Source organism: Oryctolagus cuniculus, chromosome 6 (genome assembly GCF_051225735.1).
Source record: "Oryctolagus cuniculus isolate XC-2025 breed Fujian yellow rabbit chromosome 6, ASM5122573v1, whole genome shotgun sequence".
Classification (NCBI taxonomy): Eukaryota; Metazoa; Chordata; class Mammalia; order Lagomorpha; family Leporidae; genus Oryctolagus; species Oryctolagus cuniculus.
Window position 1 is genome coordinate 99407223 of NC_142872.1, and position 70591 is coordinate 99477813.

At 46.2% G+C, this 70591-nt stretch overlaps 2 protein-coding genes and 1 long non-coding RNA gene across 6 annotated transcripts; 1 reads left to right on the forward strand and 2 right to left on the reverse strand.

Moving 5' to 3' along the window:
• Nucleotides 1-2314: 2314 nt before the first annotated feature.
• On the reverse strand, nucleotides 2315-6459 carry RPL7 (ribosomal protein L7). 3 transcript variants are annotated; one of them, XM_051843838.3, is made up of 7 exons: nucleotides 6427-6459; nucleotides 5528-5633; nucleotides 5074-5240; nucleotides 4462-4599; nucleotides 4243-4352; nucleotides 3721-3930; nucleotides 2315-2936 (listed from the first exon to the last, which is right to left on the reverse strand). In XM_051843838.3, the coding sequence occupies exons 1-6, from the start codon at nucleotides 6438-6440 to the stop codon at nucleotides 3722-3724; spliced, it is 744 nt and encodes a 247-aa protein (XP_051699798.2). In that variant the 5' UTR covers nucleotides 6441-6459; the 3' UTR covers nucleotides 2315-2936; nucleotide 3721. The 3 variants fall into 3 exon arrangements, with proteins under 3 accessions (XP_051699798.2, XP_069931275.1, XP_089191527.1); XM_070075174.2 differs by lacking the exon at nucleotides 2315-2936 and adding an exon at nucleotides 3307-3389; XM_089335401.1 differs by lacking the exon at nucleotides 2315-2936 and adding an exon at nucleotides 3307-3389 and having other exon boundaries at nucleotides 5528-5726.
• A 139-nt stretch (nucleotides 6460-6598) lies between these two features.
• Nucleotides 6599-36096, forward strand: RDH10 (retinol dehydrogenase 10). Of its 2 annotated transcripts, none has more exons than XM_089335397.1 (6): nucleotides 6599-7213; nucleotides 9977-10212; nucleotides 31527-31625; nucleotides 32808-32953; nucleotides 34500-34631; nucleotides 34739-36096. In XM_089335397.1, exons 2-6 carry the CDS (start codon nucleotides 10183-10185, stop codon nucleotides 34860-34862), a joined length of 531 nt encoding a protein of 176 aa, XP_089191523.1. In that variant the 5' UTR covers nucleotides 6599-7213; nucleotides 9977-10182; the 3' UTR covers nucleotides 34863-36096. The 2 variants fall into 2 exon arrangements, with proteins under 2 accessions (XP_089191523.1, XP_002710682.1); XM_002710636.6 differs by lacking the exon at nucleotides 6599-7213 and adding an exon at nucleotides 8083-8373.
• Nucleotides 35920-42905, reverse strand: LOC149126241 (uncharacterized). The gene is made up of 2 exons (XR_016235739.1): nucleotides 42656-42905; nucleotides 35920-42261 (listed from the first exon to the last, which is right to left on the reverse strand). It is a non-coding gene; the product is annotated as an uncharacterized LOC149126241 (long non-coding RNA).
• Nucleotides 42906-70591: the final 27686 nt, after the last annotated feature.

Sequence of the window (70591 nt, forward strand, 5' to 3'; positions counted from 1 at the left end):
AGGTGAGTTTAAATAATTTTAGAGGGAATACCCAGGTGGCCCAATATAATCTCAAGGATCCATGTTTAAAAGGCAGGAAGATTAGAGTTCACGATGGAAGCAGAGACTGAGTTTGAAATGAAGTCTGGATTGGTGAAGCTGACTGGGTTTCTGACCTCCAGAATTGTTAAGACAATACACTTGGCCTTGCTTGTGGTTCTCCCATTACTGCAGCAGTAGGAAGCACACACTTGTATAACAGATACTGAGTAATCCCTATATGCCAGGTCCTCAGGGGTGGTTAGTAGGCTTCACCTTAAAAAGTTTATCCAACAGGAAGAACATGTTTTACTGTTTTGACACAAAATCTGTCACAGAACACTGGGAACAAAAAGCAGCCAATCCTGTGGAAGTAGGTCCCCAAAGACACCCCAAGATTTTCACATTCTATCTCTACAGCGCTCACTTGTTTTTGTGTTGTCTTGCCTAAGACTGACACAAAAACAGGACATTTTATTGTTTGCTACTATATGCTCACAGTTTAAATCACATTTGAGCCAGGCACTGCTCTAAGCCTTTCATATGACTTTAAACACTTAATCTACATAAGAAGCTGATATTAGATGTAATGACTTCCTCCATTTTGCTGACAAGGAAATGAAGATTAACTTATTGGCTCAAACTATTAAGTGCATCCTGGACAAGAAACAAAACAGGTGCTGACACTGTGGAACAGATCAATAACCCACTACCTGCAATGCACGCACCCCATACAGCAGCACTGGCTTAGGCCCTGGCCAGCCTCTCCACTTCCAATCCCAGCTCCCTACTAATGCTGCCTGGAAAAGCAATGGAATATAGCTTGGACCCCTGCCACGATGTGGGAGACCTAGATGGAATTCTAGGGTCCTGGCTTCAAAACCAGAACTCTTACCTGAGGCCAACTACAACTTAAAATTTCAAGATAGACAACACTGAAATAGGGCTATTAAACGTTGCAATTTTCAAGGAGTACACATGAAGTAATTATGAGCTAATTATTTTGTAGAAAGAGAGCCTTGTAAGCACCCAAACTCAAAGGCTGGCTTGGGCCTTCCAGTGGTCCCATGCAAGCAATGGGACCTGTGCTGTGGTGTAACAGGTAAAGCCGCTGCCTGCAGTGCCAGCATCCCAGACACCAGTTAAGAGTCCCAGCAGCTCCTCTTCGGATCCCACTCTGTGTTATGGCCTGGGAAAGCACAAGATGGCCCAAATCCTTGGGCTCTTCTACCCATGTGGGGACCCCGGAAGAGGCTCCTGAGCGTAGCTCTGGCATTTGTACCCATTTGGAGAGTCAATCAGCAGATGGAAGACCTCTAACTCCGCCTTTCAAATAAGATAAATCAATCTTCAAAAAAAGTGGTTTTCTCTGTAAAACGTTAACTTGCTTTACATTCCTACAGCTATTTCTAATCTGCTGACTCCTGCTCCAACTTCTCCCTAAGAAAAGAGACACTGTGCCGTTTTCCCCATGGATCACCTCTTCCTCAAAGTGCCTAGGTATTCTAGTTCTCCAGTCCAATCCTGGATCCGTGCACTCTCCCACATTTACTCACCCTTAAGCCCTACTTGGAAGGATTTGCAGTCAATACGCTTTGTCCATTTCTTCATCCTAGACAGCCTACAGAAGCTTTGCTACTTCTGGGTTTCAGCACAGGCTCACCAACTTAACAAATGTACCACAGCAGCGCTGCTGGGAAAGCCAGGCGTCAGCAGCAGAAGGTTGCTTGCACAGAGTATGTGCAAGTACTCACAGAGTACTCACTACTCTAGTTTGCTGCGAACCTAGAACTGCCTAAAGAAATTATTTTGCTAAATACCACTGCCTGGGTACACAGGGCCACTTCTATATTGTTTCTATCCCAGTGATATCTTTTAACATTTTATTCATCCAGCCCAACCACAGCTACAGTTAGCATTATGCCAACTGTGTAACTATTCCATACTAGCTGTTTTTAATTCTGATCTCCCAAAGGCCACTGAAGGCACTCATCATTCCTCTGAAACATGGAAGCCAAACAGATTAATACCTTATGAGCTATAAATACCTTTCAGTACACTAAATGTGTAATGACTACTTTCTTTAAAATCTGCAAAGTAAAAAAATGGGAAATTTCAAACCTTGAGCTCTTTGGCTCCACTTAAAGAGATCCATGTACTATGTATTTACTGACCCAACAGCGCAGCCAATAAATTCCTGACAAAACACAGCACACTTACACAGGCATTTAACACGACTTTACAGAATTCACTGATGAAACACACTAACCCAGAAAACAGCTTCAAAGACCAGGAATAAAGAATGTAAAGAAATTCCTAAATGTATTTAGCAATTTCCACTCTTCACAATTCATTTGAGCCACAGCATAACCAACGAAGGATCACAAGAATTATTCCATTGTATGAACTACCCGTTACACTCAGCACTTCAAAATTTTCAGTTCACCAGTATAGGTGAAATACATAAATAACATGCATGATTGTTACTTATAAAATATCAGCTTCCTAGTTCAAGTCTGTGCTCGGTAATCCCAGCATGAATGTTTAAGATGTTCCAAATCATTGACTTCTGTGAATCTAAACGTTTCTTCCCTCATAACATTTACAATATGTAACGGAATTCCTAACAGCTCACCTAAACATGGACAAAAGATGCAAAACAAGAAAAAAATAGAGGGGGCTGGTGCCGTGGCGCAGTAGGTTAATCCTGCAGCGCTGGCATCCCATATGGGCACCAGGTACTAGTCCCGGTTGTTGTTCTTCCAGTCCAGCTCTCTGCTGTGGCCTGGGGAAGCAGAGGAGGATGGCCCCACATGGGAGACCACGAAGCACCTGGCTCCTGGCTTCAGTTCGGCGCAGCTCCATCCATCACAGCCATTTGGGGAGTGAACCAATGGAAGACCTTTCTATCTATAATTCTGTCAAATAAATTCAAAAGCAAAAAAAAAAAAAAAAAACAAATAAACAAACAAACAAAAAAAAACAGAACAGGAACGGAAAATAACACATTCATGCAGGCGTTTACGAAGCTATTGTTTCTGTAAATGTTGACTTTTATTGCCTTACCTACAAATTATGTACAAATGCCTCTAAGACAAGTTTCCCTTCTGACTTACAGCCTAATTCAAAGGTGAAAAATTAAACTTTTTTAATAGACAAAAAACTCAAGGTTTTTGACACAATACAAAGTGTACCCTGGTTTTGCAAGTGAGGGACTGCTAGTTTAATTCTACCACACACCACGATTTGCCACAATAGTTAAGGGAAGACAAAGGCAGGCTGACAAAGTCACCAATACAACAGTTTATTTCAATTTGACTGTAGTTGCCGTTTATTATCTGACCAGATTACAAAAATACCATAGGAGACACCTGAAAGAAGGGGAAAAAAAAACATCTATTAACACCCTAGCATCTAAGAATTAGTAGTTAGGAAGGAACAAACTAGCTTACGTTTTTAAATTTACCCACTTTGTTTTAAAAAGGGCTTCCCTCCCCCTGCAGAAATGTCCTCAAGGAGAAAAAAGAACTAAACGACCTGTAATCAAAAGAGCTGATTTCCTCTCCCTCCATCCCCAGAAACTACTGATCAGCTCCACATACTCCACACAATATACATATATACACACATATATAAAATCAAATCAAGACTCCCACTTTTCCCTATTATGAAGGTCATTTCTCTCTGGGTGCAGTATCTCACCTTAGTTCATCCTTCTAATAAGTCTGTTGATTTGGTCTTCCCTGTTGCCAGCATCCCCACCCTCTACAAAATGGGTGGTCTTTTTCTTCATCCCACCTCGGGGAGAAGATAACTTGAAGGGCCACAGGAAGTTATTTGCTTCCTTGAAGTGTTTCCCCACAGTATAGATCTCATGAATCAGATCCTCCATGCAGATGATATTGTATTTACCTGAAATTTCCAAGGTACTCAAGGTTATTCAAGCTTGAAAAGATCTTAAGGCATCCAAAAAAAACCACACATCTTTAGGCTGTGAGATAAAAGCTAATCAATAATATTAAACTATACAAAAGACAGTAAATAGAGAAATACATGGCTTTACTCACAAGTCAACAAAATCCTAAGTAAAATTTTCTTAGACTTAACTAAGGATTGTAGAGACAATATTTAGATTCCTAATGCTGAGAAATGTAGTTCCACAAGAAAACAGAAAATAATCACCTTTCTTAATACCAAACTTCCCCCCAAACACAGAACACCTACCAAGAGAGCGGGCAATCAGAGTGTTATCTGTCAAAGCAATTCGCTTCTTATTGATTTTGCCATAGCCACGTTTGTAAATTAGTTCATTTACTGACTTCAAATTTGGGTACCTGAAGCAGGAAAAGCAGACATAAATGACCCAACAGTAAGATCACTGTTAAATCACCTAAACTCCATCTTTCTAAACAACCAATGAAACAAAGGAAAAGGCAGACCTACCCCCATGCAATATATGGCTCCACAATCCTCAGCATGTTAATGGAGGCCTTGTTGAGCTTAACAAAGGTGCCATTGAAGATCTGGCGAAGGCGAAGAAGCTGCAGCACTTTTCGGACTTTGGGGCTCACACCATTGATACTGCAGTGAAAAGCACCAACAGATTCATTTGGCTTTTACCAGAAATTTTTATCAGCAGAGAACCAGAAACTAACCATTATGACTTTAGACAAGTCCCACCCAGACACTGGCACTTTCATTTATTCTATAAACTACTCTCCAGCCTCCCACAAGCGCAGTGTCTGGACACATGCCTTCACCCCTTAGAACTGCCCCTCCCCCTGACATTTTCTGCCACCTCTTTTCTGTATGCTCATTAGAATATTTGCATCATTACACTTCTGAAACGCCAAGACACTGAAGCCCTCCTGTGCTCAATCAGGGCACAGGACCAGCACCAAACAACTTAAGTAGCACCACTCCCCTCTTGTTCTAGCCACCCCAACACTTGTGAGTCCAGTGTTTCAGAATCAGCACTCCCAAAAGTAATCTAAGTTATGCTGGAACGGCAAAGCCTTTCTTTTAAAACCAGAATTCAGTAAAAACCAAACTTACCCTCTGATCCTGATGACAAATGCCAACTTGGGTTCTGCAGGTACGTAGAAGTTTCCAGCTTTTCTTGCCATCCTCGCCATCCGAATTTCAGTTCTGTACATCTGCCTGTATTCCTTGTGATAGTGCTTCGCTTTCTCATAGATAAGCTTCCTCCTTGCTTTTCGAAGCTGAAAAATCAGACACGTATGACTTTTGGCTCCTAAACACAATCAGCTCCACCAGTTTCTGGTGGGGAGGGGGGAGAGTTCTTGCTTTTAAATTTTATTTCTTGCTCACCAAGCAATGACATCCCAAAAAGACAGATACTACCTCCTTTTGGGAGTACCATTCATATTAGGAAGCTAAGCAACTTCTTGATACAGCCGTTAAGGAATCAAGTCTCATTAAGAAGTGGCCAACTCATTCTCAAGTTCAAACACTCGGCTTCTTGGATGTTGAGTGTTTTTTTACTTACCATCTTTTGGGCAAACTTCTTCCTCAGGCGCTTGATCTTCAGCTCTGCGAAATTCCTCCGCTTTTTCTTCAGGGTTTCTGGCACAGCAGGAACCTTCTTCTTCTCTCTGATGTTATTAGCAAACAGAGACCATCATCAATAGCTTAAACCCTTCCGGCTCTCCGGTTACCCCGGGACCCCCATCGTACCAAGCACTCTGCTGTGTGACAGAACAATTGTCGTTGGTCACTGCGACTGTGTGAGGACAGGTTCAGAGTTTGTACTGTCTGTCTGCACGCCAGTAACTTTCACTTTTAACACAGCCCACTTCGAGGGCAATTACAAACGTGGCAATGCCTCAAACCCAATTCCAGGCATCTGTCCGTGCCTTCGGAGGGTAGTTTAAAAAAAAAAATTAAAAGTCCAGACAAGTAAGTAGGCGCAGTGTATTGGAAAACTGCTTAAAAGACAATGACCACGAGACCCTCAGAAGAGGGCCCAGGATTCCCCAGGAATCGCTGAACCACACTTTGGCTCAAGTCTCGATCTCGAGCCCCAGACGCCGAAAGACACGCCAGACGGTAAGACCGCCCGGGCCGAGCGCCAGCCAAGAACAAATTCAAAATCCGGAGGTTCTGCACACTCTTCCAAAGCGCTTCCACAGAGGGCTGGCCCTCCACTGCCAGTTCCCCCACACATTCTGCCTTTACACCTCCTTCCCGGCACCTCCGAAACCTCCGCGCAAGGGCCGCTCGCATCCCACCCCTAGCCTGGGGTCCCCTCTGGTGTCACAGAGCGTCACAAACGGAGAGATAAATGGGCAATGGCAAGAGCTACAGTCACACAGGGAAAAAGCGAGACACAACGCTTCTGGCTTCGGGGATGGAAAAGGATCCTGCAGAACAGAGAGACGGACTTACTCGGCACCCTCCATGGTTCCAGCCGGAAAAGAGGAAGTTAGCGCATGCGCACTGCCCACTTAAAGTCTGCGGGAGTGAAGCCCCAGAATTCATAGCTGTCCTAGTATAAGCCAGAAAAGAACCCAGAACTGAGAACCCACTTTGCAGACGCTAAATTTAGAACTGCCTGAGGCAGCCTCTTTCAGTCAACTTTCGGGTAAATTTTCTATGGCAAAAATATGTGCATTGATTAGACTTTTTAATCCATCCGAGAGCAAACAGTGCTGACACCTTGACTACCGGGGTCCTCATCCCTAGCCTGCGTTGACAGCCTTAGGCTCGTGTTCCCATAATGTACTCAAATCACACGCTTCCGGGCTGCGAACTACAAACCCCAGCATGCATCACTTCATCTTCCACAGGGCGGGGGGGGGCGCCTGCCGGGGACTGTAGGCAGCCGCCGCTCTGGTGAGTCCAGCCAGGACAAGAGCCTTTGGGGACACGTCCCAAACGGCCAGCTGCGACTCGGAATCCCGTTTGGCCGCCGCCCTGCTCCTGGCAGCCGCAACCTCCGACAACCGCACCCCCAGCCGCGCCGCGAGGTCCTTCTCGTCGTTCCGCCAGCCTGCGGGGCTGTCTTCCGCAGCGCCTGATTGCAGGCGGCGACGTCCGGAGTTCCCCCTGGTTGACGAGACTGGGCAAAGCGAAAACTGGACGGCTGGAGGATGGCCGGCACTCTGCCGACCGCTGGGCCGTGGAGGCGGAGGCCAGGGCAACCCACGGCAGGGGGCGTGAGCCGCGAAGGGAGGTGAGACTGGAGTTGGCGGCTGCGGCCACGGCCATGTGAGAGGGGCTGCCCCGCGCCACTCCGCGGACGGCGGGCGGGCGGGCGGGGGGCTGGGCCGGGGGCGGGGTGCGCCCGGGGGCGGGGAGGGCCGAGCGGAGGGAGGGCCGATGCCGATGCCGCCGCCGGCTCTTCCCGGTCGCGGGTTATATAGCGCGGAGAGTGGATCCCGCTCACAGGCGGCCGGGAGCGTTCCGACTTGCGAGCTGCGCTGCGGAGCTCGGTGCCCGAGTGACAGCCGCGGGGAGTGGAGGGCTGGGGCACACGAGACCGCGGGGGCAGCTGCAAGCCGTTGGGCAGCGCTCGCCTACGCTGAGCGAGTCGCCCCTTCCCGGCTCTCCGCCGCCCCGCACCCCACTCTCCCACCCTCTCGCAACTTGCGTCAAGTTGACAACTCCTGCCGCGGCCGGCCGGCCCGTGCGATCTCCGCCGCGTACCCCTCGCCCGGGCTGAGAGGGGTTCCCTCCGGCGGCGGCGGTGGCGGCTTGGCCATGAGGGCAGCGCGCGTCGCCTAACTCGGCGGCTGTCACCGCCGCTGCAGCGGGACCGGCCGGCCGGGCGCTCCAGGACGGACGGGCGGGCGGCCGCCAGCAGGAGGCGCCGAGCCGGGCGGCTGCGGCGGCGGGCACATCCCGGGGCCACCGCGCCGATCCCGGGCGGGAGTGGCCCCGCGCAAGCAGGGAGCGGCGCCGCCGCGCGCACTCCGGCCGGGCGGGCACCTCGGGGGTGGGCGCGGGGCGCTCTGACAAGCGCCCCGGGGCGGTGAGCCGGGCTGCCCGGCGCGGGGTGGGTGCGGACGCGGGCGCTGGACTGGCGCGGGGACCTGGGCGTCGCGATGAACATCGTGGTGGAGTTCTTCGTGGTCACTTTTAAAGTGCTGTGGGCATTCGTGCTGGCCGCGGCGCGCTGGCTGGTGCGGCCCAAGGAGAAGAGCGTGGCCGGCCAGGTGTGCCTCATCACGGGCGCCGGCAGCGGCCTGGGCCGCCTGTTCGCGCTCGAGTTCGCCCGGCGCCGGGCGCTGCTGGTGCTCTGGGACATCAACACGCAGAGCAACGAGGAGACGGCCGGCATGGTGCGCCACATCTACCGCGACCTGGAGGCGGCGGACGCCGCGGCGCTGCAAGGTAACCCGGACCTGCGCCCGGCATTGTTGGGTCGAGCCTCGCCCCGCGCGCGGCGCCCGGATCCGAGGGCCCGGGACCCCGCTGTCACGGTCCGCCCGGCTCTCGAGGAAAGGAACACCCTCCACCGCGCTTGTGGAAGGGAGTGGACTGTGTCCCCTGGGAAAGGAGCACGATCGCCTCCCTGGTAGAGTGCGGGGGGGAGGAAGCGTGCCAAAGCCAGTCCATCAGAGGTCCCGCGTCTTCGGGGTGGAGGACGACCCTGGAGTCTCCCCGCCCGCCGGGGGCCGGGAAGGCAGAGGGAACTGGGGACGGCAGGTTCGCGTCCTGGAGGAATGGCTCGGTGACCTGCATGGACGCGATGGGAAACTCGAGCGGCTTCGGGAAGTTGCTTCCAGGCTCGTCGGACGTGTGCGTGTGCGTGTGCGTGTGTGTCCGAAGCGCGGAGACTCGGACGATGTTGCGGATTTCACCCTAACTTGGGCTGCGGGGGCGGGGAATAATTACATTGTTTCACCAGCAATAAGTGCTTTAGTCTCCTTACCCTGAGCTTGATTGAGAGATGCCCTGCCTCTGAAGAGAAGGTGCTTTTAAGGATTTATAAGCCACATGGTAAATTTTTGCCATGTTTTTTGGTCACCCCAGCCTGCTTTTCTGTATAGTTTATTAACTAGCCTGAATCTGAGACTTAAAAAAAAGATAAAGCGGAGAATAACCCATCATGAATAATGCTTCAGGAAATTTGATAATGGCTCTTGGTTTTTGACAAATTTTCATTTTCAAGGCAAACATTGAACTTTAGGGGAGAAGATTGATTTGAGTAGCACGCCTCCCCTAAATTGATCTTCTGTCACCCCACTTACTGGCACCGGCCTCTTTGGCCTAAGGTTGAAAATGTTAAGATTTTCAATTGGGTGGCAGATACGCTTTTGTGCTCTCTGCCAAAACTGGAAAGATAAGGGTATTCAGTTTCCAGGGAAGAGATTTTGGTTTTTGAAATGTTTGAGTTCTTGTGTGGTAAGATTGCATATTTCCCTGTAAACTTGATTTGTGAGGGTCCTGTTTAGGAGTGCCAGCTTCCCCCTCTAAGGACAAAACAGTGACCTCTACTTTTTTATGAGAGACTTTTTAGTTTCTTGGCTTTGGATGAATTCAGATTCTTATAATTTTGATTCGGTGAGCCTTGAGGTTAGTTTCCATTTGAAGGGTACTCATACTAAAATCAAGAACTATTTCTCAAAAGAGCGAGGGAAAGTGAGAGAGGAAGGAAGACGAGTGTGCAGTGTGTGTGTGTTATTCTCTGGGCTGAGATCAGCTCTTTGCAGGTGTCTTTAGCTCCAGCAGGCTGATCCCATGTGGTCCACTTGTATTGGGCTTGTCACAATTACATGACTTTCCCCGAAGCAGAGCTATCCAGTAAATTGCTGTAATTCCCAGAGACTTTGGAGGGACGAAGGCAGCTGGAAGTTCAGTCATTGGCAAGCGTTACGGTGTTAGAAATTTGAAGCTCACTGTAGTGTTTTTGTTGTGTGTGATCTGTGTCCTGCGGGTTACCATATAACTCACTTTCTGCACCCCCTTTTTCTATTCTTTCTTCTGAGGACAGCTGGGAATGGCGAGGAAGAAATTCTGCCCCACTGTAACTTACAGGTTTTTACCTACACCTGTGACGTGGGGAAGAGGGAGAACGTCTACCTGACGGCCGAAAGGGTCCGCAAGGAGGTTGGCGAGGTCTCAGTGCTGGTCAACAATGCCGGTGTGGTCTCTGGGCATCACCTTCTGGAATGTCCTGATGAGCTCATTGAGAGAACCATGATGGTCAACTGCCACGCACACTTCTGGGTAAATAGAACTGTCCTTTTTATTACTGGGCCCTCCTCGGTGAGAAGGAGTGAGGCTTCAATGCCAGCCTAAGAGCCACCTGCACTGTTTCAACAGTTTCCTTCTAATTAGCTATTCCCCATGGTGAATTACTGTGTACAGCAGTTATTATTAAGTAGTTGTTTTCTACATCCCCCTCCTCAATTCCGTTTTCTTGCGAGGGTTGAAGACTGAACATTTTGAGCTAGTTTGAAAGATTGCCATAAAAATAACAAGAGGGAGTATAAAACCCTGGGTTTGTTTATTTTACTTTCTGTTGAGTTTATAAAACATTTGGTTGTTCTTATGAATTCCTAAAGTCGAGGTTTAGACTTCCAAATTACTGCTCAGCCACATTTTAGAAAGTGCCAGAGATTCTGAGATCAGCATCTGTGGCCCGCTGGGAGTGGTCAGGCCACCCTGGCAGACACTGAGCATCCATTGACCATCTCCAGGGTTCCACGGCATTGTCTGGATCCGAGGTTGTCTCAGGACTGGCTTAGCGTGGAAGATGTCTCTCAAATGAGAACAGCATCTTCCTGACAGGACCATGGGGCCGGCGGCAGGGGGGCGGGTGGATCCCGGGAGTGAGGGATTGAGGCAATGTCAGCTGGTCCTCAGAGCTAACACAGCCTCCAGGGATGGGGGGCAGGGCAGGGCAGAAGTGAACCCAGTTTTGCAGCTGAACTTAACCTTCACTAAGGGTCAGTATGAAAGTCTCCCATCTAACTGTACAGCGTTGTCCACTGTATGCTTTTATTCCTCGTCGTATTTCCCCTTTACTTTTCATGCGCAGGTAGGAGCCAGTCATGAAGGGGTAAGGAGAGAGGGTTCTTTTCCTCCATAGGCAGATTAGCCTTGTAATAGAACACAACAAAGAACTGTTTCTCCTAAATAGGTCACATTAAACCTCATTAATTTTTTAGCAACTGCTTAAAAACTTAATCTGGCTTTAGAAGTACTTATTCCAGTGTTGCTCTTTGACCATCAAACCTTTTCTCTGATCCTGGAAGAAGCTTATTTTAATGTTTTATTTCAAAACATGAGCTTTATGTAATTTCCAAATCTCTAGAAATGAACATATAAATGACTTGAGCTAACTCATATCTGTTTGAAATGAATGAGGGGATGACCACATCCACTTTGAGAGAACATAAATATGTGTATGCACATGCATGTGAGTGCGTGTTGGCTACATGCACTGGGAGGAAGAAACAATTAAAATTTTGGCAGCTGCTGGGTCCACAGGAACGGCAGCAAATAGCACAGAGGTCGGCTAGGTGAGCAGAGGCCAGGCCCACTGAATAAACTTGGCAGTCGATTCATCAGGAGTCTTGTATGTTTGTGGTTCTGAGTAGAACAAACGACTACCGTTTGAAATAAAAGGCAAACTGCAGGGGGAGTACAGAAGACTAGTAAAGATGAAGCTGCCATAGAAACTCCAGGTGATCTCACTTGACTCGTCAGCCTTAACCAGATACACAGCCGTCAGTAGTGCATTGGTTATGCACCATACACCAGGATTTTGTTTTTTTCCAGTAACCTTTGACTGAGATTTTGCAACCTTGCCTAACCATAAACTTTTACCTGTATCAGGTTCTCTGAAGTTTAGTAATCTTGCCTGCTTTCTCCTGTGATTATTTTGCTGAATTAAAAAATCTCAAATGTAACTAGATCTGAAACCCCATACAATCTGTGATTGAATATAACAAGAAAGCAGCCTATCTTCTCTAGCTATTATAAAGTAAATATCTCAGCTTTGAAAGTGCACTCAAATTAATATGCTATACTTCTAACATTAGGCTACTTTCTAAAACAAGGGGGAAATTGAATCAGATCTCTAGGAGAAAAATTGTTCTGCAACTCAATCTGTATACCAAGGAAGAACATACACCTTCCTAGAGCCCTCACTGTGCTTCAAGATGTTGCTTAACACACAATTTAGGGAGTTCTTGGAAGCCTTGACAGTAATGACGTCACTTCATATTAAAATATGGGAGGCTCCTGAATTCTCCAGCTGTTTTTCCCCTAAGCATCTAAACTTAAGAATTTATTTTCAATATTGAGTCAGAAAATTCATTTTGGGGTTGGAATTTCTGACTTTTTGCCGAGACTTACAAATCTTTTGAGAAGTTGAGATCTAGCCACTGAAGCTTAAAAGAAGGCATACCACGTAGTGCTGCTCAGAGACCCCCTGAATTCCATTTCCTTTCCAGTAGCCCTCGAGGTGAAAATGTTGGTGGTAGCTGTGCTGTTTTCCTTCTAGAAAAAAATAGAGTGTGTCTTTGACTATTTCTGGGTAGGGAAGAGAACTTGCCCCATACATTCAAAACAGTAAATCAACTGAGCACAGATTTGTCCAGTTATTTGAACAGATCATCTTAAGCAAAACTGTAAAGTAACAGTTAATGCCTTTTCATAAAATAACAGTATGTTGATCCTGACTCAGAATTAAAGTCATTTACAGTGAAATAGAAAACCATGTAGACTCTCATTGAAAAGCTGTGGGTGTTCCCACTTCCAAACCATTCTTCATGCTACTGCCTGGAACACCCTCTTCCTCCATTCTGTAGATCTATTTATTTATTTGAAAGACAGAGACAGCACTCACATTCACATTGACTCCCCACAAATTCACAATGGCTGTTCAGGGCCTCAATCCAGGTCTTCCGCAGTTGTGGCAGGAACCCAACTACTTGAGTCATCACCTCTGCCTTCAGAGTCCACGTTGTCAGGAAGCTGAAGTCAGGAGCCTGAGCTGGAACTGGAATCAGCAGTCACACCCAGGCATTTGAGTGTGGGATATGAGCATCCCAACAGGTGCTTAACTGTTAGCCTAATAGCCCACCTCTCCATCTGCCTTTAAGGCATAGTTCAAGTTCTCAATTTAACCTTTCCTCCCTACTCCAGCCATCCTGGCATTTTTTGGGTATCAGAATAGAAGGATCCTAGAGACCATCTTGTCCAGCTCCTTGTTTTCCAGCAAATCTGCAGTTAAATGATGTGGTTATGCTTCTCTTTTTCTTTCCATTAATTTCTGGCAACGTTTGATGTCATCCCCATCCTTTGATGCCTAGTGTGTGCTCTTTGGTGTTACTTTGTGTATATTGCATCCTGCATCCCAGAGTAAATAGAAGCAGTCAAGGCAGTCTGTATACTTCTGTTTGTGCCTGGAATAGAACTCTATTCTTAATTCACTCGATAAATTTTTTTTTAAATTGTATTTGAAAGAGAGAACAGGAGAGAAAGAGAGAGAGATATACTATCCACTGGTTCACTCCCCAGTTGGCCCCAATAGCCATGGCTGAGTCAGGCAGGAGCCAAGAGCTTCTTCCAGATCTCCCAGGTGGGTAACAGAGCCCAAGCACTTGGGCCATCTTCCACTGCTCTTCTCAGGCCATTAGCAAGGAGCCAGATCAGAAGTGGAGTAGCCAGCGCATGAACTGGTGCCCATATGGGATGCTGGCATTGCAGGCAGTGACTTTACTTGCTATGTCACCAACGCTGGCATCGCAATAAATATTTGATAATATGTAATAGGCTCCTGCTTAAGTATTTAGGAGATAACCTATTCAGAGACCACTCACATGGCGGGTCCATGTTGCAGCATTTCAAAAGGTAAGCATTATATTGGAATAACTCAAGTTGTGTAAATTTTAAAATGGAGCTGTCTCATATTCATTATTGTTTGTAATCTTTAGTTTCCTATATAACTTTTCCATTCTTTCTGCCCCACCAGTATGCTCATTTTTACTGTAGAGTATTAATTCTGCTCATTGATGACTGCGGCTAGCAACTTTGAGAAGTCTAACATTGATATGCCAGTTTGAATCAAGCTCAAATTGAAAGTGTGGAAACCATTCATATTTCTCAATGCCCAGGCCTCAAAGAGAGGATCCTTACATCAATCCTTTGGTTCACAGTCATGTGCCATTTCTATACACTTTGGAAATGTTTATGACCCCTGGCATTATTCTATTCTACAAGCCTTCCAGTGCACTATGACACTTCACCTCCCGAGTCTCAGCAGCAACCATCCCAGGAACTTTCTTGTGGTTACCAGTCTAAAAGTGATAGACTTGGGGTAGGTTCTAATCAGCGTACTGTGCAATGAAACAGGACAAGACTATGAACCATGGGTGCTGTATCATGTACTTTAGCATCTAGGAAGCATTTGCATAGGCTTTCTTCATATCTTGGTGAGATGTGTTGAAAATTTGAAAATATCTCTCTACTCTACTTTGAAATATGGAAAGTTGGCCTCCATTGAGGAAGTATACTCGTGACTGCCCCCCCCCCCCGAATAAAAGATAAGATTGCTTCAGTTGTTATTTTTTGAGAGGGAGTAGAATCCTAGCTTGCCATTTGGAAAAAAAAAAAAAAAACCCTGAAGTTTATCTGTAGATCCTTTTTGACTAGAGTTGCATGTGGCCTTTATACGTGAGTAGCAAATTGATCCCTGATTAGCCAAAAGGGGGAAGCAAAAGCATTTAACTGCAAGCCTTTTATGTTCTAAAGAAATTTTGTGTGGCAGAGGACTAAATCTGTCAAACAGCTAGTCAGTAATTTACTTCTATTGATATGGTAGTCAGACAAGATAATTGGTAGTTAATTAATAGACCACTTAACTTAAAAGGTTTCACAGTTTTAAAATACTAATTACTGAATTAGGCATTTATCTATATCCAAATGTCTAAAGTCTATTTAGTTAAAATCCATCCAGGAAAAGTAAAAGCCCACCGGCTAGATCTGAGTAATGTAGCACTTAAAGACATTAGTGCTACGGTTGTACCTAATATCTCATGAATGGTCCCTAATCATTAATGTTTAAGATCCTATGTGATTTACTGGTTTTTAATCTCACTTACTGTATTCCTCTGTTCTCTGGTTAGAGAATCTAGTTTTGTTCAAGTCCTCTTAGGTTCACAATTTTTTGAAAATCATTTATAAGCTATTATTCATATAAAACTGTTTGTCTAATACTTGGTCTTCCATGCCATAATATTAAGAATTGTAAGGCTAAATATTTTGTAGTGTAATGCTTCCCCAGCTCACAGAATAGCTATTAAAAACAGAATTTGTGGCCTATTTGCAAGCTTTAAAAATAAAGACTTCTTATGTCTTACAAGGAGTTGTAAGTTGACATGAGGTAAACATACTGTCTATTACTAACTTTCATGGTTATGGTTGAAAACTGGGGGAGAACATCTGTTGATAGCAACTGCTTGGATATTGGGGACTGTGTTCCAATATGCACTAAATAGGGTCACATGTTCTTTGAACTCTGAGTTTCTGTGTTTGATATATCACATGCTGAGCCAAATCTACTGTGACTAGAAATGAAAATGTATAGCATGATAAAATGTCATGTCACATTACAGTTGTTAGCAGAGAACCAGATGCTATAGCATATAAAAAAGATGTTGGGAACATCTTTGCTATATGTCCCAATCTGTGTCAGATTATCTTGCTTGTTCAGAAAATACTGCTAAGTCAATAATGGCATAATTTCTAAACTATATGAGAAAATAGCTGTGTTTCCCTCACTGCCAAATCCAGTTTGCAGCTTGATTTTTCTGCAGAACTTGACCCTCTTGACCCTCTCCTTGAAACTCAAGTGGTGATAAACCACCCTTCTGCTGTTCTTCCTGTGTTCCCAATCCCTGTAGCCTCTCCAACGTTGAAATGTCATAACTCTTTAGTCTTGAGTGCTCATACCTCTTCTCACTGCGTACCTATATCAGGCGGGGTAACCTGTTTCAATGACTTCAACTATGATTTCTAGGACATTCCCAGTTCACACATAGTCTTGACTCCCCACACATTACCCAAAGTCAGCATGTCTCAAGCCTAAACTGACTCCCCTTTTTGCATTCCCTGCGGTAGCCAGTCACCACACTGGGAAATATCAGCCTTATCTTCAATTCTCTATCCTGCACACTTTTGTGGGTCACCAAATCCTAAGCATTATTTTGCCAACATGTACTTTGACCCCTCCTGTCCATTCCCACCTTCTCATGTGCACCTACATCACCTCTTGCCTGGACTCAGAAGAGCTTCTGGGTTTCTTTGTTTCCATCTTTGTTCTCCAGCCCAGAATTATCTAAGCAGACTTGAGTTTGTTGTATGCCTGCTTAAACCCTTGCATGACCATATTGCTCACTGTGTGAAGTCCAGGCTCATTAGCTTGGCATCTTGGGCCATCCACAGCTTATTTCCACCTGCCTTCCCAGCACAGCACTTATGACGTCCCCTGGGTACTTTCAACTCCTGTGTCCTGAGAAAGCCCTGAGTGCCCATGCTTCATACAGGAACCTCTGCTTTTTCTGCCATTCCAGTCTTGTTTTACTGGAGACAACAGAAGTTTAATAGGCAAGAAAATGTGTATCACTACTCCTGAGAAAAGAAAAACACCAATTGAGGATATTTTCCTGTTGACTTAATAGTATCTTTATATATTAAGGTGATAGTCCCTGTGGATTAGTCACCAAATCACTGCTTCAGGGAATGGCCCTTTCTTGTTTCATCATGGACCAAGTTATGCTATTTATCTCAGTTCCTGAAAGCAGAGTTGGTATTTGTTCTTTTCTTCCTCATTATTTCTACATCCAGGGCTTTATCCGTTATCTGCCCAAGTAGAAATTAATCTATAGGACATGTCAGAGTGGAAGCATTCTTTAGCTTGTGCTAATGCTAACACTGATTGAATAGGTTTTTCAGAAAGACTGAATGGAAAGTGCCCTGGCAGAGTCCTTAGCCATTCATTGCAGGATTGGGTCACTGGGCCTTGAGAAGGGATACAAACCCCGTGTTTAAATACATAACTGCTCACATTCTCTTGGTTCCTTCCTTTCCCTTAAGTTTGTTTTTACTCTAATCATTTTTCAGATTTTCTAGATCTTTGGGAAATTCCAGTGAATTGATTTAATGGAAAAATGCCCCTCAAGCAATTTAATAACTTCATTTGAGAGAAAGACTTTAAGTAGGAAACTTTTTTTTTTTAAGTTTTTCTTGAGTTAAGGAATATTAACAGATTAAAACATTTCTGCTTTAATTCTTTAAGGAATGAAGGTCAGGCCTCTTTTAATTATAATAAGTTGCCCTTTTGCCTCTGTCTGAACCATATAGCTGCCTATCCAGACACATGTATGGATGACATCCTTTGTTTATTTGCTTGCTTTTGGTATGCTCAGTAGTAAGTGGGAGGTATGTGACTGTGGGGCGCTTACAACCCTCAAGCCTGTGTAGGTCATGAATATAAATTGAGCACCTCAATCTGAAAATCTGAAACCCTCCTAAGTCTGAAGTTGTTTTTTCTTTTTTTTGAACGCTAACGTGATGCCACAAATGGAAAATTCCTGACTGACTTTATGTGATGGATTACAGTCAAAACATAGCAACATTAAAAATACTGTATAAAATTACCCTCAAGCTATGTTTATAAGGTGTTATGTGTGTGTGTATTAAACAAATAAATTTCATGTTTATACTCGAGTCCTATTCCAAAGATACCAGAATACCTCATCATGTATTTGCAAGTACTCCAAAATCTGAGAAAATCCAAAATCCTAAATACTGTGGTACCAAACATTTCACATAAGGAATACTCTTCCTGTACCCAGGATGTTTTTGGACCCCCAAAGTGTAGTATACTGAAGTTCCACTAGGGGGTGTACTGGCAGGGTGGATTTGTATCCTGTTTCCTAAACACACCACCAGTGTTTTCCTAAGAGAAAGGGCCTTTTGTAACTAATCTTTGGAGTATGACAAAATTTAATAGTCCTTAAGAAATAAGGAATTATTCTCTACTTCAGTTCAATGAGTTAAATCCAATGTTTTGAGCCTGTAATTCCAGGGATCAGATTAAAATGTGTTAATCTCTTTTGGTTTAATTAGTGATTTCTTATCTTAGAGGTTAATATAGTGGTTAGTTATTCCAAGGAACTGTCCCCTTCAAGTTTCTATCAACTAACCTAGAGGCTCCTGCCCGTGTGATCAGAAAGTAAGCCAAAGGACAGAGGCGTTTCATTTTTTTCTTTGAAAATGTTTAACAAGTAGGTGAAACACAGCTGGCCCTTGTGATAGGGAAGCCTTAGAAAACTTCTTGAATTATGATTTAACACTCCCTTGAGGTACTGCTGTTCAGAAATATGGGTTGGCAGAATATGGCCTCAGAATTTAATCAGGTTTACCTTGATTTGCCTGGTCAGCCAGTTGCAGTCACCTGCATCCCTGGTTTCACACAGGCTTCTGCCATCTCGGCACTGCTGCGGAAGCCAGATGCTAACATCTTTTACTTGATGAGCTTACCCAGCATGGCCCATTCTTGAATCCCTTTTTCTTTTTCACTTTGTCATTTCCCTTAAAACTCAAGTTCACACCTGTCAGAGACCATTTTCCCTAAATGCTCTGAAACTAAAATTAAGTGAACCACGGGAAGGGAGAAGAAAAAAATAAAAAAAATAAAAAAAAGAACATCCTCTCATAATGATCATAAAACTTTCAACACGCAGCAAATGCTGCTAGAATATTTAACAAGTAAGGGCAATTATTGCTGAAAAAAACGTTGAGTGCTGTCAAATTAGCCCCTTACAATGACAAGCCACTTACAATGAATTCACATTTGGAAACAAAACATTACTTGGTCTGTGAAGCTTCCAAAGATCACACAAAGATGTGGGAGAGGTGGCAGTGGAATTAACATTGTGTTTTTGGTTTGGGGAAGCCATAAGTGCTTCTCTCTTACTTGCTACTTGTATAAAATGTGAATTTCTTGCCTACGAATAGCTGAATATTGGAATTTTTGAATATTAACATGGTTTAGCTTCTTAGTGTTATTCCCAACAATGAAGCTCAAAATAACACTTCCTCAATCAGGGTACTGGGAAAATATTTGCAGTGTAAGTTATGTAAACACGTGGGTATTTTGAGGACAAGTGGAACTTAAAATTCAAAGCCTGAATTTTCCCACCTACAAATTGTAATTAACATACTGCCCCCTACTGATTTCTCTAGGATTTTTTTTTCTTTTAAACAGGATAGTTCTACAATCTCTTGGGAAAGAGAAACCTGGGGGTATAATAAGTTATTTCAAAATAATTCCATCCTAACTTGTAGTATTTTTACTTTCGCTGAACTCTTCTTAAAGCAGTGTAATTTATATTCATATTTAAAGCTGTCACTTTCTGCCCTTAATAAAACAGGACTGAAGAAGAGGGTTAGAAGAGAAGTGTTATAGGAAAAGTGCTTTTGTGGCTTCCTAGCATCCAGGACTCTGGAGGAAAGGAGATAGGCAGCTGAAGCAACTGCTCAACAATATGTTGTGGCAGCTTCGGTTGGACCCTGGGTTTTAATGGGAAGTGGGATCTGCCTCAGTGTGGAGGGCAGCAAGGACTATGATCCGTATATAGCAAGAACCAGGAATTAACAGGTACTTGAAGAAACAACCTCACCAAAAATAGATAACATTTATAACCAAAATAGCCTGTAAATATGTACTCCTTGAGCCTTGTGTACATTTCCTGTATTTTTATATATAGAACTTAAATTTACAAAGCATTTTCATAAAAAATCTTTTCTCGTTTGAGCCTCGGAGCAACTCTGATTAAGAGCTGTTACCTCCCTTTGTATGGATGAAGCAACAGAGAGGTTATGGACCTTCCCCAAGGTCACCACTGGGAAAGGAAGAATCCCAGATCCATGCCCTCAGCATATGGCTCCAGGTTAGAAACCTGGACAAATCCTTGGCTATGTGTTCAGTAGATTTTCCTGTGAGTCACTTATGGTTTGTGCCCTCTAGCAGAATGTAAGAAATAATCTTCTAATTTTTTTTATATTATTTAGCATGGTAAATTTAGCAATGACCGATTTAACCCTCACTTAATATCCCCAGAAAGTTTGCTGTACAAATTAGGCAAGCACATAAAATTCTAGCCTGCACAACCAATACCACAGAAGAGTTTTATTACCAAAGCCCAATTAATGTTTTTTTCTGTGTGTTTTCCATCATTTTTCATGGTCTCTGTCAGAGGTGATGATTTCCTTGAGGATAGTATAGTACAGCCTTGGTCACCTGGCTTCATTTCTTCTCTTTCTGGCTTGCCTGTCAGCATTGATGAACTGAGTACAAAAAGGTAATGAAGGAAAGGGACCTTCTACCAGCACTGACCGAACAAAGTTCTATAAATAGTTGGTATCAAACTTCCAGGAACAGTGTGGATTTGTTTGTTTTTGTTTTTAAGATTTATTTATTTGAAAGGCAGAGAGAGAAAGAAGTCTTCCATCGGCTGGTTCACTCCCCAAATGGCCACAGTGGCTGGGGCTGGGCCAGAACAAAGCCAGGAGCCTGGAGCTTCTCTCATGTCTCTCACACAGGTGCAGGGGCCCAAAGACTTGGGCCATCTTCTACTGCTTTTCCCGGGCACATTAGCAAGGAGCTGGATCAGAAGTGGAGCAGCTGGGTCTAGAACTGGCCCCCATATTATATACCAGAGTTGCAGGCAGTGGCTTTACCCGCTAATGCCACAGTGCTGGCCCCAACAGTATGGTTTTACTTTAGTTTGTTTTATTACCTTATCTTCTGGAAAATGTAAAACCTTTATTCTGTTATGTAATAATCTTACGGGATCAGAATTCCAGATAGCTTCATTAGCTTTGCCTTTGAAATGTTAATCATGGGTTTTTGAAATTGTGCAGTTTGGGCTGGCTGATCACGTGTCTAAACTTACATTCCCAGCATCTGATATGTAAAGGGGTAATATTTTCCTAAGCAGGATTTACTCAGGCTCCCCAGAGCATAAGCACTGCTATGGTTCACTTGTCCAAGGTAAAGATGGATCGTGAAAGAGGTAACTGCTAACAGGATCTGCATTCCGTATCTTGGAAGCAAAGTCTTCAAAGCTAGTGGGTGAGGAGGGAAGGGTTTTTGAAGTCTTTTAGGTCTCCTTTTGAGAGCTTTTTCTATTGGGGTTGGGTTGTCCGGGGAGTACTTGCTTGTGCTGAAAATGGATCCTGGGCAAATATGCATACAGTCAGTCCATAAACTCCTTCACCTGGGAACTCTTGATGTGATTTGGTCCAGCCTTTACCTGATAAATGGGGGGAGAGGTGGGGACAGAGGGGAGGAAAAGTTGTTTGCCTCCTTTCCTGAAGCTTTAGGAAAAATTGATGTGAAGCCACTTGAGATTGGAGTGGACAGATTCCCCAGGTTCACTCTACAGCCTTGGCCTTGGTCTAGGACCCAGAGGACTGCAGTGGCACTCCCTGGGGGCCTGTCAGAACCTCCATTTACTTCCCATCCCAGGCAATCCTTGTGCACATCAGAGTTTGAGGAGAAATTGTTCTGCTACACTTATTTTCCTTCCTGCTTTCTCAAAATATCTGCCCCCAACACACACACCTTTAATTTTCCCTGAGCTAGCCAGCCCTTTAGGAATCTTGTAGGCTAGGAAAATATTAGGCCCTGCCTTCTGGGGGGAGGATTCAGGTCTAGTGTCTAAAAGGAAGAGTCTAGGTGCCCTCTAGCTTACTGTTCCTTGCTGCTGTGCCCAGGATGGAGTTGCCACAGCCACAGTGCAGTCAGGACCCTGCACTGTGGAGCTGTGAATGACTGGCAGGAGTTAAGATGAGGCGGGAGAGCTCCCCATCCAGTGCCTGCACATTGTCAACATTTAGTATTGTTGGTTGATTGAAACAATGTGTCTCACCTGAATTTGCAACTCTTAAAAGGAGATTTCCTTTTTTGTTCTCACAATTGAGTACAACATTTTTGGTGGTGCTTTAGCCAGAGTTGTGATTGCTCAGTGATTAGAGTCATCTTCTGTTTTATTTTGATATTATTCTTCTGTGAGGTCCCTAGCCTGTAGCAGACTGGCTATTAGGCCAGCCCTGTTGTCCTTCAAAGATATTTCTTACCAGTGGAATGGTTGTTTGAGGTATAGAAACTAAAAGTGATGAGATTGTTGAGCCCATGTATAAGTCGTGGTTTTTTTTTTCCAGACAAGAATGTATTGCAGACCTAAAATATGTCATTCCAATGTGAGAACTAGAGCTTAGGAGAAAATCACACTGGAATATATGGAATTTACTTTGCGAGTATGCATGTTGCCTCTAGAGAGAGGTTCTCTTGGGGGTGATTTTGCCCCCGGGGATGTTGGCAACATCTGGAGACACTTTTCTTGTCAGACTGGTGGAGCTGCCTCTGGCTTCTTTCGAGTAGAGGAGAGGCCAGGGTTGCTGCCAGACAGCGTGGGGCACCCAGGACAGCCCCATGACATAAAACTACCCAGCTGGAAATGTAATGGTGTTGACACTGAGCAACTCTGTTCTAGAACACTGGTTCTCCAACCTGGCTGTATATTAGACACGGCCAGGGCATGTGGCCTCCATATGCCTGATTCTCTCCCATGCAGATTCAGGAATGGTTGGTGTGGGATGTGGCCCGGGCCCAGAGTATAAGCGTCCCAGGTGATTCCAAGAACTACTGACTTACAGAAAAGGCTTCTGTCATCCTTAAGGTTCTTTAAGAGGCTCACAAAGTTTGTTTTTTAACAATTTAATTTAATATGTATTCCTCATAGACCTTTGGGTGAGTCCTATGTTGCTGTTGTGCATGTTTAAGGACAAAGTACATTCTCAAGAGTAACCTCTTGATTATATTGGTCCTTCATTTAGGTAAAAATTTTAATATTTTTAAAGGCCCCACAGATAGCCGAGAAGAACCTGAACTATTTACACTTACGAATTATAAGTGATGTGTCAAGGGGATGTTGCTAGACTGTACTGTTGAAACAGGGGCAAAGGACCATGCCACTTGGGGCAGCCTAAGCAGTGGCTACACTTATGCACAGGTGAGTCTGCCCCATGGAAGTGGTTCCTTTGACTAGAGCAGAACCAAAACCTCTGCCCTTGGAAGATTTTTTTAGGGCCTATTTATTTAATTTATTTGAAAGGCATAGAGGTGGATTTTTTTTTTTAAGATTTATTTTATTATTTAAAAGGCAGAGTTACAGAGAGAGGGAGAGACAGAGAGATATCTTCTATCCACTGGTTCACTCCCCAAATGGCTATAATGGCGAGGGCTGGGCCACGCCAAAGCCAGGAGCCAGGAACTTCCTCTGGGTCTCCCATGTGGGTAAAGGGGCCCAAGAACCAAGGCCATCTTCTGCTTTCCCAGGCACATTAGCAGGGAGCTGGAATGGAAGTGGAGCAGCTGGGACTTGAACCAGTGTCCATATGGGATGCCAACACTGCAGGCAGTGGCTTAACCCTCTATGCCACAACACTGGCCCCCAGAGATGGATCTTTCATCCACGGGTTCATTCCCAGATGCCATCAACAGCCAAGCCAAAGCCAGGAGCCAGGAACTCCATCTGGGTCTCCTATGTGAATATCAGGAACCCAGGTGCTTTAGCCATCATCTGCTTCCTACCAGGCACATTAGCCGGAAGCTGGAATGTGAAACAGAGGAAATACTGGATTCAGGCACCCCTATATGGAATGCAGGCGGTCCCCAAGTGATAGCTTATCTGTCTTTATAGTAATTTCTGAGCTGTGATTTGAATTTGCAACAGAGCAAAGGGATTAATGACAGCTTGTTGTTTGGCAGGAACTTTGCACTGTTGTAGGTTATTTTCATTATTCCATGAAAGTTATTAAATAGAGGGAAGGGCCCGAGCTGAAGGGAAGTCACTGAACACTCTTTTGATCATGTAGGGCCTCGTCAGGGCACGGGTCAGGGGAAATGGCATTTCACAGTGCTCAGCGTTCAATGTTTGATGCCTTGAGCTTCCACAGACCCTGCTAAAGCCAAAAAACAGCAATTATTTTTTATAGATAAGAAGCATGGATTCAAGTTATAGTATGCTAAAAGGCGCAGCCATAACATCATATGAATATTTAATGAGTAGATATTTTTACTGATCACCAAATGCTGCAACTCACTAATGGAGCTGGTACCTTACTCAGTCATTTATGAGAGTCTTAGGCAAGTAATTACCTCAGTGTTACGACTTGTATTTTGAATGCAAAGTAAGAATAGAAGAAAAGAATTACTGAATATAAATCTTAACATTTTGACCTAAAAGACCCTGGACACCCCTCTTTTTGTCTCATTCTTCTTAAATGAGTTAAATCAAGAGTCGAGAGGTCAAGTAACAAAAGGAAGGTTAAGTAATTGGCAGTCAGGACCACATGGATTTCTGGATTCCAAAGCCCAGTGTACTTTCCAGGCAGATTAAGTTTTAAGTCACCTCATTTCTGGTATTTCTGTATTTTGAGCCCTAAAATGCAAGAGAATGTTGTTATCTGAGTGGCAGTCTTGGGGTACATTCACTACAAGCTTTCACAGTGGGAAGACAAGTTAATGAAGCATTTATTTTTGCTGAATAACTGATGGTGTCATCATCTAGGTGTCCATTTGAAAGGCCTGGACCTTTTATTAGCTTCTTGGTTGCAGGGCAACCGTAGGAGTATTCCTGTGCATGTGTGTTACGTATTAACTGCTGGTGCCATTCAAATGTTAAACTAATGCCAGTAACCTCACAGTAATTTGTGTTTTCTTAAAGGATTCTAAATATAACATTTGTACAAATTTGACTATTTAGACTTTTTTTTAAGTCTGTTCTTTATCAAAAGAGAATGTCTTTTCTCAGTCTGTTAGAAATTAAGATGAACATTTTGTTAAGTCTGAGAGAGTAGTTCCAGGCTTTAAATGGGGTTCTATTGCACAATAGGCCAGGGGCCTTTCTGTCTACAAACATACCCACACAGCAAAAGGGAAGAAAGGCTGTCATGATATCATGCAGCTACAAGGATGTTAGAATTTCTGCTGTCAGCTGCAGCTAAAATCTAAGTCAAAAAAATTGCTAGCAAACATTGGTTTAAGCTTTGTCTCCTAATTAAAGATAATTTGGTAATAAAGATGGTTCTTTTCAAATAATACTTTCTATGGTCAAATTAAAACTTTTAAAGTCCAATATATTTATTAAGTAGATACCTTTATATCTGCTACAAATAGAGTATTTAGCCGCATGTTCCTTACCCCAGTTAGCTGGTGGCACGTCATGGCACCATCTTTAATCTTTGAACACATAAATGATTTATCCTTTTTGCCTTTTTAACACAGTTCACTGTAATTCAGCACCTTCAAAAGTTTGTCCTGTTGAATCATAGTTTTCCAGGAGCCATGACTGAGCTCTCAGAGAAGAAGGCCACCAGATGTCATTTTATATGTATAAATAAGCTTTGCCACAAGGCAAACCCTGAGAAAATCTCTTGGTCTCTTCTAATTCTAAATTCTCTGAAGTCTCCTGGCTCAAATGTATTATGAGTCACCCTTTGTGTTCCTTTGTGATTCTGGTAAAGATAAGTTACTCTGGTAGCAACACTGACAGAAGGAACAAAATACCAAAGGAACATTGTATGAGCATTTGGAGGGGTGCTCTTCGCATTTCCAGCTGGAGGTGCTTTGTCCTGTACTATCTTGACTAGAATCCTTTATTTCAGATTGTATAGATGATGTTATTTGGAGATGCTGAAAACCATCGAACTTACACCAGAAAGATGTACCTTGTATGTGTCAGTGGTGTTAATCCTTTCCCTGGCATAATTTATGGTCCTCTTTGGGAACAAATGTCTTCTTTGTTTCTTGGACATTAAAACGAGATAAACACTTAGGAACGATTTTCATAAAAGATACTTTTTCTTGAATTGATCACAGGAAAGTTGTGCAAATGCACATAAAATACAGTATGAAATCTTTTCCTACTAGGAGAAATTAACTTTGCTTCTCCCTTAGTGTCTGTGAAACTGGGATTGCTTACAAATACTGATTGTTTACATACACCTTTAAGATTCCATCCATCTAAAAATTTCCAGTCAGACTTTGCCTGATACCACATCTCTTCACATTCTCTTTTGTTTAACTTTAGGCTAATTTGTCCTGACACTGCAGCTGCAGGCTGCACACAGGCCAGTCTGTCATTAAGAGCACCAAGAATGATCTGGAAGTCGGAACTGTTGGAAGTTAATCTGGCGTAAACCTAACTTTCAAAGATTTCTCGAGCTGTGACATGTCACGTCTATGTGCAGTCACTTACACTTCTGTTTAAGAAATTCTTGCTGATACTATAAATGTGACCTTTACAGTTATCTTTCAAAGTGCCCGGTGCTTTGAAGAGGAACCCTGAGGAGCTGTGGAGGTATTCAACTGGTTAAACATGTTTCCTAGGAATGTCAGTGTCCATTCGAATGTCCTCCTTTTATTTTCTTAATCACATAGCAACCAGGCAGCTGGTGGCCAATTATAGTATTGGAACCTTGTGATAAAATTAATCACAAATAATCAGAGGTCTAGCTCAATACTTTATACTTAGTAATTAAGAGGATTTTTTTTCTTTTGCAAATAAAATGTCTTTTTTAAAAAGATTATTTATTTATTTGAAAGGCAGTGTTCAGTGAGAGGGGTAGAGATGGGGAGAGAGATCGTCATCCATTAGTTCACTTCCCAAATGGCTACAACTTTTGAGCCAGGCCAAAGACAGGAACTTCATCTGTGTTTCCCACATGGGTGGCAGGGAGCTGCTGTTTTCTTAGGCACATTAGCAGGTAGATGGATTGGAAATAGAGCAGCCAGGATCCAAATCAGCACCCATACATGCTGCTGGCATCACAGGCAGCAGCTTAACCTGCTCTGCCACAAGGCAAACCCTGAGAAAATCTCTTGGTCTTTTCCAATTCTAAATTCTCTGAAGTCTCCTGGCTCAAATGTATTCTGAGTCACCCATATTTTCATAAAGACAAACTAGATTTCTGTCTTTGTTTCCTAAATGTTCAAATAAGAGAACATAGCAATGGATTGCAATTTCCTAGCCTAGCAAACCTAGCAACATCTAGCAAACCTTGCCAACCACCATGGGCACCAACTAATTCTGGAGGCTGATTTAATGTACTGCCTGTAGAGATCCATTAACTAGTTGGTAACTCCTAACCTAGATTATCCATCCTTAAAGTTGACATAATACAACAGTCCTGTTGATTGATGGGTTTTCTGAGTTACCCTCTCAGATCCCCCCATGAAAGCACATGCATGAATTTATACTTAAGCCTTCTGGGTATGCATTTCAGATTTGCCTTTAGTGTTCATCTAATGATTCTCTGAGACAAAGATCATGAACCTTAGCATGAACTGACTGGTGTCATGGCAACTAGCACTTCACCTTTTGCTGGTCCCCACCTCATACATGCTACAATATTTGTGCACATTAATAATTCATTGCAATGTGCCAGATTTCTTTGTGCTGTCAAGCTATGTCAAGGACAGAATATGCTGTGCTATCTCAGATGTCATCTACCAGACTGTTGAGGGCAAGACTAATTAGAAAGGAAAACTAGTCAGGTTACTTTGGAAAATCCCTGAAAATGTGATGCTTTCTAGTTACCCGTTTATAGCATTTTTTCTTGCAAAGTTAGGAACAGAATTAGTGTTGATCAAAGTTTGTTTAATAATGCACTGTAGACCTCAGGCAGGCGTTTGCTTGTGAAAATGTCATATGAGCAGTCATTGCTTGCGTCCATTCAGGCAGCAAAGAAAATGATTAACAGCCTTAGTCATATGCACAAGGCTCCTACGGGAACCCTGAGCACAGGCTGCAGAGAGACCTCTGTGGTGCTCAGGCAGATGCGCTCATCCCAGGCTTGCCTTTGCCCCCAGACAGAATTGGGGCCCAGGACGTGTTTGAAGTGAGCCTTGAAAAACAAGCAGTCTGGGTTCAAAGACTGATAGGTACACCTTACAGTACCTTCAACAATTTGTGTGTTGTTGACATCATCATCATAATTGCAGCATTAACCTTTCCAAATAAAGAATATGGGCCTTTGTCTTGATGTAGAACATGCACAGCCACATTGGCTTGCATTTGTACAGAAAGCCACATGTGTCCCTGATTAGGCACACAAATGACACAGTCTTAAAGTGAACACTGATCCACCATTACTTTAGAAAGAAACTGAAACAAAAACCTCCTCTCAAAAGAAACCAACCGACCAACCTGTGTCACACTTTACTAGCTACTTCAAGTTGAAACATATTTCCCTGAAAAATATGTGTATAAACTGCAATTAGAAAAGACTTTAGTCCCATAGCCATATTTGGGTTTTTCTTTTTTCACCCCATTTTCTCTCTTCCTTTGAATATAAAACTGGTAGTTTAACTGCCCTCTAAACAACCTTTGGAGGCAGGGACACAGGGCAAAGCAGCCCCAAATCACATTTTGGAATCGCAACTACAGTACCCTGCTTATGTGACAGATGCATTGGAACTGCCATACATTTGATGCACGGGCTTGACCCAGTTAGCTCCAGGTGAGTGTGAAAGCTGTTCAGAGACAGGAATGGGACCAGCTCCTGTGGTACTCTTTATGCACCGGCAACCTGGATGTAATGGATGTTCAAGAATTATTTGTTGAATGGATAAGGGGAGGAGAATGGGGACATTAATCAGTTTCAAAAATTGCAACAATTTAACTTAAAAACATTTACAGACTTGTTAATCTATCACCTACCTTTATATGGTGCCAGGGATTTAGGTTAGTTATTTAATACCTGTTGGTCGGTGGGTGGAGACCAAAGTGCCTGAATACTGAGAAATCCACTGAGCTGCAACCCAGTGGGATGTCTGTGTTTCTGGTCAGAGCCAGCCACCACCTAGAATTAGAGCAGACACTGGCCACAGAAACAAGCACGGGTCAGAGATGCAGATTTGTCAGGAGGCCAATTAGCAAACTCTTGCTAGTATTTTAGGTTGTACACAGTTTCTTAGAGTTTCATCTTGAGTCCTTGTACTTACCTATATTGAGAACTTTTATGATAAATAGGATCCTTCATGTTGAGTTTACTCTCATCGTCCAAGACTCGGTGAGCTTTTTTTTTTTTTTTTAAGATTCATTTATTTATTTGAAATGCAGAGTTACAGAGAGGCAGGGGCAGAGAGAGAGAGAGGTCTTTGATCTGCTGGTTCACTCCCCAATTGACTGCAACGGCTGAAGCTGTGCCAATTTGAAACCAGGAACCAGGAGCTTCATCCAGGTCTCCTATGCAGGTGCAGGGGCCCAAGGACTTGGGCCATCTTCTGCTGCTTTCCCAGGCCATAGCAGAGAGCTGGATTGGAAGTGGAGCAGCTGGAACTCAACCAGAGCCCATATGGAATGCCGGCACTGCAGGTGGTGGCTTTACCCGCTACGTCCAGTACCGGCCCCAGCTTACAATATTTTAACTTAAATCAACTGTAAGTTGAAGAGCATCTGTACTTAGAAATGAACTCTGGTTAGCATCAAGTATAAATATTACAGATGTTAGCTAATCTGGAAATAATTAGACTTGATTACTTAAGGATATATTTTCTGGTTTAGTTTGGAATATATAAGCTTTTTTGTGGTATTAACTTTACTTCACTTCTGTGATTTAATGTAAGTTATGGAACCTAAAGTTGAATCTATAATGAACTCAAGTACCATTTCTTTCTGGTACTTTCTGAGTATCAGGTAGACCAAGATAATAGCTTCTCACAGTTACGCTAACCACCCCTGTTTACTCTTACAAAGAAATAAAATCAAGCGGACATGAGTGCCTCTCTTACGTCAGCATTGTGCCAAGACCGTGCAGCAATGGGAAGTGTGTTTACTTGCTTTCCTCCTCAGTGCCTACCTCAGTACTTGGAAGACTGATCTGTGTCTTCCAGCTTTAGCTGTAAGACGGCCAAAATCAAAGCATCATAAAACATAGTTACATGATATAGACAAGGTCAGATTGGTCCAGAATAATATTAGGTAAAGGCTTAATTCTCAAAGAATTATTGGGAGACTAGTGATTATAATTACTATAAAACACTTGAAAAGTTTTTATTAAACATTATTAATACATGATTAATATTGCACTTTGATTTGAGAAGTGCTGGAGGTTGGACTGTCAGAGTTCCTGGGTAAAAATGCACAGGTGGGAATAAGCATGATATGAGCTACCGATAAGAGACTCAGACAGGGTATGAGTTAGGGGTAGGGGGCCATGTGAGGACCTAGGAGACAGGCCAGGAAAAATGTGAGGCACTTCCCAGAGACTCATCAGGCAACTCTGCATCCTGGACCGGAGCAGGGAGAAACTTCAAAATTAATAGAATCCCTGTTTCTGGTCTTGTATGTGTAGAAGTCATCGTAACAAATTGGATATTCATGCAAAAACTCAGGGATGCCTTTATAAAGCCCGGAAATCCTCTGGGAAGGGAACGCAACTCTTTTTTATGTCTGCTGTGTCGTGTTTTGTTTTCTTTTTTAACTTCATAAATCATGGGAAGCTGTGTTGGCAGCAGGCTATAACTCAGCTGTAGACAGATTGCTCTTTGCTGCTTTCTTTTAAGAAGCAGGTTATAAAACTGTTGGGAGCCTGGTAGAGTAGTTAATAGATCATCTTAAGCAATTTGAAGTAATTTTTTTATACAGTCTTGCATTTTGAAGGCAGGATAGCTAGAGGGGGGGAAGGGAGTTTAGTGAATAAAATAATCATTGTTGCCTCTGAGTTCACCACCTAGAACTTACTTCTACATGTTCTGTACTCCAAGTGGCTGGTCACCTGCCTCTGTGGGAGACTCTGCGGTGAGCCCCACAGTGGAGCGGGAGCCTGCAGAATGCTACAAGCTCTTGTCAGTGCAGAATTGGCATTGTGACACATGTTTCATTAACATAGCTCTGTACTTTTGCTGTTTCTTGGCATCTTAAAATACTTCACTTCCTGCTAATGCACTTTGGCAGTAAGCCTTTGGATGCTGGAGCATGATGCTGGACTATCCCTTCATTCATGGGCCTGTTACCATTTAGACATTACCAGAGGTAACGTTAATGCCAGGCACCTGTTCCTGGGCAGGCAGGAGGTCTCTCACAGACAAGGAGATCGCCACACCGAAGTCACCAGCGTGTGAATAGATCTGACCTGGGAGTAGTTTAGATTAGCAGATAACTCACGTGAAAGGTCTGCTTTTCATCTCTGGACTTTGTCTCCAAAAACTTGTATTATAGTCTTGTTGGTCAAGGCTTACAATAGGCCTGACATGCCAAAGATATGGTGCTAAGCTAATCAGCTACTTAAAAAGAATCTTCTCTTTTGGGTTAATGTAATATATTTTTAAACAAATTGGGAAACATAACATTGTGTGGGTAATAAAAGTCAATTTTATGATCTTGGACTGAGTTTTAAATGAAACCCATGCTATTGCTTCTAAAGTTTAAACTCTTTTTTTTAATTTTTTTCAGACCACTAAAGCCTTTCTTCCTACAATGCTGGAGATTAATCATGGTCATATTGTGACAGTTGCAAGTTCCTTGGGATTATTCAGTACTGCTGGAGTTGAGGTTTGTCAGATCGAAAGCATTTCCTTCATTCAGGCGGTTTATCTTGTGATGAATACACAGGGATCCTAAGGAGTGTACCTGCTGCCTATGCATTCCTAAGAGCACTCTGCCTGTGTGTAGGATGCTCCCCAGTAACCCAGGGCCAGCTGTTGAAATGGAATTTCACCTTTCCTGCCATAAAAGCATTTAAACTAGTTTAACAAAGCAGCAATAGCAGGAGAAGTAGATGGCACAGTCCTCAGTAAGCCCCATTTTCACTAGCAGCTCCGTCTGGTGACAGTAGGAGGCACAGGGTCAAGAATAGGACCAGGGAGGGCCATGGCAGTGCTGTGGGGAGCAGATAAATGAGGCCAAAGGTTCACATTCTGTTTTGGTCAACTTGCCAAGAGTGAGCTATCTCCTATTAGCTCATCAGATGAGGTAGTTATAGCCCATGTCAGGTGTCCTGCAGTGGAGGATTGTAGAACTGGATTTCATCAATCCCTATTCTTCAACATTTTTGGATTATATAGCGTGTGTGCAGGATATGTTCTGTGCTGTTTGTCCTATGGGTGTCTGTAAAATGGAAAACATCACTCCTTGCAAGTATGCATGGGGACGTGGGATAGATAGCTTCTACACCCAGAGGATTTGTATTTCCATTCTCAATCTGAAAACAGGTCATGGACAAGAGCTTTCTGTTTGGTTAAGTTCTAGTTTAAGTTTGCAAGGTGTAGTTACATTTGATTTCACCCTAAAAAAGAAAGACCATAAATTATAAGTAAACTAGACTTGCCTTTGTTCTTCTTGCATTAATTTAGCCAAACTGGTTTTGCAGTCTCCTCTGCTGAACAAGAGACCATTTGTAAATTTTCCAGACACTTCAAAGTGAACCTCTCTCCGTTTTTAACTTCAGCTTGTTAGCTCTCACAGAATCCTTTGTGTTGACCTCCCAGAGTAATACGATACTCAGTTGATGTGGCAAAAAGTGTTCATCTGTTTCTGCTGTTGCTCTGAAAATATTATTTCTGCACTGAACCACATCAGATACCTGTCCTTTAAAATGGTTTCCCTTTCTCTCCTTAGTCACCTGTAACCTTTTGTTTCAAACATCTCACCATAGTAGTAACGGGACCAGGGAAGCTGCAAGTTGGTCGCTGGCGGTGCGTCTCTTAGTATTTCTATTCTCTGTCCTCCAACCAGGATTATTGTGCCAGTAAATTTGGAGTTGTGGGTTTTCATGAATCCCTGAGCCACGAACTAAAGGCTGCTGAAAAGGATGGAATTAAAACCACCTTGGTTTGCCCTTACCTTGTAGACACTGGCATGTTCAGAGGCTGCCGAATCAGGTCAGTGTGAACCTATCTTATTACTGATTAAAAAAAGAATAATACTAGGAGAATATGTGGAATTGGATCTTCAAACATAGTCAGCCTTGTCATTTGTCCATTAGCCTTTAGTTTTCACTGGTCAGGGTGGGGAAGGTTTGTCTAATGGGTGTATGAGATTGACAAGTGTGGCACTGCTGCCACACTGATACTATCTTGCAGAAATTAGTCGACTCATGAGACAGGAAGTGTCTTCTCTACTCCTTGAAGGAGAAAACAAATACCTAGGGGGCTTTAGAAACTATATCTTTAGGAGCTTATTTTGTTGATTTAGTACGAGTGTTGGTAAACAAAGGCTCCAGAAGAAAATTCGTTGGTGTGGCTTTGGTTTGGATATGCAATAGTGTCACCGTCAGAACTAACATGCCTTTTTTGCAAAAAGACCTTCAAATATTACACTCCAGATTTGGAGACATCCTTTTAGTGAAAAGTGTAGATTCCCTCTGACAGAGTGAAGAAACCGTTAAGATTTAGTGAAAATGAAATAAAATATTCACATGCTTAGAAAGGAGAGGGGAACTATAAATGTCAAGTTACAACTGACTGGAGCTCAGCAGAATAAACAAAACCATGAATCATTAAGAGGACACTTGTGAAGACATGCTTACTTTGAGATCTTTGCATGGGTGAATTTGAAAGGCAAAAGCAGATGACCAAACCAGTTCCCTGTTGGTCAGGAGCCATTCTTAACACGCACTGAGCTGAACAGGCAGCCGAGGAGGAGGAGGAAGGTGATTTGAGTCACTCTGTCTGAGGCTGGCCTCAAGTCTGAACTGCAAGATGAACTCCAGCTCTGCTTCCCATCGGCACAGGTGCATGCATGTGCTGGTTTGGTTTTCCCCCCTTGTGTCCCTGAGCACCAGTTGCTGAGGGACTTGAGGAGCTCTGTGTCCTATTTAGCTTAGCAACAGGTGCAGGCGTCCAGAGCTTTGGTGTGGGACAAGGAAGGGTAAAAGGAACGTATTGCGTTATTGCATCATTTTCGACATGTAACTTCAGTGAATGAAACTGAAGGTAGGATGTCTATATGTTCTTCATGTAGAGAATTTATCTCAGCATCCCCTAGTCACGCATCTTGGAAAGTGTACAGCTGACTTCCTCAAAGAGGCTGTGCCAGTATTTATGTACCCATTTTAACCACACCTCACACTGAAAGCTTAGCATCCAGTCTGGGTTTAGCGTTGGCTGTGCCAAACACCCTCTCTTTTTTATACTGAAAGCAAAAAATAGAAAAATAATATGAAATATGTTTTAAGAACATGACTTTCTTGACTCTGTGGGAAAGTAGGGAAGTTTTGCTTTTTCTTTCCTAACTTATTTTCCAGACTGCACAAATAGATTGTGTTCTTAGTAGGAGAATATGGAAAAACAAGACTATGAAGAAAATAAGGTGCACCCCAAATCTCACTGGCTCAGTTGATAGTGCAGTCAATGTTTTGATGTGTATTTCCAGTGTCTTCCCTGTTATGTTAATTCTTCATTTCATTTTTGCATCTGGAACTTTCAGGAAAGAAATAGAGCCTTTTCTGCCCCCTCTGAAGCCCGACTACTGTGTGAAGCAGGCCATGAAGGCCATTCTCACAGACCAGCCCATGATCTGCACCCCCCGCCTCATGTACATCGTGACCTTCATGAAGAGGTAAACGTGACAGTTCCCTCGTGGATCGGGTCTTTCCCTACCTGCCCCAGTAATCTTAAGCAACGCAGGACGACAAGTTTACTAACAAAGGTGCCTTTCCTTTCCAGCATCCTTCCTTTTGAAGCAGTTGTGTGCATGTATCGGTTCCTAGGAGCGGACAAGTGTATGTACCCTTTTATTGCTCAAAGAAAACAAGCCACAAACAATAATGAAGCAAAAAATGGAATCTAAGAATCTTTTTGTATGGAATATCATTTCTATTAGAAGACGATCAAGATGTTTCAGTCCAGTGCACATCAGCATTACTGACATTCTCTGGATTCTAATCCTGTGTTGACTTTTTTTTTAATCAACTTTTTAAAAAAAAATAAAGTGTAAATTAACTGACTAGAGTACTCGGAAAATGTGATCAGTAAAAGTGAGCTTAGGTTATTGCCAGTTAGGGTCCTTTAAGACAGAACCCTAAAACGAGTCCAATCTTTACACAAGCGCTGTGTGACATCTTTGGACTATCATTCTTTTTTAATGAACAGAAATTCTAGAAGTGATAACTACAGTGTGTTTCACTTGAGTGATTTTTTAAATTTCCGTAGAGTCTCTTCATTTTTGTTAAACTCTCACCAGCTGACATCCTTGGGACTTCAAGGACTGGTAGTGCTGTACTTTCTTCTGTTTTCTAAGTTTCAGTTTTGCAAAGCCTATGTGGCTTTTCCCGGTGTTTGTGTGTTCAGCTGTTTTAAAAAGGAGTTCTGAAATCTCCATCCATTCGGAGTAAATGGTGTCCGAGGGTTACAGTGAAGGTAATCATGTCTCTCTCTTAAAAGTCAGAGTGACTGAAGCATTAGCTACATTTTAAATTTTCTCTCCGAGATGCTTCATGGAGTATCTGGAGACCTAGGTATCCGCAAAGATCATACGTTTTCTACCTATGAATTTTGCTGCATACAGAAAGTGCCCTTTCCTCAGGAAGCTGGCTGTGTTTCCTTTCTTCGAATGGACTCTTACCTAGAATACATAGCAGCTCTGCAGAGAAACGGTTTCTAAAAGTGGGAACTTTGACGGTGAAAAGTCCCCATTTCTGTGCCAACTATGATCAGCGAGGGGAAAGTCTCATCCTGTGGAGTATGTATGGAAGGGTGTAAAGATTCTTTTGAAAGGTTTATTCACATTGTAGAACAGCAAATGACATTTTTACAGTATTTTTTTGTAAAGCAAACTATTTTGTGCCTTGAATTTGGTATATGTGTATTAGTGAAACATTGTAAAAGTGAACTTCTACCTCTGTATCTAAATGTATACCATCCACCTGTAAATTACTATAAACTATTATGTGATTGCTTTTTTTTTTTTTTTAGAATGTCTTGTTTAAATAGTGACCAATGTTTAAGGCTATTAAAATAAGCCAACTTTTACTAATTGGGAAGTTTTATAAAGGACTGATTAAATTTAAAGAATTAACTTACAAGCCACTGACTGAGTGATTATTAGCAACGTTATATGGAAAATCATTGTGCTGTCTTTTCTGTGCCCTCTCCTGCCTTGTGTAAAGGAAAAAAAGTTTAACTAGGACAGACGTTAACAATGTAGGGTGCCATGCACTCAAATTTCCGACGTGACACCCACCTGCATGAGAGGCTTTATCCAGGGCTTGCTTATGCCGAGAGCAGGAAAGCAGGAAGACTCCACTACCTGTGCCTTCAGCTGGCTACACCACAGATCACATCTGCACTGCGTCCACACACAGGAAGGTGCCGGCTCACTGCTCACACTCATCTTAAGGACCAGTTATTAATGATAACCCAGCCTTGAGGCTGTGGTGCCGATTGAGGCATTGCCTGCCTCTTAAGTTTCAATCATAGATGTAAGTAAGTACTTTGAAGTAGTCTTCCAACAATGTGGGGTGGGAACAGACATTCGCAGAGGTTACCCAGGTCTGCCTCCCAGCTGGCCTGGAGCACATGCAAACCATCCTAGAGAAATTGGTCTAATTTAACAACCCATTTCTCAACACAAAACTCTTTCATTTTATTCTCTTGCATTGTCATTTCTACTTCTACATTTTTGTCACTACCCTTATAAGGTTATCCATCTCCAAGTTCAATAAGCCTAATTCATTTAACTTTTTTCGTTGCCACATTCTGGCTCAGTTTAATTACTTCTGTGGCTTTCCCTTGTATGTGGTCTAAGTTGTCTTTCCCATCCGGAGCTGTGGAGTTTGGGAGGGGATACAGTTGATGCCAGTTTAGAATTATGGGATTTCTATTACAGTGTCATGTCCCTAGTGGAGTGCTGCCATGCTCTGGGGTGTGTGTGTTGTTGTTGTTGTTGTTGTTCCTGCATGAAATCTTCCAGTCCAGCCTGCACACTTACGTTGAGAAACTCGTAATTGCCAAGGTTACTTTTCTGGCTGGTTATTCGTCTACACACACACCCCACCCCCACCTCAACATGAATGCTGACTTTAAATCTGTTCTCTTTTCTGTCATCTGGCCGTTCATGTGAGTGTTCAGGGCCACTGGGCTCAAGGCTGACCCCCTCGGGAGCATGGTTGCTATCCCCCTCCCTCCCCTACCACTACAGGCTCTGTCCTTCTCTCTAACCTTTCAATTAGTTTAATGATAATCATATTGAGTGGAACCCAGGAATCAAAAGTTTTCGAAGCCAGCAAAGATAAGTTCCAACTATTGTTTTCCCCCTTGATCTACCAGGTCTGCCGCTGTCACAAAAGATTAGATTAGCCTGACAGGACTGAGCCACATAAAGCCAGGCTGCTTTTTTGTGTTGTGTGTGTGTGTGTGTGTGTATGTGTGTGTGTTGAGTATCCTATTTCCTTGAAAGGCTATAGCTTTCAATCTTTTTTTCCCAAGTTAAATGTCTTTTTCAAAGTTTTCTTTTCCAGCTGGCAGAAATACTTCTAAATTGATGTTGACCTGAATCTTGGAAATTTGCTTTGTCCTCCAACAAAAAATAAAATCAGCAGGATTTGGGGAGGAGGGTAGTTCTTTCCATGCCAAATGTATTGCTTGTGTCTGATTTTAAAAAAAGGAGTGGGGAAATGAAGGCTGTAATGGGCCAGAAATGGCTGGGACACCGGTCCAGGGAGCACATAGTCGGCATTCATGCACGTGGGTATTGGCCGGGCCCAAGGGCCTATACCAGGGACTCACAAGGATGTGGGTGCACGTACCACAGGCAAACCTCAGAGGGCATAAGGTCTCTGCAAGGCAGGGAGGAGGCAGGTGGCACTTGGACAAGCCTGGCAGGCTGATGATGCAGCCAGTGGAGTTAGGAATAGGAGTTTAGCCATCCCAGGGAACCAATCCTCAGGAAAGCCCTAGAGGTCAGTAAAGGAAGATTTATACACACTGTGGCTACAATCTAGAACAGGGAAGAGAGATGGCCTTCACTTGGGGATGAGGAGTGGGGTCTTCAGTTGATAAAGAAGACGATGCTACAGAAGTTGTTCCAGCAGAAAAGCACCATGCACAGAGTTGTGAGGTAATGGGGCCAATTAAGCTGGGGCAAAGAGAATTTCCAGACACAGGAGGGAGACCAGTGAGGAAGAGGCGCTGCAGCAGTGGCGCTGAGAGGTGACAAGGGCCTGCAAGAGGGGGAGCAGGAGACTCGGGCTGAACAGCTGCTTGCACAGAGAGTTATCCACCCCTCAGCTGGCTCATGCCTCATCTCCCAAGATAAGCCTAGTTGTCCTAAGTGGGAAGAGCCAAAGCCGAAAGCAGCGAGGTGCCGGGTGACAGTAACTGGCAGACAGGTGGACATCCAGCTCTGGTATGCAGCAAAGAAGTTGCTGCTAGGATTCTGGAGCCATCACCGAGAAGCCTGAAGTGAACAAACATGGTGGGGGGAGGGCGAAGCACAGACCGCACAGAGATCCAGGGACCCGACTCGGGGCACACAAGGGAGCAGCAGCAGCAGAAATCATAAAAGGTAACAGAGTACAGTCAGGAGGGGAACTTCCTCCTCCCTCTGAGAAACCAGACTAGAAACAATTATCTCCCCCGCCTGGACCCAATCCCCAGGCTGAGTCACACTGTAGAAACCTCAGGAAGGCCCAAGGAAAAGAGTCTGTGTGGCCAGCCCTGGGGCAGAGGCCCGCAAGGTGAAGGGCAGTGTTAACAGATAGCACATGGAGTCTTGAACCCCACTCGGGTTTCTAGTAACTGAATCCATTGTTAAAACGACCAAAGGAAACCTTCTTCCTAAGTGAAACCTGGAAACTGTTGTTCTTTGGCAGTTTTGTCTGCTTGGCCCCAGAAGCACGGGTTGCTTAAATGCACAAGCAGTGTTTCGTGAGAACCTTGGGGAAAAAAAACCAAAAGGCATTTCTAGTATCACCAAATGGATACAGAGTCAGTCAAATGAGCTGTTTTGAAGTATCAAAGAGACCAGACAGGACCAGCTTCTATCAGTCTGCTCAAAGAGATGGGCCGCCGTCTGCTCCCTGAAGCACTGAACTCAGGCCAGCCGAGACCTGCTCCGGGCAGGTCGAGGTCAAGGTGGACATGCCCTGTGCTTCCCAGCACGAGCTGCTATATATTAGGACACTTCATGGGGCCTGCACGTGTCTCCCAGTTCAGCTCTCTGGGGGGAAAGCCCTGGGAACGTGCACCCTCATAGACCGGGGCTTCTATTCATGGAGTAATTATTTTGCATTCCGTTTTGCTCGGTGTCTGGGGAGAATTCACACATTGTGTTTCAGGAGCTCCCAATAACCTCCGTAGCGGTGACTGCTGAAACCTTTGTTACCATGAGGCAAAAGCAAGGGAATTAATTGATTAGCAAGAAAAATAAAGCATCTTCAGTCCGGATTCTGAGTTTGAGCTTTTCTTGTCAAGGTGATTGAAACCATGCTGCAGGGAGAGATGCCTGTACATAGCCATGAAAAATGCCCTGTGCCTTGCCCGCACATCCTGGGTGGTCCACCTGGACACCACTCCGCAGGCCTCCCCTCCCCTCCCCTCAGGGGGAAGCTGAGCCTGGCTCCTCTGTCCTGGCTCTCCCGCCTGCCCGTGCACCGTCTCTCTGCCCAGCTCAGCTCATCTGAGTGGTCCCTGAGGCACTGTATGGAACAAAGATGAGATCCTGTTAGAGACAGCCCCATATCCAATCACTTGCTGTCCATATGAGAAGAGACACAGAAACACACAGGAGGTTGATGGCACATAACAACAGAGGCTGAGACTGGAACTGTACCAAGGGCCAGGAGCTAAGACAACAGGCAAGGGCCAGATTGTCCCTCAAAGCCTCCAAAAGGGAACAGATCCTGCAGCCCCCTGCATTTCAGAGTTCCAGCCTGTGACTATTGAAACCTGGGAACTATTGTGAAGCATGGTGTACCATGACTTCAAGCCACTCATTTGTTGCTCCTCTGCTACGGCCGCCTTAGCATGCTCACACACTCCAGCTCGGCCGTGAGACAGCCTGAGCTCAAATCCGGCGGGGCACCCTCACGAGCCATACGTGCTGGGCCCTGGTCGTCACCTGCAAGTCTGCGTCTCCTCGTGCATCAGCTGGGAATGACAGCAGTGCCTCTTTCAGGAGTTCCAGGAGGACTAGGAGAGGATACACACAGAGCACTTAGCCTGCGCCTCCCACACCTCATAAGTGTTCAGGAGGTTGCATTAGGTTGAATCATGAAATTGCTGTTACTCAACTGTTTTGACCCAGAAAAAAAAGCAATGTCATGTACTTCAGCCTAACAGGGATGATGGGGAGTGGGGGTGGTGACAGTTAATGGCTCTGTTTTGTGTTTCTGACAACAACGCTATGAACCAGGCCAATTCGGACACTCCTCGGAGTCAGCATAGGCCCTACAGGTCAAGGGCCCAATCCCACAGGACTGCCCTCACTTTAAATGCCCACCTGCAAATGAGGTCTTCTGGCCCCTGGAACATCTGTCTGGCTGACTACAAACTCGGGGATTCCCACAACCCCCCACTCAGATTCAGTAATTTGCTAGAGTGACCCAGAACCGAGAAAAACACTGTCCTGAGCATTACAGTTTGTCATAAGAGAATGCCGATGAGCAACGGGGTGGAGGCAATGCACAGGGCAAGGTGCATGGGAAAGGCCTGGAGTTCTGGGCCCTCCTGGCACCTCACTGTCCTCACCAACATAAGCTCTGTAGACCGCTTCCTAACGAGCGTGTTTTGTTTTCTATTTTTATTTATTTATTTTGAAAGGCAGGGAGAAAGAGAGAGAACAAGAGATCTTCCAGCTGCTGGTTCACCAGCTACAGCCCGGGCTGGGCCAGGCTGAAGCTAGGAACTTTATCTGGGTCTCCCATGTGGGTGACAGGCCCAAGCACATGAGCCATCAACTGCTGCCTCCCAGAGTGTGCATTAGCAGGAAGCCGATATTGGAAGCAGAGCCAGGACTGAACTCTAGGCCCTCCAATATGAGATGCGGGTACCCCCAAGCTGCATTAGAACCGCTGAGCCAAAAGCCAGCCCCTGTTCAAGAGTTTTAAATCAACATTGTATGACATAAACCTGATTGAGCAAATCATTAGCTCCAGGTGGATTAATTCCCTCTCCAGCCCCTCTACTCTCACCAATGGTGGGCTGGGAGGGACCTGGAAACTCCAACCCCTCCCTCGAAACTCTCCAAGGGCCCACCCAGTCAGGTCATTAGCATAATCTCAGGGATGGTGGGAAGAGACTCCCTGTGAATAATACAGCCACTCCCAGAAAATCAAAATGTTTTAGGAGCTCTGTACCAGGACCCAGGGCCAAAGACCAAACACATTGTTTTATTCTACCACAAACACCTAGTGTGTTGCAAAGAGTTATTTGTACATCTGAGGACAACGGTCCTAAAACCCCACATAGAGCCAAGCACACAGTAGGTGCTCCATAAATGTTGACCTGCATAACCCTGTGTGCTCTTCAAATACCCAGAGACCATCTTGTCTGGAAAAATGAATAGGTGGGGCCTGCGTTGTGGCACAGCAGATTAAGCTGCCACCTGTAGCACCCGGCATCCAATATGAGCTCCAGTTCCAGTCTCAGCTGCTCTGCTTCCAATCCAGCTCCCAGCTAATGTGCCTGGGAAGACGGTGGAAGATGGCCCAAGTGCTTCAGCCCCTGCCACCCATGTAGGAGACCTGGATGGAGTTCTGGCTCCTGACTTCAGCCTGACCCAGCTCCAGCTGTTGCAGCCATTTGGTAGAGTGAACCAGAAGAAGGATCTCTCTCTCCCTCTCTCTCTCTCAAATAAATAAAATAAATCCTTTTTTAAAATATATGAATGTGTTCAATTCTGTCTTACTCACTAGGAAACCAGAAACCATTCCTTGTGCTCTGTTGCTTCTAAGGGAGCTGGGAGAACAAGGGGATTTCCAACTGACTTGCCCTTTGACCCTCGACTCAGGTCAGCCTCACCTGGAAGAGGAAGGTTGCCAGGACAGCCCTCTCCCCACCTGCAGCTGCTGCAGAGCGAGTCCTCCCACGTCCTCAGAAAGTCTGGCCGGACTTGGGAAGTTCAGTCAAGCCAGAGTGAGCCAGGTTCCAAGAAGGACAAGCATTGAGGCCACCACAACGCCAGAGAGCTTCAGTCTGACCCCCATAAACACCATTCTCTCCTGGCTTGAAGTGACACTGCAAACTTTAACCTTTCAGGGAAAACAAAAAGAGTAACCAAAAGCCTCTCTCGGCCAGAAGCTACCTCCATTTTCTAGCTGTCTGCTCTGACCTTGCCAAAGGCTTGTTGGCATCACCCGTTTCCCTGGGATTCGCCATGGGCTGCGCAGGGTCTGTGAAACGACCCTGCAAGTGGAGCCCTAGCCCACTGCCCTCAGCATTCCTCCGGGGAGGCCCTGGAGGCGGCGTGCTGGTAAACGCAGAACCTGGCCAGGGAGGCAAGAAATGAAAACTGCTGTCGCGGAAGGAACTCACGGAGCAAAAGCTGCGGCCCCCGGGGACATCCCCTAACCACAGTTCCTCCAGCTGCTCTGACTTCCTGCCCCAGCACCGCCTGCTCCTGTCCCCACAGGCCTTTCTCCTTACCTGTTGCACACGCAACAAGGGAGCCCCAGAACGTTCCGGACAAGAGGGGTCGGCCAGCTTTCCCGGCTGTGCCTGAGCGCCTGGGGACGGGTTTCATTCGCACCTCGCTGAGCTGCACAGTAAGCAGTGCGGGCACTCCTGGCTGCTGCTCCGGGAGGAACTGTCGGTTGGAAATGATCTGCCTCAGAAGGGGAAGAAGTCGTATTTTGTGAATGGGGGGGAAGTGAAGTAACTTGGGGGACCAGTTAAATGCCAGCTGCGAAGGAAAGGCGAAGTTCTGGGAGACTCGAGGAAAAAAGCACAAAACAGCAGGCTTGCCAGGCTGGCCTGCTTTGCTCTCCCTCAGGGCCGGGGCCTGCAGGCCAAAGATTGCATAATCAGCTTTTGGGTTTCTAGTACATTCTTGTTGTATCAGGCCTCTAAAATCAAATGCATTTGTAAGTAAACCAATTACACATCAGAACATTGGGGAGGCAGAAAGATGAAAAAGGAGAGGTGAAACAGGCCTGTATTTCCAACTTCAAGTGGAACCTATTTAGGGAACACACTCTAGTCTTGGGGTGGGGAACCTTTTTTTCTGCCAAGGGCCATTTGGATATTTATAACAGCATTCCCGGGCCATACAAAAAATCATCAGCTTACAAGTCTGCCTACTATAGAGATATTGCATTTTGAGTCTGGCGTGCAGTTGCCTTGGCAGGGCCAGGGTGATGATTTCGTGGGCCTTATACAGCCTGCGGGCTGGACATTCCCTGCCTGCCTTGAAAGATCAGAACCCCAGGAGACAGCCGTCTGGCACGGTGCTGAAAATGCTGCTTGTGATGCCTGCATCCCATTATCAGCGTGCCTGGGAGTGCCTGCCCGGCTTTTTTTCTCTTAAGCTTTATTTTTATTGGGGCCGGTGCTGTAGCATAGCTGGTAAAGCCACCGCCTGCAGTGCCAGCATCCCACATGGGCGCCAGTTTGAGTCCCGGCTGCTCCACTTCCAATCCAGCTCTCTGCTATGGCCTGGGAAAGCAATGGAAGATGGCCCAAGTCCTTGGACCCCTGCCCACATGGGAGACCTCAGAGAAGCTCCTGGCTTCGGATTGGTGCAGCTGCGGCCATTGCAGCCATTTGGGGAGTGAACCAACAGATGGAAGACCTCGCTCTCTCTGCCTCTGCCTCTTTGTAACTCTGCCTTTCAAATAAAAATAAATCTTTTTTAAAAAATATTTATTTTTATTTGAAAGGCCAGGTGATAGAGAGGGAAAAGGAGAGAGAATGAATGAGAATCTTCCTATAACAGCTATGGCTGGGCCAGGCTAAAGCCAGGAGCTGGAAACTCCATCTGGGTCTCCCACATGGGTAGCAAGTACCCAAGTACATGGCACTACCATCCACTGCCTCCCAGGCACACGAGCAGGAAGCTGGATCGGATGCGCAGAGTATCAGGGACTCACCAGGTACTCTGACATGGAATGCAGGCATTCCAAGTATCAGCCTAATAGGCTGCATCTCAACACCGCCTCCCCTGCCCCTCATGTCCACGCCACTACTGATCCAGCTTCCCTCTAATGCTCACCCTGGGAGGCAGCAGATGACGGCCCAAGTACTTGGGTCCCTGCCACCCTTGTGGAAGACCTGAATTGAGTGCTTGGTTCCTGGCTTTGGCCTTGCACAGCCTCGGCTGTTATGAGCTTTTGGGAAGTGAATCAGTGCATGGAAGAGCTCTGTGTCTCCCTGCCTTTCAAATAAACAAACATTTTTTAAAACAATAAAATAAGAATCTAAGGCCCTTCTGCCCTGCTGGTGGTGGTGATGGTGGTGGTGGTGTAAGATGGCACAGCCCCTATGGAAAGCAGTCCCTCAAAAAATTGACAAGAGAACTGCCATGTGAGCCACCAATTCCACCTGTGTGTGTGTGTAGCGGAAAGAATTGAAGGCAGCGTCTCAAAGTGATCTCATGTTACAGCAGCATTACCCATGATTCAATGCTGCAAGTGGATGTAATGCAAATATCCAGCAATGGATGAATGCCTGAATGAAACACAGTGTACACAGCCAACTGACATGCTGTTATTCAGCCTTAAAAAGAAAGGAGAGGCTGGTGCTGTAGTGTAGCGGATTAAAGCCCCAGCCTGCAACGCCAGCATTCCATATGGGTGCCGGTTCAAGTCCCGGCTGCTCCACTTCCGATCCAGCTCCCTGCTATTGCACCTGGGAAAGCAGCAGAGGATGGCCAAAGTCCTTGAACCCCTGCACACTCATGTGGGAGACCCGGAAGAAGCTCCTAGCTCCTGGCTTCGGATCAGCTCAGCTTCGGCCATTGCAGCCATTTGGGGAGTGAACCAGCAGATGGAAGACCTCTCTGTCTGTCTCTACCCTTCTCTGTAACTCCTTTCTTTTTTTTTCTTTTTTTTTTTCTTTTTTTTTTTTTTTTTTTTTTTTTTGACAGGCAGAGTGGACAGTGAGAGAGAGAGACAGAGAGAAAGGTCTTCCTTTGCTGTTGGTTCACCCTCCAATGGCCACCGCGGCCGGCACGCTGCGGCCGGCGCACCGTGCTGATCCGAAGGCAGGAGCCAGGTACTTATCCTGGTCTCCCATGGGGTGCAGGGCCCAAGCACTTGGGCCATCCTCCACTGCACTCCCGGGCCATAGCAGAAAGCTGGCCTGGAAGAGGAGCAACCGGGACAGAATCCGGCGCCCCGACCAAGACTAGAACCTGGTGTGCCAGCGCCGCAAGGTGGAGGATTAGCCTAGTGAGCCGCGGCGCCGGCCTCTCTGTAACTCTTTCAAATAAATAAAATACATCTTAAAAAGAAAAAAAAAAAAGACAAGGTACAGCATGAATGGACCCTGAGGACACTATGCAAAGTCACAAAAGGACAAACAGTGTGCAATCCTATTTATATGAGGTACCTACAGTAGTCAAAACCATAGCAACAAAAGTAGAATGGTGGCTTCCAAGGGCTGGTGGGAGGAGTGAGGACTGGGGAGACTCTGGGTAGTGGGAGAGTTTCAGTTTTGCAAGATCAAAGGTGCTCTGGGGACTGATTGCACGACAGTGTGAATACTACAGCCCTATACACTTTAAATAGTCAAGAATGGTAAATTTTATGTTACGTATATTTGCTACTATTTTTAAAAGACCAGAAAGCGGGTTGGCATTGTGGCATGCTGAGTGAAGCCACTGCCTGAGGCACTGCTGTCCCATGTGGGTGCCAGTTTGTGTCCTGGCTGCTCCGCTTCTGATCCAGCTCTCTGCTGGTGGCCTGGGAGCAGCAGCAGAGGATAGCCCAATTGCCCGGGCCCCTGCCACCCACATGGAAGACCCGGATGAAAGTCCTGGCTCCTGGCTTTGGATTGGCCTGGCGCTGGCCATTCCAGCCATCTGGGGAGTGAAGCAGTGGATGGAAGATCTCCCTCTCTCTCTGTGATTCTTTCAAACAAATAAATCTTTTAAAATGTTATATATACTTTACTACTATTTGTAAAAAGCCAGAAAGGCCTGGCCTTTGTGACCACTGTGAAGAAAGCAGTTTTCCATCGAGAAGTAGCCATAGTAGATGGTCTCCTCATCCCATGTGACAAGACAGGAACAAACACGGGGAGTGGGGGCCACGTGCTGGACACTGAAGACCCACAGGTCCTGGGTCTTCAGGGAACCAAAGACCACAACTTGTAGATGCAACAATTTCTCTATGAATAAGGCAAAGACATAAGTGACCTGGCAACCTTGCAATGCCTTCCCTGGCTCACCATGGCCTCTCCAGCTCCCTGACCACACCCAGGCCACACCAGGACACCACGTCAAATGTGAAGCAGAGGCCAGAGGTACCACTTCCAGGTGTGGCCTTTGGAATTTTAGCCTCATGAGACACTGCTAGGAGAGCACTCCATGGCCAAAGACAATTCCCAAGAGCACGGTTAACACAGTCAGTGCTGAGGGTGCTCAGTTCTGGGCAGGCTGGGAAGGTGGCTGTTACTCCTGCTCCACCATGGCTCGATCCCAGCTGGGCCAGGTGAGCTCCTTGCATCAGAGTTCAGTCTTGATTTTCTTCCTCCCCTGGAGTGCTTGGCACTCAACAGACACTCGAGGTGCATGAGCTCTTGCACTGCATATTTGTCCTCCTGACAAAGCCCCGTTGGGAGGCAGCTCTCTGATTGGCCGTGGATAGAAAATGCTAGCACTTTCCCCCAAATCTTCCGACTCTTTGCCTCCACAATAGACAACCTAAGTTATAACAAGAAACCACAAGGTTGCGGGCACTGATAGGCAACTGACAATGTGCAGAGAAGCTGAGAAGAGATACCAAGAGCAAGGAGTGACGTCACCAATAGACCCAGGCCCTGAAAAACAACTCAGCCATTAATCAGACACCATCCCCCCACCCCACCCAGGAGAGAACAGCTCACCCCTGGGCTCCACAATCTTTGGGCTTCCTTTTCTTTGCACACTCACACACTAGAATAAGAACAGCCCCACTATGCCTTGGTACAATCCATGGGTTGCTGCATGTATGGACAATTCTTGCGGGGGCACTTCTGAGGTTCTAGTCACTTACAATCATCAGGTAAAATGTCTCATTCATGTTTGTTGGTTTACATGTAGTAGTTTTGTGTTGTCAGTTTCTTAAATTTTATTTAAAGAGAGAGCTTTGGGGCCAGTGCTGTGGCACAGCAGGTTAATGCCCTGGCCTAAAGTGCCGACATCCCATATGGGTGCCAGTTCAAGACCCGGCGACTCCATTCCAATCTAGCTCTCTGCTATGGCCTGGGATAGCAGTAGAAGATGGCCCAAGTCCTTGGGCCCCTGCACTCATGTGGGAGACTCGGAAGAAGCTCCTAGCTCCTGGCTTCAGATCAGAGCAGCTCCATCCATTGCGGCCAATTGGGGAGTGAACCAGTGGATGGAAGACCTCTCTCTCTGCCTCTCCTCTCTCTATGTAACTCTGACTTTCAAATAAATGAATAAATCTTAAAGAGAGAGAGAGAGAGAGAGAGAGATTTCCCATCTACTAATTCACTCTGCATATACCCCCAACAGCCAGGACTGTGCCAGATCCAAAACCAGAAGACTGGAACTCAATCCAAATCTCTCGTGTGGGTGGCAGGGACCTAAGTAATTGAGCCATCAAGTTCTGCCTCCCAGGGTGTGCATTAGCAAGAAGGTGGACTCAAAAGCAGAGCAGAGACTCAAACTCAGGCACTCTGATATGATGTCCCATTGTGCCAAACACCCACCCCCTGTCAGTTTTCGGTTGTGTAGTATCTTGTCCGTGCACTTCCCTCCCACTCACATGCTTCCCCACCTCCACTCTCTACATTCTTCTGAGTCACCATTGCCCTGGGGATCCCTGGGCACTGGCCAGGCCTTCCTACTGCTTTCCCACCTCCAGCAAATCCTTCCAACTTCACCCAGCCTCCATTTTCCTGGGCTCTGCCCAGGTCTCACTCCTTCCTCTGGGCCCCAGAATTGCCCGGCTGGAGGCGCTGTCTCCTTCCCTTCACTGCACTCTCAGAGTGTGGCTTCCAGGATTGGGCACTCATTGTTCCCAGGACAGCGGAAATAAACCGCAGGCAGGGGCCTTACCGTATTCACCTTCCTATTGCTCCTCCCAAGTGTCATAGCCCATACCTGGCATATGAGCTTTAAAAATTTTTCTTTATTTATTTTCATTTTCTTTTAAAGAAACCGAGAGAGAGAGAGAGATAAAAAGAGAGAAGCAGACAGAGAGAGCTCTTTCATCCACCGCTTCACTCTCCAAATGTCCTGAACAGCCAGGACTGGGTCACGCTGGAGCCAGGAAGTCAATGTGATCCAACAATTCTGCTCCTACATATTTACCCAAAAGAATGTAAGAGATATTAAAACAAAAACATGTACCCGAATGGTCATAGTACCACTATTCACAGTGGTGAAAAGGTAGAAACTATCCAAATACCCATCGTGGATGAAGGGATAAGCAAAATGTTGTATATCCATTCAATGGAATATTAGTTGGCAAGAAACAGGAATGATGTACAGTGCATGCAGCAACATGAGTAAGCCTTGACAATACTATGCTCAGTGAAAGAACGGCCACACAAACCCACATATTATGATTCTATCTACATGAAATATCCAGAGTTGGGAAATCTATAAATACAGAGAGTAGATCAGTAGTTGCTTATGACTGGAGGTGGGGATGCGGCTCTGATAGCTGAAGGGTAGAGGGTTTCTCTATGGGATGATAAAAGTGCTCTAAAATTGACCATGGTGATGGTTGTACATATCTGTGACTATGCTAAAAACCCACATAATTAAGTGAGAAAATTGTATAGTTTGTAAATTATATTCTAATAGAGCTGCATTTTATTTATTTATTTATTTAGAAGGCAGAATGAAAGCGAAAGGGAGAGACAGAGAAGAAAAGATCTTCCATCCATTGGTTCGCTCCCCAAATGGCTACAACAACCAGAGTGGGGTCCTGCTGAAGCTAAGAGCCAAGAACTCCATCTGGGTCTCCCACCTGGGTGGCAGGAGTCCAGGTATTTGAATCACCATCTACAGCCTCCTCAGGTGCATTAGCAGGGAGCTGGATTGAAAGAATAGCTAGGACTCAACCCTATCTTCCAATATGAGATGCTCAGTGTTGCAAATTATGGATTACACTATGCCACAGCATTGGCCCCAGAGCTGCTTTTTTTTTTTTTTTTTTTTTTGTAAAGAATTAATGGGGGCCAGAGCTGTGGTATAACAGGTAAAGTCACCACCTGCCATGCTGGCATCCCATATGCATGCCAGTTCCAGACCTGGCTGCTCCACTTTTAATCCAGCTCTCTTTTATGGCCCAGGAAAGTAGTAGAAGATGGCCCAAGTGCCTGGGCCCCTGCACCCTCATGGGAGACCCAGAAGAAGATCTTGGCTCCTGGCTTTGGAAGCCCAGCTCTGCCCATTGCAGCCATTTGGGGAGTGAACCAGTGGATGGAAGACCTCTCTCTGCCTCTGCCTCTGCCTCTGAGTCTGTAACTCTGCCTTTCAAATAAATAAATACATTTTCTTTAAAAAAGAATTAATGAACATATTTAATAAACTTTAAAAATATTTTATTTATTTATCTGTGAAGTAGAGTTACACAGAGAGAGAGAGACAAAGAGAAAGTCTTTCGTTCACTGATTCACTACCCAAATGGCTGCAATGGTGGGAGCTGAGCCGATCTGAAGCCAGGAGCCAGGAGACTCTTCCAGGTCTCCCATGTGGATGCAGAGGCCCAAGCACTTGGGCCATCTTCTACTGCTATTCCAGGCCATAGCAGAGAGCTGGATTGGAAGAAGAACAGCCAGTACACAAACCAGCACCCATATGGGATGCCAGTGCCACAGGTGAAGTCTTAGCCTACCATGCCACAGCACTGGCCACTTAATAAACTTTTTAATATTCAGGCTTCAACATTCATGCCTGGTTGCTCCAATTCTGATCCAGTTCTCCACTAATGGCATGGAAAAAGGCAGCGGAAGATGACCCAAGTACTTGGCCCCTGCTACCCATATGGGAGATCTGATTGAAGCTCCTGGTTCCTGGCTTCAGCCTGGCCCAATGCCGGCCATGGCAGCCACCTGGGGAGTGAACCAGGAGATGGAAAAATCTCTCTTTCTCTGTGTGTCTCTTCTTTTCTCTTTTTAACTCTTTCAAAATAAATACATAAATCTTAAAAAAAAAACTCATAAGTAGCCTGTGTTAGGTATTTTGTTACAGTTATGAAAAAAATGACTAACATAATGCACATACTGCATTAAACAGCAGTCCTCACATGGGCACCAATAGGATGTGAGCCAAGAAGGTCATCGTAGTATGCTTGTATAGATAAACTGGAAACAGCTTAATTGTCCATTAAGAGGAGAACAGATATGCTGTGAGACATTCAATATATGGATTATAATAAAGCAGTGAAAAAAATGGAGTGAATCACTGCTATATACAACATGTATCAATTTCAAAATATATTGTTGAATGCAAAAATATTACATAAGAATACATTATATATTTACAATTCTAAAGACATAAAACTTTTATTCATTAAATAAAAGTATAACAGCACACAAGAGAGGCTGGTGTTGTGGCATAGGGAGTTAAGTTGTTATCTGGGCATCCCATATGAACTTTTGTTGGACTCCCAGCTGGTCCACTTCGAATCCAGCTCCCTGCTAATTTGCATGTGAAGAAAGAATCAGATGGCCCAAGTACCTGGGTCCCTGCACTCATGTGGAAGACCTGGATGGAATTCCAGGCTCCTGGCTTTGGCCTGACCAAGCCCCGGATGTTGCGGCCATTTGTGGAGCGAACCAGTACATGGAAGGTATCTCTCTCTCTCTCTCTCTCTCTGTAACTCTGCCTTTCAAATAAAGAGATAAATCTTTAAAAATAAATAAATAGAGGCCACACTGTGGCATAGTAGGTTATGTCTCCGCCAACGGTGCCAGCATCCCATATAGGCGTTGGTTCATGTTTGGCTGCTCTTCTTCTGATCCAGTCCCCTGCTATTATCTGGGAAAGCACTGGAAGATGGCCCAAGTGGTTGGCCCCTGCACCCATGTGGGAGACCAGGAGGAAGCTCCTGGATCCTGGCTTCAGATAGGCATAGCTTTCACTGTTGCAGCCACTTGGGAAGTGAACCAGTGGATGGAAGACTTCTCTCTCTCTGCCTCTCCCTCTCTTTCTCTGTAACTCTGCCTCTCAAATAAATAAATAAATCTTCTAAATAAATAAATAAGTAAAAGTACACAAGAAATGGTGAGCACAAAATTCCAGATATGCTTACCTCTCTAGAGGGAAAAGAACATGATCAGATGAAGAATAAGTATACAAGGTCTTCAACTGCATAAGATTTTGTTTTTCTTTTAGAAAGTATGTATATATGTGCAGTAAATGTAGCAAAATACTCAGTTCTAACAGACTGACTGGTGGGGAAATAGCTATTCATTATATGATCTTTTGTTCTTTTTTTGCATTTTTTATTTTAAATATTTATTTATTTATTTATTTGACAGGCAGAATGACAGAGAAAGAGGGAGAGATGCAGAGAGAGAAAGATCTTCCATCTGCTTGTTCATTCCCCAAATAGCCACAGTGGCTGGGGCTGGCCAAGCTGAAGCTGAGAACCTGGAACTCCATCCAGGTCTCCTACATGTGTGACAGGGACCCAGGCACTTGGGCCATTCTGCTGCCTTCCCAGAAGTGCTAGCAGGGAGCCGGATCAGAAATGCAGAGTAGCTGGGATTCAAATTGGCACTCTGATGTGGGATGCTGACATCACAAACAGTGGCTTAACTTGTGTGTCCCAACATTGGCCCCATTTTGCATGTTTTTAAGATTTATCAATTTATTTTATTTTATTTATTTTTTTGACAGGCAGAGTGGACAGTGAGAGAGAGAGAGAGAGAGAAAGGTCTTCCTTTGCCGTTGGTTCACCCTCCAATGGCCGCCGTGGCCGGCGCGCTGCGGCCGGCGCACCGCGCTGATCCGATGGCAGGAGCCAGGTGCTTTTCCTGGTCTCCCATGGGGTGCAGGGCCCAAGCACCTGGGCCATCCTCCACTGCACTCCCTGGCCACAGCAGAGAGCTGGCCTGGAAGAGGGGCAACCAGGACAGAATCCAGCGCCCTGATCAGGACTAGAACCTGGTGTGCCGGCGCCGCTAGGCGGAGGATTAGCCTAGTGAGCCGCGGCGCCGGCCAAGATTTATCAATTTATTTTAAAGACAGGGTTACAGAAAGGCAGAGGCAGAGACAGAGAGGTTTTCCATCTGCTGGTTCACTCCCCAGATGGCCACTACAGCCAGAGCTGTGCTGATCCGAAGCTGGGAGGCAGGAGCTTCTTCCAGATCTCCTACGTGGGTGCAGGGGCCCAAGGACTTGGGCCATCTTCTACTGCTTTCCCAGGCCATAGCAGAGAGCTGGATCAGCAGTAAAGCAACTAGGACTTGAACCAGTGTCCACATGGGATACTGGCACTGCAGGCAGCAGCTTTGCCTGCTATGTCACAGCGCCGGCCCCTCATAGTCTTCTTTTTTTTTTTTTTTTTTTTTGACAGGCAGAGTGGACAATGAGAGAGAGACAGAGAGAAAGGTCTTCCTTTGCCGTTGGTTCACCCTCCAAGGGCCGCCGCAGCTGGCGCGCTGCACTGATCCGAAGGCAGGAGCCAGGTGCTTCTCCTGGTCTCCCATGGGGTGCAGGGCCCAAGCACTTGGGCCATCCTCCACTGCACTCCCTGGCCACAGCAGAGACCTGGCCTGGAAGAGGGGCAACCGGGACAGAATCCGGCGCCCCAACTGGGACTAGAACCCGGTGTGCCGGCACCACAAGGTGGAGGATTAGCCTAGTGAGCCGCTGCACCGGCCACCTCATAGTCTTCTAAAAGTCAAAAGGTAGGGATGGGTTAAGCTGCTGTTTGGGATTCCCGCATCTCATATTAGAGTGCCTGGTTCAAGTCCCAACTACTCCACTTCAGATCCAGCTCCCTGCTAAAGTGTCTGGGAAGGCAGTGGATGCTGACCCAAGTGCTTGGGCCCCTGCTACCCATGTGGCAGACCTGGATGGAGTTTCTGGATCCTGGCTTTGCCCTGGCCCAGCCCTGGCACTTGCAGCCATTTAGAGTGAACCAACAGGTGGAAAATTCTGTCTCTCTCTGCCTTTCAAATAAATATACATTTGAAAACTCAATAAAAAAGAAAAAAGGTAAAAAGAGAGAGAGAGAAATAAAGAGGAGGAAGGAAAGTATAAATTTTTCCTATGTTTGCCTCTAAAACCCTAAGAGCTTAAAAACTCCTTAGGGAAAAGGAAAAACATAGGAAATGTTCCTGGGTTTGTGGGGTTTAAGGAAGACAAAATGATCCCAATCACCCTTCACACCATAAAAATATTCCCAGGGTGGGAGATGTGGGGAAGCAGCTGGAGAAGAGCCATGGCAGGGAATGTGGGTTTGGTGCCTCTGAGATGAAGTCCCTGCCCCTGTCCCCTCCCACTGTGGAACCCGGGGAAGTGGCAGCAGCCAAGACAGTTTTTGGAATTCGAGCCCCACGCCAGCTTTGGGAAGCGACCTATCCCCCTCTCCCGGGGGGGGGGGGGGGCTTTCGGGGCTACCTGCCCCCTACCTCATCGTCGTGGTGCAGAAGCAGTAAATGACTTCCGGGATCCACGTCAGTCTCTAGTTTTCTGGGTTCTGAACAGGGAGCTAAACAAAGCGACTAGAACAACGCAGACTCCAGCCTGGTGCCGCTCTTTTGCAGAGTCGTGGGCCCACTACACAGGAGGAATATGTGAGGGTGGGACATGGAAGGGGCTTCTGAACAGAATCAGGCACTCAATAAATAAAGTGAAGCAATCAGATGTGAGACTTGGGCGGTGGAACACCTTGAACCCTAGAGCTTCCAACTCCCTCGAGAGGCCCGAGCTCCTGTTGCGAGCCTCCCACTTGTCAGTGAGTGTCACCAGGAACACCGGATCTTGCGTCCACAGCTCAATCCGCGGCATCGCCTCACTCCCGCCAAATGGAGACTGCAGCTTGCTTAGTTCAACTTAATGGTTTCCTCCACGAGTATCTGTTGACTTCAGAAAGGTTCAGATTAAGTATTAATACTTTTCTATTAAGGTTAGCAAAGGTCTGTGTATATTGGGGATTTGCGTGTTTGTTATGTTTAAGAGGAGGCGGCATTAAAGATTCTAATATATTAGCCTCACGATTCCAATTGAAAATGTGTCGTTGAGTAATTGTTTAGATTTCTGATTTTACTGGGTTTGTAAACAATGCTGGAATGTTTATGAGAACTTGAGACGTACTCTATTTTCAGTGTAATGTATTATACTTAAATTGTTTAAGGGTTTGGGAATGTTCTGATCGTTAGGTATTTGAAGTGTTTATAAATAAACTCAGATCTACTAAATGTAGAAATCCAGTTTAAAATATGTAAGGTATTTAATTAACAAAAACGTAAAAAGCCCCTTTAAAAGTGATTGTGAAAATTCACTGGATTTATACAGGGCAGGCATTTGGTGTGGCCATTAGGATGCCATTTGCGATTTCTGCCTCCTGTGTCAGAGGCTCTGGGTTTGTGTCCCTGTTGGCTTCCAATCCAACTTCCTGCTCATGAGTACTGGGGGGCAGCAGGTGAGGGCTCCAGCACTTGGAGTTTCTGTCACCCATGTGGGACACTCAGATTGAGTTTCAAGCTCCTGCTTCAGGATGGCCCAGCCTTGGCTGTTGTGGGTATTTGGGGCATGAGCCAGCACATGGGAACTCTCTGTCTTGTCTCTCCATTTTTCAAATTAAATAAATAAGCAAACAAATGTAATTTTAAAAAATTTACTGGGTTTAGGGGCTGGCAGTATGGCACAGCAGATAAAGCCACTGCCTGGGGTACCGGCATCCCATATGGGCGCCGGTTCTAGTCCCAGCTGTCACTTCTGAAACAGCTCCCTGCTAATGCTCCTGGGAAAGCAGTAGAGGACAGCCCAAGTTCCTGGGCCCTTGCACCCACAAGGGGAACCCAGAAGAAGCTCCTGGCTCCTGGCTTCTGACTGGTCTAACTCTGGCCATTGCAGTCATTTGGAGAGTGAACCAATGGATGGAAGACCTCTCTCTCTGTCTCTTCCTCTCTCTCTCTCTTTCAAATAAATAAGTAAATTAAATAATGACAGCTGTCACTTGAAAACAAAATTTTAAGGGCTGGCGCCGTGGCTCATTTGGTTAATCCTCCACCTGCGGCGCCAGCATCCCATATGGGCACTGGGTTCTAATCCCAGTTGCTCCTCTTCCAGTCCAGCTCTCTGCTGTGGCCCAGGAAGGCAGTGGAGGATGGCCCAAGTGCTTGGGCACCTGCACCCGCATGGAGGACCAGGAGGAAGCACCTGGCTCCTGGCTTCGGATCGGCATAGCTCCTGCCTAAGCGGCCATTTGGGGGATGAACCAACGGATGGAAGACCTTTCTGTCTCTCTTTCTCTCACTGTCTAACTCTAGCTGTCAAATTAAAAAAAAAAAAAAGAAAGCAAAATTTTAAAGAAAATGAGCAATTTTAAAAAATATATTATTTAAGTAAATTAAAAACAATTTTTTAAAAGATTTAGTTTTGGGGGGCCAGCACTGTGACATAGTGGGTAAAGCCACTGCCTGCAGTGCTGGCATCCCATATGGGTGCTGGTTAGAACCTCAGGTGCTCCTCTTCCGATCCAGCTCTCTGTTATGGCCTGGGAAAGCAGTAGAAGATGGCCCAAGTGCTTGGGCCTCTGCACCCATGTGGGAGACCCAGAAGAAGCTCCTGGTTTCTGGTGCTGAACTTCAGATCATCCCAGCTCTGGCTGTTGTGGCAATTTGGGAGTGAACCAGCAGGTGGAAGATCTCTCCGTCTCTGCCTCTGCCTCTGCCTCTGCCTCTCTGTAACTCTGCCTTTCCAACAAATAAATAAATAAATAAATAAATGAAATATTTTTTAAAAATTTAAAAAAGATTTATTTAATTTTATTTGAAAGGTAAACTGCCAGAGAAAGGAGAGACAGAGGAAAGAGAGAGGAGAAAGACACACACACACACGCACGCACATACACACACAGAAAGAGAGGAAGAGAGAGAGGTTGCTCTTCTATCAGTTGGTTCACTCCCCAAATGGCTGGGCTGGGCCAGGCCAAAGCCAGGGGCCAGGAGCTCCATCTGGGTCCCCCATGTGGTTGGCAGAACCCCAAGCCCTTGAGTCATCTGCTGCTGCCTTCCCAGGTGCATTACAGATGCTGAATTGGAGGGAGAGCAACCTGGACTCAAACCAGTGCTCTGGTATCCGATGCTGGCATTGCAGGCAGCTGTTTAACCAGCTACTCCACAGTGCCAGTCCCAGTTGGATACAATTTTTAAAAATATCCACAAGCAGTGTTTCTTCTTCTACACATGAAACTCCCCTAAAGGACATGAAAATAAAATCAACTCACACTGAACCCAGCCTGTTCCAGGGGTGGCACAGGGGTTCCCAGGGCCTTGTGAGTGAGAAGCAAGAATATTTGAGGGCACCAGAATGTGCTGACACCAAACACGAAAGGCTCCTCTCCATAATCCCTGCACAGCATACACTGGGAAGCTCCATGGAACTTTTTCTCCCTTTTTATTATGATTTTTTTTTTTTCTGACAGGCAGAGTGGACAGTGTGAGAGAGAGAGAGAGACAGAGAGAAAGGTCTTCCTTTGCCGTTGGTTCACCCTCCGATGGCCGCTGTGGCCAGCACGCTGCGGCCGGCACACCGCGCTGATCCGATGGCAGGAGCCAGGTACTTCTGGTCTCCCATGGGGTGCAGGGCCCAAGCACTTGGGCCATCCTCCACTGCACTCCCTGGCCACAGCAGAGAGCTGGCCTGGAAGAGGGGCAACCGGGACAGAATTTGGCGCCCCTACCAGGACTAGAACCCGGTGTGCCGGCACCGCAAGGTGGAGGATTAGCCTAGTGAGCCGTGGTGCCAGCCTATGAAAATTTTCAAACATACAAAAAGGTAAAAGCAAATGAGGGTACTTTGAAAAATCCATGAAAAAAAGTTTATTTTGATGCAAAAACTTTTTTAAAGATTTATTTTATTTATTTGAAAGAGTGACAGAAAGAAAGGCAGAGAGAAAAGGAGAAACAGAGAGAGAAAGAGATCTTCCATCTGCTGGTTCAGTCTCCAAACGGCTGCAAGAATTGGGGCTGGGCCAGGCCAAAGCCAGGAGCCCGGAGCTCTATGCTGCGGAACACCTATCCCACACGGGTGACAGGGGTCCAAGCACTTGGGCCATCTTCCATTGCTTTCCCAAGTGCATTAGCAGAGAGCTGGAGCAGAAATAGAGCCGGTGGGACTTGAACTGGCATTTTGATATGGGATGCCAGCATTGAAAGTGATGGCCTTAATCTATTGCCTCACGCCAGCCCCAAGCACAAAAGATTTTTAAGTCCATGTAATCTTTTTCATAATATGCATTTCCCATGAACTTTTTAAAGGGCACCCTATAAAGCACAATAAAAACCCATTATCCATCAGCTAGAGCCAACAGTTGTAAACTTTTTTGTTGTGTTGCATGACTTGGAGGGAAATAAAACAGAACTAGGTTATGGAGTAGGTCTCACTGAGGAAACTTCTAAGCTGAAACTTGTAGACTGTGAGAGCATGAGCCTTGGGGAAGTCCAAGGGGAGAGTATTCCAAGCAAAGGAAACAGCAGTGCAAAGCCCTGAGGTAGGAGTGTGGCAGGCATACTTGAGGCGCTTTGAGCAGTACCTCTAGTCCTCAACCTTGACCTTATCCATCAGAGGTGTCCCATCACAGCTGAGCCACGGACAGATACGAAGATGTATGGACATATCCCGTAAGAGGCCACGCATGGGTCCACTCACACCCCGTGGGTACACTTGTGTTCCCTCTTACCAATCTATCCAGAGGACCCTCCCGAAGCCCCCACAGAGAGTGTGTGATTCTCCCACACAACGCCCCTCGACAGAGATTTTGGACAAAGAGAAGACGGAAGGCAGAGGAGATGAGCACAGACTTGGAGATGAAGGCTTTGGAGCCAATGGCAGGGGTAGGAGATGGGCTACCAGCCTCTTGCTTCCCCTCTCAGAGGCGTTCAGGTCTCCCAGAAGCTCCCACTCTGGATGAGAGCATCAATTTGCCCAGCTCAGCCTGCGGTCCCTTATCGGGAAATTCTTGAACATCAGCAGGAAGACAGATGGGGCAAGCAGCCTTAACAATGTCATAGTCCCTCTAAATCAGTCAGTGGTTAGAGCTGAGCCTGGAGGGGAGCTTGGATTTGTGGGAAACCTGAGTCTCTAGTCATTACAGACCCACATTCCTGATTCACCCAGCTGAGGAGCGCTAGGCACAGCTGAGCATCGGGAAAGAAGCTCTGGAATACGTCAGTCAAGTCAGAAGCCTATGTGTGTCTTGGGCCTGTCCTGGAGGTGCCCAGGAATCTTCCTGCCTTAGGCTTGGGTTCTCCAGGTCAGATTTCCACACCTGTCTGCTGCCCAGGGAGCATGCGCTGGGCTCTCCTGAGTCTGCTGCTGGAAGGATTTGGTTAAAGCCGATCAAAGCTGGAGCAGCACTGTGCTGACCACAGCAAATGAGGACACATGGCCAAGTACATAGCCAGGATGCCCACCTGGGCCCCTGCTGCATGGCCTGCCTAGGGTTCCCACAGCTGGTGGACAGGGATCCCCACAAGGTTAGCCTGTTCCACTAGGGGCATGAAGGGCACCCCAGTTGCTCCCCTCAGACCCTGACTAGTGACAGCACCATGGATGGCTCCCCTTGCCCTCCTCGCCCTCCATTCAGAACCTCGCTTTCTCTCCTGGGCAGGAACACGGTTCAGCATCGCAAACAGGCTTTGCTCATGGTAGCTATGAAATCAAAGGGTCCAAGTGGGACGGTTAAAGGAGACGTTTGAAGTGACTTTGCTCTCTTCCTCCCAAATGAGACTTTTCCTGCCTCTGAGTTTTAAGGCCCCAAGGGAAAGCATGTGTGATTCAAAGGAGCTGAAGATGTGGCAGGGCAGTCATTCCTGGGGGAGGCCTCCAGTGGCTCTCCCTAGGAGGATTATCTGGAGCGTCCAGGTTGGGTTGGCTGAGCAGCACGCCAAAGGCACTGGGGCAGGGTTCAGAGATGACCCAGGGCGGCCGAAGCCGAAAGGAGAAGCAGGTTTCACCTCTGCCCCGCAGTGCCCAGGCAGTGCGCAGGCAGGGGGCACTACTTCCACAGTCCACTTCCTCCCTGCTGCGTTCCTGGCCCCGTGTCTGCTGATCAGAGATGCACCACGTTTCAAGGGGTCCGTCAAAGGCTTCCCTGGATGCAAAGGAGCCATTAAAGGACACCACAATCTTTTGCTTTGAAGACGGGTACAAAATAATAGATACGAGGGTTCTTGTGTTGTTCAAATGGAAGATGGTCCAGAAAGAGCTCTGAGGAGGCAGGCGTGGGAGCAGGGCAAGCATACACCCAACAGCCCCGTGCCCCTGACCCTGACACACAGACTGCCGACCATGATCATAGCTGCCTCCACCGAGTGCTGGCTTTCAGATCAGACCTCATCTCATCTTCACCATAACCCTCCGAGGCTGTTACTATTATTAAATCCAGTTGCAGACAGGAAACCGAGGCAGAGACGTTGGCTCATGCGGCTCAAGGTCACAGAGTCGGGCAGGGTGGAGCCAGGACAGAGGCACAGCCAGGACAGGGGCACCTGCAATCGGATTTGAGAGTCTGCATTCTTAGTTGCTTCTGTCTCACTTGCCCTCGCTCTGCGCCAGGTGTCTGACCCTGCTTCCTAGAGGAAGGTGGTCTCCAATTCCTGTGCCACACACAGAGGTAGACAGGAGCCAAGAAGCCAAGCCCATGCCCCAGGAATGAAGGGAAACGCAAGGTGAAGCGTCACGTTCTGCAAAGGCATTTTCCTGCACATCGCAGTCTCCAGCAAGGCCACAAACCAAGGCCTGCCTGTGCCTCAACTACACACAGAGAGGGAAAGTTGTCACTAAGGGATGCACATCAGGGGCTGGCGTTGTATCACAGGTGGTTAAGCTGCCACTTCGATACCAGCATCCCATGGGAGTGTTAGCTGCAGTCCCAGCTGCTCCACTTCTGATCCAGCTCCCTGCTAACGCACCTGGGAAAGCAGCAGGAGGTGGCCCTGCCACCCAGATGTAGTTCCTGGCCCCAGTGGCCAATAAGGGAGTGAACCAGGAGATGGAAGATCTCTTTCTCTGTCTCTGTCTCTGCCTCTCTCTCTCTCTGTAACTCCGCTTTTCAAATAAATAAATGTTTTTTTTTAAAATAAATGCAAATTAAAACCACCACGAAGGACTTCACCACATCCTCTAACATAGGACACTCTGCAGGAGTTCATACCCCAACTCAAATAACTCTGCTTTGCTATGGTGACATTGACCATGGTGAGTTACAATCCCCATAATGAGTACTGACTGTGTGCCAGGCACCTGCGAGGTACTTTGTTTATTCACATCTTCACATCACAAATATTTGTCGAGCACCTACTACTGGCTGGTTCCTTTTCTAGGCACCGGGTGACAGTGTGAAGGAGACGGACCAGGTACCCGCTTATGGAGCTAACCTTCCAGGTGTTAGAGGCAATACATGAACAATTTCAAGTACTGCATCAGGTGTGTGTAAGGACTAAACCAGAAAGCCAGGAAAGCAGGTAGGAAGTCACAGGGTTGGGGGAGGTTAGTTTAAAAGGGAAATCCAGGGAGGCTGCATTGAGGAGGTGACATTGAGCAGAAATTTGAATCAAGGGAGGGAGAAAGATTTGCATAGGTCTTGGGCAAGAGCAGCCAGCCTCAGGAGGACCAGAAACACACAGGTCCTGACATGAAACACACTTGGAAGAGCAGCAGTGAGACCTGTGTGACTGGGACGGGGGGTCAAGGGGGTGGAGAGTGGCTGTGGGAGGTGGGGGCTGCACACAGCAGTCACGGGGACGTCCACGATGGAGGTCATTGTGTCTAATGACTATCTCAATTAATGACCCCAACCAACCTCCGGGCCTCAGACTAATATTGTCCTTGTTTCATTATCCTCTGAATCTGAAGCTGCCAGTGGTGAGATAGTTAAGTCAGCATCGCACAGGTAGTAAATCCAGAGATGGGACTTAACCCAGAACTGTGACCCCAGAGCTCATTTCATTTATTTTTTCAAAGTTTTATTTATTTGAAAGTGCAGTGACAGAGGAAGGAAGGGAGGGAGGGAGAAGGAAGAGGAAGAGGAAGAGGAAGAGAGAGAGAGAGAGAATCTTCCAACTTTCAGTTCACTTCCCAAATGTCCGCAACCAACCAGCCTCGGCTGGCCAGAATCAGGAGGAATGGGAACTCCATCCGCGTCTCCCACACGGTGCAGTGGATTCAGCTGCTGCTCGGGATGCTGCCGTCCCCCATGTGATTCAGCTTCCTGCTAATGTGCACCCTGTGGCCCAGTGACTTGCGCCATTGTCCACTACCCCCCAGGGCACATGCTAGCAGGAAGCTAGTTCAAAAGCTGAAGAACCGGGACTCAAACCAGGCACTCCAATAGGGGAATGCCAGCCTCCCAAGCGGCAGCTTAACCCACTGCACCACAGTGCCTGCCTCAACCCACATCTTTAAACAAACAACAAAAAGGCTGCTACAGATCTCTTTCCAAAGTCAGTTTGGCCTCAGGCTGTACCAGTTCAAGCTCCCAACGGGAGTGTACCTGCATTTTAAGCAGAGATGTAAGAGGGGCCGGCGGTGTGGCAGAATAGGTTAAGCCACCGCCTGCAGCGCCGGCACTCCATATGGATGCCAGTTCAAGACAGCATGCACCAACAGCTTCTTCACAGCTCAGTGCAAGTCGCTGTGGACACCGGTCACTCTTCCCATTCCTCAGTCCCTAGGAGTTCTAGGTCTACAAGGCAAAGGCCGTGTGTTTTGCCAGACCCAGGGTTCAAATTCCCGTTTTGACACTCACTAGCAGTCTGGGACTGTTTGTTCAATCCCTCTAAGCCTTCCCTTCTCTGGCTGAGGTATAGCGGGAATAACACCATCCCCACGTGGCCAGTGGAGGCATTAGCAGTGACACAGGGAAACCCAGCGCAGGGCTGTTGTTTAATAAGCGCTTGCTCCTTTTTTTTTTTTTTTTTTTTTTTTTTTTTTTTTTTGACAGGCAGAGTGGACAGTGAGAGAGAGAGAGACAGAGAGAAAGGTCTTCCTTTGCCGTTGGTTCATCCTCCAATGGCCGCTGCGGCTGGCGCACTGCAGCCGGCGCACCGCGCTGATCCGAAGCCAGGAGCCAGGTGCTTCTCCTGGTCTCCCATGCAGGTGCAGGGCCCAAGCACTTGGGCCATCCTCCACTGCACTCCCGGGCCGCAGCAGAGAGCTGGCCTGGAAGAGGGGCAACCGGGACAGAATCCGGTGCCCCGACCGGGGCTAGAACCCGGTGTGCCGGCACCGCAAGGTGGAGGATTAGCCTAGTGAGCCGCAGCGCCGGCCAAAGCGCTTACTCTTAATACCTCGTGACTGTCCATGTTGCCTGCAGGGCCTTTCTCCTCAAATCTCAACTTCTTTCAGAGAGTACCTGAGCTCCAAGGGTTGAAATGAGTTGATATTCACCTGCCTTCCTCCATTGTCTGTTGTCACTGCTTCAGAGCGCATCCCGGAGTTGGCCCTGCAGTGTTGACACGCATGGCCCGTCGGGGTCTCCCACCCAACGCTCAGCTCCCGAAGGACTCAGTGTGTTCCATCCGGTCCTCAGCCTAGGCCCTGGCTCACCGCAGTTCCTGGTCAGTGTGATGAGTGAAATAGAGGCTGAATCCTATCCTGAGCAATGTGGAGTCAAAGAGCAAAGGTGGCCAACCTGTGTCCCATGGTGGGCACAGGCCAGGGCCCCAGGATCCGGGGGCTGAGTGGTGGAGGGAGATTGACAAAGGTCAGAGCCACCAAGAAAGGGTGGAAAAAAGACAGGAGATTGGGAGCTCGACCCGCGATACCCACACACTGCCGGGATGGTGGGGTGACGGCATTCTTTCACAAGAAGCACCAAGTTTCCGTGAACGTGTCCGCTTTATTAACGACCACACACACTTTTTAAAGGGCAGGCAGAAGGGGCGTAACTAATTCAGGGCAACACTAATTCTATAGGATAGAACCAATATTGGCGCTGCTATGCTTCTCCAATCAGCTTGAAGGTCACATAGCTAGGCTAGCTTTCCAGGTGGTCCTAATGGGCCTGGGCCACACCCCGGAGCTGTTTACCCGATTGGCAATAACAAGGCCCCTTAACAGGGCGGGGAGGGGAGGAGTGCCTGGGGCTCCCGCCAACTGCCAGGTTGTAGGGTCCCTTGGGGAGGGGGGGCATGGTGTGCCATGCCCTCTCAACCTCCTGTGTGGGCAGGGCAGGCAGACTCCCCGCCGGGTACAGGATCACCCACAGGAAATAGAAGGTGGAAATGCATAGAATAAGACATTTTAAGTTGTCTAATCTTGTGACTTGCAGTCATTTTGTTTCACATTTAAAATCTTGCACAGGGCCAGCGTTGTGGCACAGTAGATCAAGCCGCTGCCTGTGATGCCTGCATCCTATATAGGAGCACGAGTTGAAGTCCAGGCTGCTGTTCTTCCAATCCAGCTCTCTACTAAAGGCACCTGGGAAAACAGTGCGAGATGATCCAACTACTTGGGCCCCTGCCACCCATGTGGGAGACTTGGGTAGAGTTCCTGGCTCCTGGCAGCCATTTGGGGAGTGAACCAGCAGATGGAATCTCTCTCTCTATCTCTCTGTCACTCCCTCTCTCTGACTCACTCTGCCTTCCAAATAAATATATTAAAAAGCCCCAAAAGAAAAAAATAAAAGTCACATTAAACAACCAAACTCACTAGAAATCAAAAACAAAAGTTAGAAGACACAAGAACTCAGAGTGGTAAAGAAGAAAAATGTGTGTGTCCCACTGGCAATGTGAACTGACTTTACATGCACATCCTTCAGTTGGATAATCTTACCTCTGGGAAATTCTCTCAAGGAAAATATCATACAAGTCGGTGCTGGTATGTACAAAAGTTTTATTATAGCACCATATTTAATAATAGCAAAAATAGTAAACAACTAAATATGCTAAATGCTAAGATGCTATTAAATAAATTATGACAGGGCCAGCACTGTGGCGTAGCAGGTAAAGCCACTGAGGCAGCGAGTTTGAGTCCTGGCTGCTCCACTTCTGATCCAGCTCCCTGCTAATGTGTCTGGGAAAGGAGCGGAGGATTGCTCAAGTGCTTGGGCCCCTGCACCCATGTGGAAGATCCAGATGAAGCTCCTGGCTCCTGGCTTCTGCCTGGTCCAGCCCTAATTGTTGTGGCTGTTTGGGGAATGAACAAGTGGCTGGAGGATCTCAATCTCTCTCTCTCTCTCTCTCTCTCTGTAACTCTGCCTTCCACATAAATAAATAAATCTTTAAAAAAATTAATGTGATAAGTCTGTATTTCTTAACACTGAAAGGTGTTCATGGTGCAACACAAATGGAAAAAAGCAGGTTACAAAATAAGATGGCCCTCTTTTTGTATTTGTATGTTGGTGTAGAGTGTATGTGACCCCTCAAAATTTGTATGTTGGGCCGGCGCTGCGGCTCACTAGGCTAATCCTCCACCTTGCGGCGCCGGCACACCGGGTTCTAATCCCGGTCGGGGTGCCGGATTCTGTCCCGGTTGCCCCTCTTCCAGGCCAGATCTCTGCTGTGGCCAGGGAGTGCAGTGGAGGATGGCCCAAGTGCTTGAGCCCTGCACCCTATGGGAGACCAGGATAAGTACCTGGCTCCTGCCATCGGATCAGCGTGGTGCGCTGGCCACGGCAGCCATTGGAGGGTGAACCAACGGTAAAGGAAGACCTTTCTCTCTGTCTCTCTCTCTCTCACTGTCCACTCTGCCTGTCAAAAAAAAAAATTTGTATGTTGACATCCTAATGTGATGATAGTTCTTTTTCTTTAAAGATTTAATTTAGGGGCTGACACTTGTGGCGTACTGGGCTAAACTTCCACCTGTGCTGCCAGCATCCCATATGGGCATCGGTTCTAGTCCCAGCTGCCCCTCTTCCCATCCAGCTCTCTGCTATGGCCTGGGAAAGCAGTAGAAGATGGCCCAAGTCCTTGGGTCCCTGTACTGCATGGGAGATCCAGAAGAAGATCCTGGCTCCTGGCTTCAGATCAGCTCAGCTCTGGCCACTGCGGTCATTTGGGGAGTGAACCAGCAGATGGAAGACCTTTCTCTCTGTCTCTCCCTCTCTCTGTCTTTAACTCTGCCTCTCAAATAAATAAATAAATAAAATATTTTTAAAAGATTTATTATATTTATTTAAAAGGCAGAGAGAGAGATCTTCCATCAATTGGTTCATTCCCCAATGGTTTCAGTGGCCAGGGTTGGGCTAGACCAAAGCCAGGAATGAAGAATTCTATCCAGATAGATGAGCCTGAGTACTTGGCACTAATGCACTTTCCCAGGTGCACTAGCAAAAGCTGGATTGGAAGTGGAGAAGGGGGGACTTGAACCAGCATGCTGATACGGGATGTTGGCATCGCAGGTAGCAACGTAATCCCGTATGCCACAGCACCTGCCTCATGAGATGAGATTTGGAGGTGTGACCCTTGGGAGTGATTAGGTCATGAGGGTGGAGCCATCGTGAATGGGACTGATGCTCTTAGAGACTCTAGAGAGAGCCTTTGCCCAAGTGCCATGTGAGTTAGAGTGAGGAGACAGGTGTCTATGAGAATAAGCCCTTCCAGGAACCGAACCTGCGCAGCCTCCACACTGTGAGAAAGAAGTTTCTATTGTCTAGAAGCCAGGACCCTGTCTGTGGTATATTGCAATGCCAGCCCAAACAGACTGAGGTACAATATGTACGATATATCTCTAAGCACAGGAAGTTTGAAAGCCTGGAAGGATATCTCTGGAGTGTAGTGGTTATTGACGCATACTTCAATTCTTCTGCAGTAAAAATAAAATAAAATAAAATAAAATAAAATAAAATAAAATAAAAGTTGGCTTCCACATGGGCTGTAAGTGACCCGGCAGTCAGGCCAACCAGGTAACTGCCTCTCTCTTCTGCTATGAACATGCAATTGCCAGAGCCGTGGCCTCAGATCCCGTGGCGCTGTCCCCATCAGGATGTGAGCCCCCAGCCACTGATAGAGATTCTTCCCAACCAGAGCGGGTCAGAGGGCGTGGGCTGCCTTTTGTCCTGTGTGCAGTGGGAGCCTAAGAGGGAAGGTGTTCCTTGGATGCACCCAAGTGGAGGCTGTCTCCGCAGCCCTGCTCTGGCATGAGCAGTGGGGACAGATCAGGCCCTGCGCACAAAGCAGGGGGATGCTCTGGGGAGGAAGGAAGGTCAGACTCCCTTCCCCAGGGGTCACCCAGTCAACACCTAACTGACAGGACTAAATGATACTTTGTCAGGCTCCCTCAACTCAGTGCTGGGAGAATTCCTCCCCACTCCAGTCACACGGAAAGAGGTCCCAGAGAAGCTGGCTCTACGCACCACTCTGTGTGTGTGTGTATACTCTTAATTTGGTGATTAGATGGAGGGAAGAGGGAACGTGAGAGCTCACTAGTTCTGCCATCTGCTGGTTCACTCCTGCTTCCACATTTGTGGCAGGAACTCAATTACTGGAGCCATCACCATTGCCTCCCAGGAACTATGTTCACAGAAGTTGGAATTGAGAACCCGAGCTGGGAATCAAACCCCGGTACTCTGATGTAGAAGGCAGGCAGCTAAACCACTGGCGTTTATTTGAAGTAAACCCTTAATCAGACTTGAACTTGCTCCAGGCTGCAGGCAAATAGATACCTCTGGATGATCGGAGAAGCAAACACTACGAGTTCAGGGCTGAAGTTGGGAGCACCCTAACTAGAGCTGGGTCCTACTTCCTCTGACTCCTCCACAAGCTTTGCTTCTATTATTCATTGATAGTTGGCACTGCCAGCTTGGTGCTATTGTCATTTCATGTATTTTCAGGCATTTCTTGTCAGCTCCTCTAGCAGGCTGACCAAGTCCCAAGGGATGGACCTCCTTATCCCACCCTTTCAGCCCCTTGTGCAGGGAAGTCTTCTCTTCTACCCATAGTTACTGAGGACTGACAACGTGCCAGGCACGATGATGGGTATTGGAGGGTTTGTAGCAAACAGGGCAGGAAGGCTCCTGACTCACTGAATACACATCCTACAAGATGAACGCCAGATACTGTTCAAATAAATGAACAGGAGACAAAAATACTTAGATGCCTATTTGGTCTGTATGACGCCATCAATGTTTGTTCAGCAACATAAGAGAGAAATGATCATGTAAATAAGACTAGCAATTGCACCTGCTTTTCCACTCAGTGAGCCTGAATCTAAAGAGAGCCTGAGATGGGAGAGATCAATCAATCCAGTGTGTACTCACTATGCTGAATTGGATTCTGATGCCAACGTGTCTTCTTTTCTTTTCTTTTTAAAGATTTATTTTGTTTATTTGAAAGGCAGAGTTACAGAGAGGAAGAGGGAGAGGGAGAGGGAGAGAGAGAGAGAGAGATCTTTCATCCACTAGTTGACTCCCCAAATGGCCAAAACAAGCCGAAGCCAGGAGCCAGGAGCTTCATCCGGGTCTCCCACGTGGGTAAAGGGGCCCAAGGACTCGAGTCATCTTATGCTGCTTTCCGAGCCACGGTAGCAGGGAGCTGAATTGGAAGTGGAGCAGCTGAGACTTGAACCAGCACCCTTATGGGCTGCCAGTGTCACAGGTGTGGCTTTACCTATTACACCACAGTGACGGCCCCCAACATATTTTCTTATAAACCATCACCTTTGAATATAACAGATCAGAGGAAACTCTGATCTGTTATAGCTTGGAGAAAAATGGCTCTGCCAAGCCTACTGACTGACAGTACATGGTTTTTCAACATGGCGCCTCTCTGGGGAGGTTTCAAGAGTTCTGTCAATTACCTGTGATTTCCATGGTCTCTGTGGACTTTAGAATCTAGTCCCTGGAGCTGGTGCTGTGGTGCAGTAGGCTAAGCTTCCACCTGTGGCGCCAGCATCCCATATGGACACCGGTTCTAGTCCCGGCTGCTCTTCTTCCAATCCAGCTCTCTGCTATGGCCTGGGAAAGCAGTAGAAGATGGCCCAAGCTCTTGGGCCCCTGCACCCACTTGGGAGACCTCGAAGAAGTTCCTGCCTCCTGGCTTTGGATCAGCTCAGCTCTGGCCATTGCAGTCATTTGGGGAGTGAACCAGTGGAGGGAACACCTCTCTCTCTGTCTCTCTCTCTCACTGTCTGCAACTCTCTCAAATAAATAAATAAAATCTTTTAAAAAATGAATCTAGTCCATAATAAAGCTGGATTCCCCCTGCATGCTATGCTATCTGCTATCCACTACATTTATGGCATTCAATACCTCAATATTATTCATTATGAAGTCCCTGCTATGTGTCAGTAGCTACTTTACACACTGAGACTAGATGAATTCAGAGAAGTATCACTCTCAAAGGGTGAACCATATCTTATAGTTGTGTGTTTTATATCTATAGAATATTCTGTAATGCTGATCCAGTGTTGTCTGTCCAACATCTCACCTCTTTTTCTGGAATTACAATGCCATGTTAGCTTGGGTTTCTATAACAAAAGACCATAGACTGAGTGGCTTAAACCCCTCTCCCTCTTTCTATATTTCCCTCTCCCTCTCTGTAACTCTGCTTTTCAAATAAATACTTATTTCTCAGTTTCTGATGGCTGAGAATCCAAGATCAAGGTAGTGGCCGCAGATTTGGTCCTAGGAGGATTCTCTTCTTAATTTGTAGGTAACTTCTCATATGGCCATTCCTTGCTTACATGTGAGGAAACTTCTGTCTTCCTCTTCTTCTAAGAGCGTTAATTGCAATGATGAGGGTCCCACCTGAGGTTACCTAAACCTAATTACCATCCAAAGGTACCACCTTCAGATACCATCATATGGGTTAGAACCTCAACAAATGATTCTGGCAGGGGTGGGGGGGATACAATCAGCCCATAGCAGTCCCTTTGCACCCATATTTTTAGGAAATTCTCTTTCCCACTCCACAACCTGGTGTTTTGAATAGGAGCTACCATTGTTTCTCCAGTTGCTGCTTCCCTGATCATATCTGACTGATTCAAGAGGGGCTACCAGACTCAGTTTGAGTCTATCTCCCATTCATATGGACTGCTCAATGGAAAGGTGCCCAGCTCCAGGGCAAGCACCTGGCACAGCAATTAAGACACTGCTTAAGATGTCTGCATTCCATATCAGAATCCCTGGGGTAGAGTCCGGCTCTACTTCCTATCCAGCTTCCTGCTCGTGCGCACTCTGGGAGGAAGCAGATGATGGCCCAGATGCTTTAGACCCAGTCACCCACATGGGAGACCCAGAATGACTTCTGGGCTCCTGACTTCAGCCTGGCCCAGCCCTGGTTGTTGTAGGTATTTGGGGAGTGAAGCAGAAGATGGAAGATCATTTATTCTCTCTCTGCCTCTCTCTTGTGCTCTCTGTGTGTGTGTCTGTCTGTCTGTCTCTCTCTCTGTCTGCCTTTCAAGCATATAAAATGAATAAATTAAAACAAATGTTTTAAAAAGGAGTACCCACTCTTAACCCAGTCAATCAAAATTCTTTGTAGGATTTCCCCACTGTGTGTTAGTCTGTTTTCTGTTGCTGTAACAAAATCCCCGAAGCCTCCTACTCTATAAAGAAGCCTCTTGCCTCACAATTCTGATGGCTGAAGGGCTCAACCAGCATGGCGCTGGCATCCTGACAAGGGCCCCTGGCTGCACCCCAACATAGTAGAGAAACCAAGGGAGAGGGCTGAGTGCAGAGGGGACTAAGCTTGTGAGTTGGCTCCACCTATGACAGTCCCAACTCATGAGAGGTAACTCACTCCCGGAAAAACTACAGCCATGCCTTCAGAGGGCAGTATCCCTGCTTCCTCATTACCTTGCATGAGACCCCACTCTTAAAGGTTCCTCCGCCTCAGCACCGCCACCCAGAGACCACCGCATCCTCGCCTTGGCCCCAGCACCATGAGATTTCCTACACATTCTCCTCTTGCCTGAGCTGGTTCAAGGTGGCGTTCTGTCACTTGCAACCAAAGGACCTCTGGTGCTCTTTTTAGATCTCTTCCTTCGTCTTGACCTTGAGAAAGGACCTTAGAGAACTTACAGGAGCTAACATCCCACTGATACGTGAAAGCTGCAAGAATTCATTCATTCATTCATTCATTCATTTACTTGAGAGGCAGGCAGGCAGAGTGTCGCTCCCCCTCTTCGTGGAGGAACGACACTAAACCCTGCCTAGGCTTCATATCCGAGTCACGGCACCATTATGTCGCTCCCTCTCTTCATGGAGGAACGACACAGGACCCTGCGCTGTTCTTTTGTCTGCTCAGCCCTCCCCGGGTTTGCTGCTGGTTCTTCCCGGGTTGGCT

Bases quoted from the DNA above. Each gene is read 5' to 3' on its own strand.
- RDH10 (XM_002710636.6), top strand. From the start codon at position 8,085: ATGAACATCGTGGTGGAGTTCTTCGTGGTCACTTTTAAAGTGCTGTGG. The intron at 8,374-9,976 runs GTAACCCGGACC...TTCTGAGGACAG, and splicing joins GGACGCCGCGGCGCTGCAAG to CTGGGAATGGCGAGGAAGAA. The intron at 31,626-32,807 runs GTTTGTCAGATC...TCCTCCAACCAG, and splicing joins TCAGTACTGCTGGAGTTGAG to GATTATTGTGCCAGTAAATT.
- RPL7 (XM_051843838.3), bottom strand. The intron at 5,241-5,527 runs GTAAGTAAAAAA...CTGATTTTTCAG, and splicing joins AGAAGTTTGCCCAAAAGATG to CTTCGAAAAGCAAGGAGGAA. The intron at 4,600-5,073 runs GTAAGTTTGGTT...TTTTCACTGCAG, and splicing joins TTTGTCATCAGGATCAGAGG to TATCAATGGTGTGAGCCCCA.